Source organism: Schistocerca gregaria, chromosome 8 (assembly GCF_023897955.1).
Source record: "Schistocerca gregaria isolate iqSchGreg1 chromosome 8, iqSchGreg1.2, whole genome shotgun sequence".
Lineage (NCBI taxonomy): Eukaryota > Metazoa > Arthropoda > Insecta > Orthoptera > Acrididae > Schistocerca > Schistocerca gregaria.
Window position 1 is genome coordinate 232,322,724 of NC_064927.1, and position 72,089 is coordinate 232,394,812.

The 72,089-nt window shown below is 40.0% G+C and overlaps 2 protein-coding genes across 2 annotated transcripts; both read right to left on the reverse strand.

Annotated features, from left to right (window-relative positions):
• Positions 1 to 17,843: 17,843 nt before the first annotated feature.
• Positions 17,844 to 22,312, reverse strand: LOC126284884 (trypsin delta-like). Its single transcript, XM_049984137.1, has 2 exons — positions 21,947 to 22,312; positions 17,844 to 18,359 (listed from the first exon to the last, which is right to left on the reverse strand). The coding sequence occupies exons 1-2, from the start codon at positions 22,310 to 22,312 to the stop codon at positions 17,961 to 17,963; spliced, it is 765 nt and encodes a 254-aa protein (XP_049840094.1). The 3' UTR covers positions 17,844 to 17,960.
• A 39,159-nt stretch (positions 22,313 to 61,471) lies between these two features.
• Positions 61,472 to 65,075, reverse strand: LOC126284592 (trypsin delta-like). The gene is made up of 2 exons (XM_049983635.1): positions 64,645 to 65,075; positions 61,472 to 61,980 (listed from the first exon to the last, which is right to left on the reverse strand). The coding sequence occupies exons 1-2, from the start codon at positions 65,008 to 65,010 to the stop codon at positions 61,582 to 61,584; spliced, it is 765 nt and encodes a 254-aa protein (XP_049839592.1). The 5' UTR covers positions 65,011 to 65,075; the 3' UTR covers positions 61,472 to 61,581.
• Between the last annotated feature and the right edge of the window lie 7,014 nt (positions 65,076 to 72,089).

Sequence of the window (72,089 nt, forward strand, 5' to 3'; positions counted from 1 at the left end):
TATTCACTTTTTTATTATTTTTGAACAGGAATGGTTTATTAACAACAAATTTCATAAGTGAATATATGTACTGCAAAGGTACGTCAATATCCAAAGTTACTTAAATAACTGTCTTTAACGTGATGTTTGATGGGCTCCATTCTGATTATAAGCTCTTGTACAAGGAATACTTTTTCTGTTAGTATTGAATTACACAAAAATATAATGCCGTATGAAAGCAGTTAGTGAAAACAGGAAGAGTAGACTAATTCACTGACGTAGTTATCACCTAAATTAGGAAGAGCCCTAATAGCATGTGTAGATGAACCTAAATGTTTCAGCAGATAGTCAGTGAGTTTCTTCCTGCTCAATTTATCATCAATGCACACACCCTGATATTTTGAATATTGCATATTGAATGTTATACCATTTACTGTAGAGAATTCTGTATACTGTGTTTTCTCAAAGTTTGATGAGAATCCATTTGCAAGGAACCACTTAAGAATTTTCTGTATGATGTTACCTACAATATCCTCAGCTACCTCCTGTTTATTGGGTGTCATTACTACACTTATATCATTAGCCAAAAGAACTGGTTTTGCATCTCCTGAGTACAGAGTGATAAATTATAAATATATATTAAGAACAATAACAGACCACACACTGGACATAGTGGGATATCATTTGTTAGACGTCTTACTCATTTCTGCAGACTGTCTGCACAATTAATTTCTACCATGTGCACCATTCCAGTTAAATATGAATTAAACCATTTGTACATTGTCCCGCTCATACCACAGTACTTAAGCTTAAGAACAAGAATTTCGTGATTCACACAGTCAAAAGCCTTTGAGAGATCACAAAGAATCCCAAAGGGTGAGGGTCAGTTATTCAGAGCATTTAATATTTGATCAGTGAAAGCATGTTCTGTTGAAAAGCTTTTCTGAAAGCCAAATTGACACTTTGTTAGTACTTCATTTTTACAAATGTGTAAAGCTACTTTTGAGTACACTATTCAGCTTTTCTTCCTTACAAAGACTTTTCTACAATATAACAAATACGCAGAATTTTTATTTCAAGAATTTTGGATGAAGCTGTCAGAAGTGAGACTGCGTGGTAGTTGTTAACATCAAACCTATCTGCTTTTTTATGCAATGGTTTAACAATTATATATTTCAGTATGTCTGGAAAAATTTCCTGTTTCTGTGACCTACTCGTACTACATAAGTGGCTGAGAATCCTACTTATCTGTTAGGAATAACCTTTTAGTACTCTGCTAGAAATGCCATCATATCGACGTGAGCTTTTACTTTAGTGTGAATTTATCCTTTTCCTAATTTCGGCAGGAGAGGTGGGTTGAATTTCAGTTGTATCAAATTGCATAGGCATTGCATCTTCCATATACGGTCTTGCATTTTCTAATGAATATTGAATCCCATTATGTCTACAACACTTACAAATGGTTATTAAACATATATTCTATTTCTCACTTGCTGTTAACAAACATTTCATTGAGTTTAATAGGAATACACTCTTCCTGTGCTCTCGGTTGCCATGTTTCCATTTTAACAATATTTCTGATTGTTTTATTTTCATTACCAAAGATACTAATCTCTGGCATAATGTAAATGTTCCTGGACTTTTTATTGACTTTCCTTGATACAGCACAGTAGTTTTTTCTAACTATAAGATGCATTTCCCTTTTCTTTTACAAAAGACTTTTATTACTTTAGCAAGACATGGTATCTTTTTTCAGTTGTGTTTCACTGTTATCTTAGGGAAAGTGTTTTCAAATATACTTATAAAGGTATCATGAAACAGATTAAATTTTAAATTACCATCAGGATCCCTGTACACCTCATCCCACTCTAACTGTTGCAAGCTTCCCTGTACATTGAAATTGAATGCACTATTTTGGAGGACTCTTTTACATTACTGTATGAGCTACTTTATATACTGCCACTAAATATTTGATTAAATTTATCTTGGTCTAAAAGCATTAGCTATGAGTGTGCGGCTTTCCTGTACTACCCGAGCAGGAAAATCAATAACTGATGTCAAACTGAAAGAAACAAGTAATGCTTCAAGATCGCCCTTTCTATCGGACTCTTTCAAAAAATCTAATTTTAAATCTTTCTATCTGGTATACAGCATATCGAAGTATCCAAGATTTTCAGAAATAGCTGAAAATTTGCCAGTGGGGACCTATACAAAGCTACAATTATAAAAACATAATTTTTTGGTTTAAGCTCATAGACACATGCTTCTGTATGTTTCTGTACATAAAATTTTGTAGTTTCCAATATTTTGCACTTTGTATTGTAAGATAGTATGGAGCGCCAAAGAAACTGGAATAGGCAATGCGTATTCGAATACAGAGGTATGCAAACAGGCAGAATACGGTACTGCGGTCGGCAATATGTAGTTGTTAGATCCGTTACTGCTGCTACAATGGCAGGATATCCAGATTAAAGTGAGTTTGAACGTGGTCGTATAATAGCCGCACGAGGGATGGGACAGCATCTCCGAGCTATCGATGAGCTAGGGATTTTACTGTACGATAATTTCACGAGAATACCGTGAATATCAGGAGTCTAATAAAAAATCAAATATCCGAGGTCACTCTCTCCGCGGAAAGATCGTGCAAGAACCAACGACGACTGAAGGGAATCGTTCAGCGTGACAGAAGTGCAACCCTTCCGCAAAATGCTGCAGATTTCATGCTTGGCAATCAACAAGTGTCACCATTCAACGAAACTTCATCCATATTGGCTTTCGGTGCCCATGGCTCACTCATATAGGTTTGATGACTGCGCGACCCAAAGCTTTACGCCTCGCTTAGGCCCATCAACATTTCCATTGAGCTGTTGATGGTTGGAAACATGTTGCTTGTCCGAGCGAATCTCGTTTCAAATTATATAGAGCGGATGGATGTGTACGGGTATGGAAACAAACCCATGAGTTCATGGACCCTGCATGTCAGCAGGGACTGTTCAAGCCGGCGGGGGCTCTGTAATGGTGTGGGGCGTATGGAGTTAGTGATATGGGACCCCTGATACGTCTAGATAGTACTCTGACACATGAAACGTACGTAAGCGTCTTGTCTGATCGCGTGCATCCATTCATATCCATTGTGCATTTCGATGGACTGGGACAATTCCATCAGGAAAATGCGACACACCACACATCCAGAATCGCTACAGAGTGGCTCCAGGAACACTCTTCGGGGTTAAAACACTTCAGTTGGTGACAAGACTCCCCAGAAATGAACATTATTGAGCATATCTGAGACGCCTTGCAGCGTCCTGTTTAGAATATGTCTCCCACCCCCCTTCGCACTCTTACGGATTTATGGACAGCCCGGAAGGGTTCATGGCGTCAGTTCCCTCCAGGACTACTACAGACATTAGTCGAGTGCAATCCACGCCGTGTTGCGGGATTTCTGCGTGCTCCCGTGGGTCCTACGTGATATTAGACAGGTGTAATAGTTTCTTTTGCTCTTCAGTGTATACGGCAACTCCTCCTCTCTTCGTACTGTCTGTACTTACATCTGCTGAAAGCTTACACCTTCGTATATTTATCCCTCCTGTATCTGGAACTGTATGATATACGCATAAGCATACTACCAAACAAGAACCTCATCTACTTCTTTGTAACCCCCTAAGATCCTGATACAATTTATTTTTAGGAGGATCTTGGGAGATACTAACATTATTTTTCACTGTACTTAAGTTTGAACCTTGTGACATTGTAACATTTGTAGCAGTTGCCTGTCTGAGCTTCTTATTACGCTTAATTTCATTCAGTAACTAATCATTCGACACTGATCTTAGCCTGAAAAAGAGGTACTCTCAGTAGTTCTAGTGCTCACCCCCTCAAAGATTTTGCTACCATCTTAGTCACTTCACCCTTACCTTTCCTATTAAGATGCAGGTCATGCCTTGTGTGGAGTCCCACCTACCAATATCATCAATAGGAACCAAACCTATGCCTGACAAAGGAGGCCGCCTGAAGCAGCTGATATATCTCCACATCGACCCTACTGAGCTGCTCAATTGGGGTCGATCATAATACCTAAAAGCATGAACCGACCCAATAATTGCATGATTCGTTGGAGATGCTATATTAACTAGGTCACATTCAATATTGTAGCCCTACTCCCTGTAAAGACTGTTTCCTGCTCCTCCTGCTATCACAACATGCTTTGTAAAACCCTTTTTCTATGATTCTAGATCCTCTATCATTTGGGTAAGACATGCATTGCGCTTAAAAAAACTTGTCACCTGATTTTTCCTGCGAGATCTGCCAAACACCTCGTCCCTAGCTACTACTTTACAGCAGAATTTTTCATCGTAGTTGCAACTTTTTTTTGAAACAATTGGTTTCCTGGTGAAAGTCTGTTGAGTATTAATTACTCTACCATCTCTCTGATATGTTCCTCTTTTAACAGAGGTTGTTTTTGTTGTGGACATAAGTCCAGAGACTTTGTTGCAGCTCTCCATGCTACTCTATCCTGTGCAGTCCCTATTGCAATCTGCATCCTTCTGAATCTGTTTCGTGTATTCATCTCTTGGTCTCCCTCTACGATTTTTACCCACAACGCTGCCCTCCAATACCAAATTGGTGATCCCTTGATGCCTCAGAATATGCCCTACGAACCTATCCCTTCTTCTAGTCAAGTTGTGCACAAAATTCTCTTCTCTCCAATTTTATTGAATACCTCCTCATTAGTTATGTGATCTACCATCTAATCCTCATCTTTCTTCTGTAGCACCACATTTCGAAAGCTTCTATTCTCTTCTTGTCTAATCTATTTATCGTCCACGTTTCACTTCCATACATGGCTACACTCTATACAAATACTTTCAGAAACGACCTCCTGACACTTAAATCTATACACGATGTTAACAAATATCTCTTCTTCAGAAGCGCTTTCCTTACCATTGCCAGTCTACATTTTATATCCTTCTTACTTCGACCATCATCAGTTATTTTGCTCCCGAAATAGCAAAACTGACTTACTACTTTAAGCGTCATCTAATTCTCGTATCACCCGATTTAATTCGACTACATTCCATTATCCTCGTTTTGCTTTTGTTGATGTTCACCTTAAATCCTCCCTTCAAGACACTGTCCATTCCGTTCAAATGCTCTTCCAGGTCCATTGCTGTCTCTGACAGACAGACGAAGCAAGGCAAATCTATTGTTTGTGAAGGGACTGCCAAATACTGTTCTCTTTTGCGGCGCGTATGCTTTGCTACCATTTCCCACCTGTCATCACCCCCCCCCCCCACCCCCTCCTAAACCTCATCACTTCCTCCCTAGCACTATCCAGTTCTCCGTACTACGGAGCCTTCATCCTTCACGAGAACGAAATTTTTAAATGCATTGCAAGTGGGTGCCCCTGCTTCGTCCTCTGAAGTTCCTTTTGCTTAGCTTTTGGGTAATGAAGAGAGTAGTTTTCCTTTGTATCATGTCCATCGTATCACGTTTTGTGTAACCATGTAAGATATTATGACTTTGATTTTAAAATTTGTACTGCTTATACTTTGATTAGCTTTTCTGTAATCAGTATTACAACATACTCTGTAGTTTACTGGAGCATGTATTAGATTGTACTAAGAGGTTGAAAAGTATGAATTTGAATTGTTTTTTTTAATGAACTCGTATAGAATTAGGCGAAGTTTCGTTTTTCGGGTGCGTTGGTCGTCGTCGATTGTAACTACGTTTTCTTTCCACCACTTCGCTGACATCTTTGTTTCACATTATTTGAAGTATTTCCCTTCACCTCTTTGATAGTGGTGTCATTTTCAGTTATGTTTCGCTTCACACTTTTGACAGTGATGACCTGTTAGATGTCATCCAGGAAACTGTCGACGATAGCCAGTTACTAAGAAATGAACATGTGGGAAAATCTATAGATACAGCCGCGAAACACAGAATGTTTTTAAATAAGTGAGATATGTTTTTATTCATATGGTCTATTACAGAATTTCAGCATTTCGGAACGTTTGTTATCCAGCCCTCCCTATCGCTATGTTATTCCATTTGGGCATAGTGCGTTTTATCCCGACAATAATTTCCATTGCCCCTTGACGCTCCAGTAAAGAATTATCCGCCATATGTTACCATTCCACTCCTTTTCCTGAGGGGGGTAGGACCTCCAACGGGTCGACTTGGAGCAGGAGAGGCACCGTAGGGCATTTTAAATTCCACTGTCTACACTTTCACAAATAAATTCATTAAAGTTTGTCACCATGACCAGATTTCAGGATTCACTCTCATAGCAGCGGGAGTTCAAAAACATAACAATGTTCTTTCTTTGCGTGTGAGACTTCATCAGTTTTTCACTAGCTATTGGCTGCATTTGTTGCTATAGGTACACTTTTTTCATAAGACATATCCTTCGATGAATTTAGCACAGCATACAAACAATACTTATAGATGTATGAAACTGCAGAATTTTCCAAATTTATTAAAAACTGTGGTAAAAACTGAGATAATTAAATATAAATTTGAGTTTTTTCTAAACATGATGTTTAAAATTCAACAATTCATTCATTTTTTTCATAAACTGAATAAATTCTAGAGTTCCGTACACCTGCACGCATGGTCTGCATGCTGTGCAAAGGTCATCGAAAAATCTGCCTTACTTAGCAAAGTGTATAGCAACAAATGCAGCCAACAGTAAGTGAAAAAAATCATGAAATTTCACATGTAAAAACATTATTTTGTTATGTTTTTGAATTTCCACTGCTGTGAGTGTGAGTCCTGAATCCTTCCTGGTCATGCTGACAAAGTTTCATAAATTTATTTCTAAAAATATAGACAGTGGAAACTACAATGTCCTGTGGTGCCTCTCCTACCCCAAGCCGGCTCGTCTGACGTCCTACTGCCCATCAGTCGCGATACGATTCAGAAAATCAGCATCCATTATCGGAGAATGCTTAAGTATAACATATTTTAAAACAAAACGTCTTAATTCCACAGTCAGTAGATTTAGACTTATTTACAAAGGTCCTATAAAATACCATTAAAGGGTATGTAACATGTGTGTGTGTGCGCGTGTGTGTGTGTGTCTGTGTGTGTGGGAGAGAGGATGCCATATGATATGCCGCTTGCGTGAAAAAATGTTATCGAAACCGCCCTATCTGCCGTGACAAAGGAAAAACCAGTATTTAAAAAAAGTTCAGATGAACGTATAAAAAATTTCTTATGTGATCTTGCTCTCTATTTATTTGTCGTACTACACTAACCCTCCCCCTCCCCGCCACCCTGACTGCTGGTGACATAAATTTGTTAATGGATGGATACAGCAGCCATTAACTTAGTGTCATTTCACCTTCTATATTCTATGAAGCAAATATCTAGTTTGCAAATGATGACACGATTGGACGTTATTATCTACAATCCTTTCCTGTGTTGCATTTTGTTTGATATAACTAGTTCGAATTTTCTATTATTTATGGCGTACATTTACATCCCATGAGGATCGAGATAAACCCGTTAATTATCTTAATTCGTAAAAATTCCTATTCATTTCTTTGAGAATTAACCTTACAGGACATTAGTGAGGTAATAAATCACCATAAATACTTACTCTATTCCAAAATAGAATTGTTTTTATGTTTAATGCTTTGATTTAGAGTCAAGTAGAAGGTACAAACATAAACACAAGTTGACGCAAATCTCCTTTGACTAGGGAAAACTTAATTACATATATCAGTACTAATTGTACAGGTAGTTTCCTGTTAACAACATTGCTTTCGTTTATGCCTTTGCTTGTACAGGTGCTGTTCGGTGGCTGTCACTGTTTTATTTATTTGTCGCACAGAGCAACCCATTTGTGCTACAAGGTTGTTACATTCATAATATGCTTTTTTTCGTTTATGATGAGAAAACCTATAACTGACGATGCCTTAACAAACTTTTGTCAAGTAATACATATGAAAGTGAGTATCCCAGTATTTGTATCACTGGCATACGTAATGTTGCCTGGTGACTTACTTGATTAGTTTCTGACATCGCTTCTTGATTACCAGAACTGTAATCTGTTTCAATGGCGTCGTGTGTCGGAAAAGCGGAGTAGATACTTTCTCGATTCTGCGGAAAATCTGTGTATGAATCACCGAATTCGGGCAAACCGCCCCTTACGTGGCGCTAATTGAGATCGCATGTGCTGCACCACAGGCCTGACATGCATCTCCGCTTTCATTATGACTTCTGTTCCTTTGAAATATCATTCTTTCGGTTTCCTGTAGACAGGCTTGATGTTCGTGTACCATCTTTCGTGCGGGGGTAGAGTCGCTGTCAGATACACCTACCTCGGCACGATCATTTAGTTTTTTTCAGATAGACATTTACCCTGTTTGTCCCAGTTTAAGGAAACCAACTTTCTCTGGTAGTTTCTGCGCTCATTGTAAATCGACTGTAGTTCAGATACTTGTGGTTGAACAGTGGATACCTTTTTTCTAACTTGCGATGCGTTACTTGCCAGGAACCTTGTTTATCCTCAAGATCTTCTAATATTGTTGTTACTCAAGTGCCTGGGAAAATGAGCTATCCATCAAGCTATCCATTTGTGTAAACATTGATTGCACATATTGCATTATTAAATTCAAGCCACCTGCATCGTTTAAGGCCACATCGCCTGTGCTCGGTAATGTATGATTTCTGTTCCAGTTCACAAAGGCATTTGGCTCAGTGGAATATCCAAGTCTACTGCCATTTCATTCTCTAAATCAGTTTGAAAATATGGGATGCCATGATGTGGCTGTTGTGACAAGTCACAGTCAAGGGCGATAGGATTTTCCATCATTACACGCGTTTCCGTGGGCTCTTGTGCCAAATTTGTCTCTATACCTGCAAGTGAGATACTATCGCAATGATAGGCTACAGTTTATTTCCACGTTCAGTTAATAATTCGTTACTAATTTATTTTTGTCAGTTGCGGCATTGTCTACGTTCTCCTGAGCATTTGCGCTAAGAAACTACTCATTGTTCGATTTTCATCAGACAAATTGGTTGTATTCGTAACTGTATTTGACGCAGTAAATGATCTGCCTATCACAATGCCTAACAAGCAAGAAAACAGTGAACCATCTACTGTCGAACTTTCAAGCAAGCAAACCTACGGCAATTACCTAAACACTACTCATTTGTCAATTGTTTGACCTTATGTCTCGTTGACAGAGTAATACCTGTGTGAATTGCTGCCTTGCTCGATGTACTTTTGACTAATTTACTTGTCATTTTATTAGATTACAGAAACTGAATTTACAACTAATCGTTTTATATACGTGGATTTTTCGGTCGCCCGCCTAGTGCAATATTTAAACAGATATGGTATTTGTTATTGGAGAAAGTTGTTAACTGAACGAAATTTAACTCTTAGCGTGCGGCAACCGTAATGTTACGGCGCTTGCGGGATATGGGAATGTGAGGCGGACGTAATATTACATCTCCCCAATTATGATGATTTTCCGGTGTCAGACTATATTTACGACTCCTGCAAACGTCTGTCAGGTCTGGAGGCTTCGTAATTTTTGCTAGACGCTTGTAATAATGTCACAGGAGAAGTTCGCCGGTTTTGAAACCACTATTATCGTCACTTACTTCATAGGGCCCACGAATATGCATATTTGTTGGTGTACCCAAAATCAAAGAAGCAATTACACTACTGGGCATTAAAAGTGATACACCAAGAAGAAATGCAAATGATAAACGTTTATTCATTGCACAAATATATTATAGTAGTACTGACATGTGATTACATTTTCGCGCAAGTTGGATGCATACATCCTGAGACAAGTACCCAGAACAACCACCTCAGGCAATAATAATGGCCTTGATACGCCTGGGCATTGAGTCAAAAAGAGCTTGGATGGCGTGTACAGGTACAGCTGTCCTTCCAGCTTCAACACGATACCACAGTTCATCAAGAGTAGTGACTGGCGTATTGTGACGAGCAAGTGGCAACACAACCATTGACCAGACGTTTACAGTTGGTGACAGATCTGGAGCATGTGCTGGCCACGGCAGCAGTCGAACATTTTCTCTATCCAGAAAGACCCGTACAGGACCTGCAACATGCGGTCGTGCATTATCCTGCTGACATGTAGGGTTTCGCAGGGGATCTAATGAAGGGTAGAGCCACGGGTCGTAACACATCTGAAATGTAACGTCCACTGCTCAGCGTTCCGTCAGTGCGAGCAAGAGGTGACAAAGACGTGTAACCAATGGCAGCCAATACCATCACGCTGGGTGATACGCCAGTATGGCGATGGCGAATACACACTTCAAATGTGCGTTTACCGCGGTGTCGCCAAATACGTACACCATCGCAGGCGCTCCTGTCTGTGATGCAGCGTGAAGGGTAACCGCAGCCATGGTCTCCGAGCTGATAGTCCATGCTGCTGCAAACGTCGTCAAACTTTTCGTGCAGATGGCTGTTCTCTTGCAAACGTCCCCATCTGTTGACTCAGGGATCGAGACATCTGTTGTTAGCACTTTAAGCTGCGAGAGACAACAAATTGGCGCGCTTAAATCTGACGCTACACACGGCACGATCGATGATGTCGACAAATCCCAGCTTCTATTACGTTACCGTATTTTCGAAACAACGTTAATGCTACTATTTCTCCATACTTTTCAGCGTTTCAGTCCACTATAGTTCTTGTTCACTTTCAACTGGAGCAAAGTAATGGCGGCGGTTCTGTCCATTTCAGTATGATTACCTCCCACGTTTTTGACCAAAGACAGTGGCTGTAGATGTCTTAGCTATACAGGGTGTTCGGAAATAACCGACACAAATATCTAGAGTTCAGAGGGGTGAGTGAGTATATGATATTTTAAATAGTAACTACAGTTTCAATTCAGATGTGTAATGCGCCCACGTGTATGGCGAAGTCCGAAGTAAAGACAGAACTGTTAGTCGGCTGTTTCAAGAATGTTTTCGGCAACGTACCAGCCATCTCACAAAATTTTTGTCCAAGTTACGCAGCGGCTCTGGGAAACAGGTACCTTCACAGCGAGGAAGGAGGACTGTAGTGCTCCACGGCGACACCGCACGCCTGAATTTGAAGATGATGTACTGCATTGCGCTCAAGAGAACCCGTCAACTAGTACTACAGTGGGTGGTAGCCACAGTATCGTCAGGACTTTCTGTCTGAGCAACAATTATCATCGATACCACTCAACAAAGGGTACACTCTATGAGTCAGCCAATTTTCCACAACGTGTGGGCTGGCTTTCTAGAGGGTTATGTCGTTGGGTAATACCTCCTTCCACTCAAGATAACTGTCATGCACATGATCTTCCCAAAAAAGTGCGTTATACGTTCTTGGACGCTGCGCCACTGAGCGTCCGTCAGAAAACGTGGTTTCAGCATGACGGTGCACCACCACCTCACTGCTCACATCCCATTCGGAGACATCTCAACTGACAGTTGAGTGAAAGATGGACGGCCGAGGTAGTCCACGATCGCCGGACTGAACTCCTACCGACTTCTTGTCGGGTCGTAAGCAAACTTGAATTTTCGAGACTCCAGTATACACAGTGGAAGATAGGCTGGCACGACTATAGTCTGGAACCACGCGACCGCTACAGTCGCAGGTTTGAATCCTGCCTCGGGCAGTAGGTTACTTAAGTTTAAGTAGTTCTAAGTTCTAGGGGACTGATGACCTAAGAAGTCAAGTCCCATAGTGCTCAGAGCCATCTGAACCAATTGTGCTGGCACAACGTGTGGTCGCTGCACTAGAAACTACTCTAAGGAGACACCAGTAGTATTGGAGAGTGTCTACCAAAACACGTTTCGTAGTGCAACGCCTGTAACAGCGATGGTGGTCACCACATCAAGACGATATTGTAATACACTCCTGGAAATGGAAAAAAGAACACATTGACACCGGTGTGTCAGACCCACCATACTTGCTCCGGACACTGCGAGAGGGCTGTACAAGCAATGATCACACGCACGGCACAGCGGAAACACCAGGAGCCGCGGTGTTGGCCGTCGAATGGCGCTAGCTGCGCAGCATTTGTGCACCGCCGCCGTCAGTGTCAGCCAGTTTGCCGTGGCATACGGAGCTCCATCGCAGTCTTTAACACTGGTAGCATGCCGCCACAGCGTGGACATGAACCGTATGTGCATTTGACGGACTTTGAGCGAGGGCGTATAGTGGGCATGCGGGAGGCTGGGTGGACGTACCGCCTAATTGCTCAACAAGTGGGGCGTGAGGTCTCCACAGTACATCGATGTTGTCGCCAGTGGTCGGAGGAAGGTGCACGTGCCCGTCGACCTGGAACCGGACCGCAGCGACGCACGGATGCACGCCAAGACCGTAGGATCCTATGCAGTGCCGTAGGGGACCGCACCGCCACTTCCCAACAAATTAGGGACACTGTTGGTCCTGGGGTATCGGCGAGGGCCATTCGCAACCGTCTTCATGAAGCTGGGCTACGGTCCCGCACACCGTTAGGCCGTCTTCCGCTCACGCCCCAACATCGTGCAGCCCGCCTCCAGTGGTGTCGCGACAGGCGTGAATGGAGGGACGTATGGAGACGTGTCGTCTTCAGCGATGAGAGTCGCTTCTGCCTTGGTGCCAATGATGGTCGTATGCGTGTTTGGCGCCGTGCAGGTGAGCGTCACAATCAGGACTGCATACGACCGAGGCACACAGGGCCAACACCCGGCATCATGGTGTGGGGAGCGATCTCCTACACTGGCCGTACACATCTGGTGATCGTCGAGGGGACACTGAATAGTGCACGGTACATCCAAACCGTCATCGAACCCATCGTTCTACCATTCCTAGACCGGCAAGGGAACTTGCTGTTCCAACAGGACAATGCACGTCCGCATGTATCCCGTGCCACCCAACGTGCTCTAGAAGGTGTAAGTCAACTACCCTGGCCAGCAAGATCTCCGGATCTGTCCCCCATTGAGCATGTTTGGGACTGGATGAAGCGTCGTCTCACGCGGTCTGCACGTCCAGCACGAACGCTGGTCCAACTGAGGCGCCAGGTGGAAATGGCATGGCAAGCCGTTCCACAGGACTACATCCAGCATCTCTACGATCGTCTCCATGGGAGAATAGCAGCTTGCATTGCTGCGAAAGGTGGATATACACTGTACTAGTGCCGACATTGTGCATGCTCTGTTGCCTGTGTCTATGTGCCTGTGGTTCTGTCAGTGTGATCATGTGATATATCTGACTCCAGGAATGTGTCAATAAAGTTTCCCCTTCCTGGGACAATGAATTCACGGTGTTCTTATTTCAATTTCCAGGAGTGTATATCAGTACTGTTCTGTGCGTACAGTATGCTGCCCTTTTTTGTTCAGGAATAATTTAAACACTTAATGTTCAAATGTTAATACAAACAAATGCACTTAAGTGATAAATGGATGTTTCGTTATGTTTCCTTTCGCACGTTTACCTTTTAATTGTGTTGCCCCAGAAACGAACTAAACATCTGATCCTCAAACCGACCTACATTGGAAACGATATGTATCCGGACACGGGTTCCTATTTAAAATGTTATGTATTCACTCCCCTCTACATGTCCCAAATCTTCTAATCGGGAATTTCGGAACACCGTGAATACTGTAATCTGTTAGAAGAAAGCAGCATCCATCTCGATTTTCATAGTGAAACAGATACTATAATTTCAGCATTTTCTTTATGTTATAAATACTTTCAGAAAGATTACTGGCACTAACAGAATGAATACAGACTGATGAACAAATCACATAGGTTTTCAGTTTCATAATCTCTCTAGCACTGTTTCTTAAGTTTTGTGCAAAGTAACTTAACGAATTAGATAAAAAATCAACACCCAAGATGTAGCTTACTCTGACAAACAGGTCTGATTTTTAGAGATACTATTTCTTTTTCAGTATTACCACTGTTGGCGCTGTCACACTACAATATCTACAACGCGTAAGAATTTGTACCATTCTTCTTACTTAAATGCGACAGTTTCTGTTTTTCATTTCATAACTTTGGTTTTATTACAGGTAAAGGCAGTCTTTCTGCTTAGCCATGTTTCTAAATACTACTTCTCTATCGTCAACTGTGATACAAAAATGATCTTTGGTAACCTTGTTTCCTATAAGAATCTGTTTACTGGGCCGTTTTTATACGTCGATGAAGCACATGTTGCGATGGCAGGTATTTTTCTGACCATGTTATGTATGTTATCAGCTTTTACAAAGACTTGTTAGATGCAGCTTTCCATGGTCCTCTATCCCGTGCAAGCCTCTCCATCTCCGAGTAACTACTGCAAACTAAATCCCTATAAATCTGTATTCATCTCTTGGTCACCCTCTACCATTTTAACCCCACCCCCCCTCCCCCCCAAGCTTCCCTCAAGTACTAAATTGGTGATCCCTTGATGCCTCAGAATGTCTCCTACCAACAGATCACTTCTTCCAGCCATGTTATACCAAAATTTCTCTTCTCCCCAATTCTATTTGTTACCTCCTCATTGGTTATGTGAACTACCTATCTAATCTTCAGCATTCTTCTGTAGCACCACATCTCAAAAGCTTCTATTCTCTTCTTGCCTAAATTATTTATCGTCCATGTTTCCATACAAATACTTTCAGGAAGGACTTCCTGACACTTAAATCTATACTCGATGTTAACAAATTTCTCTTTTTCAGAACCGCTTTTCCAGCCGTTGCCAGTCTACATTTTATATCATTCTTACTTCGACCATCAATAGTTATTTTGCTTCCCAAACAGCAAACCTCATCGACTGTGTCTCACATCTCACATCTTGTCCTAATTCACTTATCAACACCTAATTTAATTCGACTACATTCCATTACCCTTGTTTTGCTTCTGTTGATGTTCATCTTATATCCTCCTTTCAAGATAATCTCCATTCCGTAAAACTGCTCTTCCAAGTCCTTTGCTGTTACTCACAAAATTAAAACGGTATCCGAAAGCCTCAAAGTTCTTATTTCTTTACGTCGAACTTTAATTCCTGCTCCTAAATTTTCTTTTGTTTCCTTTACTCTAGCTCAACATACCGATTAAACAACGTGGGGGATAGGCTACAGCCCTGGCTGATTCCCTTTCGTGCACCTCGAATCTTATAACTGCCATCGTGTTTCTCTACAGATTGTAAATAGCCCTTCTCTCCTGGTGTTTTACCCCCGCCATCTTTAGAATTTGAAAGAGAGTATTCCAGTCAACATTGTTAATAGCTTCCTTTAAGTCGACAAATGCTGTGTGAAGTCATAGGATCAGTCCTACATTTCTCCGGAATCCAAGCTGATCTTCCCGAGGTCGGCTTCTACGAGTTCGTCCATTCTTCTGTAAATGATTGGTGTTAATAATTTACAAATGTAATTTATTAAAAAATAGTTAGATAATTTTTCACATCTGTCAACACCTATTTTTTTTGAAATTGGAATTACTATATTCTTCTTGATTTTTGTGGGTATATCACTAGTCTCAAACATCTTACTCATCAGATGGAACGATTTTGTCGTGGCTGGCTCTCCTAGGGCTATCAGTATCTCCTACGGAATGTTGTCTACTCCAGCGACCTTGTTTCCGCTTAAATCTTCAGAGCTTTGTGAAATTCTTCACGCAATATCATATATCCCTTCTCATCTATATCTACGTCCTCTTCCATAATGTGGCCCTCAAATACATTTACCTTGTATAGACTCTATAAACTCCTTTCACCTTTCGGCTTTCCCTTCTTTGGTCAGGACTGGTTTTCCATCTGTGCTCTTGATATCCATACGGGTGATTCTCTTTCCACCAAATGTCTCTTCAGTTTTCCTGTATGCAACATCTACCTTACCACCTGTAATATATGCTTCTACATCCTTACGTTTCTCCTCTAGCATTCCTGCTTAGCCATTTGCACTTCCTGTCGATCTCATTTTTCTGTAGCTTGTGTTCCCTTTCATCTACCTGATATACTGCGTTTTTATATTTTCGCCTTTCATTGATTTAATTCAATATGTCAAGTGTTATCCAAGTATTCTTACTAGCCCTCATCTCTTTACCTACTTGGACCACTGATGCCTTCAGTATTTCATCTCTGAAAGTTACCCATTCTTCTTCTACTGTATTCCTCTCTCCTGTTCTTGTCAATCATTCCCTAATGCTCGATCTGCAACTCTCTACAGTCTTAGGTTCTTTTACTTTATCCAGGTCCCATATTCTTACATTACCACCTTTCTGCAATTTGCTTGGTTTTAATCTGCAGTTGTTAACCAATGACTATTATGAACTTCGTTCCGAAATCTGTATCTACCCATTATATAATCAATTTGAAGCCTCCAGTGTCTCCAGGTCTCTTCCACGTATACAAACTTTTTTCATGACTCTTAAACCCAATGTTCGCTATGATTAAATTATGCTGTGTCAAAAATCTACCAGGTGGCTTCCTCCTTCATTTATTTCCCCCTACCTACCTACTACATTTCTTTCTCTTCCTTTTCTTGCAATTGAATTCGAGTGCCCCATTATTATTAAATTATTTCTGTATCCAGAAAGGTCCGTACAGGACCTGCAACATGATGTCGTGCATTATCCTGCTGAAATATAGGGGTGCGCAGGGATCGAATGAAGGATAGAGCCACAGGTCGTAACACATCTGAAATGTAACGTTCACTGTTCAAATTGCCGTCAATGCGAACAAGAGGTGACCGAGATGTGTGACCAACACCATCACGCCGGGTGATACACCAGTATGGCCATGACGATACACGCTTCCAATGTGCGTTCACCGCGATGTCGTCAAACACAGATGCGACCATCATGATGCTGTAAACGGAACCTGGATTCATCCGAAAAAATGACGTTTTGCCATTCGTGCACCCAGTTTCGTCGTTGAGTACAGCATCGCAAGCGCTCCTGCCTGTGATGCAGCGTCAAGTGTAACCACAGCAATGGTCTCTGAGGTGATAGCCCATGCTGATACAGACGTCGTCGAACTGTTCGTGCAGATGGTTGTTGTCTTGCAAACGTCCCCATCTGTTGACTCAGGGATCGAGATGTGGCTGTACGATCCGTTACAGCCATGCGGATAAGATGCCTGTCATCTTGACTGCTAATTATACGAGGGCGCTGGGGTCCAGCAAGGCGTTCCGTATTACCTTCCTGAACCCACTGACTCCATTGGATCTCGACCAACGCAAGTAGCAGTGTCGCGATACGATAAACCGCAATCGCGATAGGCTACAATCCGACCTTTATCAAAGTCGGAAAGGTGATGGTACGCTTTTCTCCTCCTTACACGATGCATCACAACAACGTTTCACCAGGCAACGCTGGTCAACTGCTGTTTGTATATGAGAAATAGGTTGGAAACTTTCCTGATGTCAGCACGTTGTAGGAGTCGCCACCGGCGGCAACTTTGCGCGAATGTTCTGAAAAGCTGTCATTTGCATATCACAGCATCTTCTTCCTGTCGGTTAAATTTCGCGTCTGTAGCACGTCACCTTCGTGGCGCAGCAATTTTAATGGCCAGTAGTGTATGTTACACAGACATTTGTAATAATGGTATATCAAACTTTGTAAGAAAATATATTAATTTCGTTCTGACAGATTTTTAGGAAAAGGAGCATTTGGACTCACGTTGTTGAAAAAATTGAGTTGTTTATAATTAGAAACGTATAACTTCAGTGAGCATGACACACGTTTTTGTGTATCCATATAACATTCCTCATGAAATGTGCGAACTGTAGTTATATTTCCTTGAAAACTTTGGACTTCTTAAGATTTTTTTTTTCAAAGTATTACAACTTCGCATACGGTAAGTCCCTCCCTTAAGGAATATGTGTGGTATTCACTATCCTTGACAACGAGGTAAATAATGGAAGAAAATGCTACAAGTATGAATGCTGTAATTTCGGCACAATTCTTTATTATAAAAAATACAGTCTTTAGTACAAATGGAATGTTATTGTCGAAACGTTCACTGAGCCGAGAACAGCGGAGAGCCAGGAGAGTTTAGACACCAGCCGCAGATCGGATCCAGGAGCGCAGGTTTCCGACGTTGGCGTAGACCCCGGGGGCGGACTCGCACTGTGAATTTCCCCAGGAGACGATGCCCACCTGGGTGTTTCCGTTGACCAGGGGGCCGCCGGAGTCTCCGTTGCAGACGCTCAAGCCGGCCTGGCCGGCGCACACCATGCGGGCGGTCACAGTGTTGATGTTGGCGAAGATGCTCCTGCAGGTGCTGCGGTCCACGATGCCGATGTCGACCTTCTGCAGGGTGCTGGCTGCTGGCCCGTCCGTGTACGTCGTTCCCCAGCCGGTCACCGTCACCGCGAGACCACCTGGCGGGTCGTAGCCGTCAGAGGGCAGGCTGACGGCCTGAGCGTTCGTGCCCAGCAGGGATCCAGACACCTGCAAAATACGAAAGAAAATTTTGCTAACAGTTACTCCCAACTCATCTCTAATATATATTCTGCGGTGCAATTGTGTAGGCTTTGAAAGGAAGGGCGAACGTGCTATTATAGAGGAAACGTTTCCAACGTGTGAGACATAAAACAACTCTCGTCTGTCGCTTATTAACTGAGGAGAGCGGAGGAGTCGTTCTGTAACTCGCACCTCTAATTTTTCAGTGGATATAGTAATAGTACTGCAACAATTATTGGCTCGATTGGAAAGGTAGGTAGCCACTACAAAAAAAAATTAAAAAAATTGTAGCACTACGTCACTGAAGACGTTAAACTATCAATATGCATCTACTCCAGAAGTGATTCGGTGCTACAACACCATATTTATTTTGGCTGATTTAGTTGTTTTGCTGTATAAGTTGTAGTATGTCATTTCAAGGTAACGACGCACTGATGATTTATCACAGACATCTCACCCTGTCGTAAAATGTCAGTTAACAACGAATAAGCCATCAAGAGGTAGCCAAGACAAAAGACGGAAATCACGTGACTTTTACGTAGCGTAATGTTTAACATCGTAGATTACGATCCTGAAGGAAGTGGGTTCGACATTAGCACTCTGCTGTGAACTATTATGTCTTTTTTCTTCTCACCTTCTTTATGAACGTAATATAAGTATCTTGTGCAATATTCGATGCTGTTTATGGTGCCGTCTGATTACAAAACTGAGAATGGAATAAGTATTGTGCTGTCTATTTCCGAATGTGTGTCCATTTCTACAACTACATTGATACTCTGAAAATCACATTTAAGGGCCTGCCAGAGGGTAATGGTCATGTGTAGTACTTGGTCAGGCCAATCAGTGAAAGGGTTCCACATCATTTGTGGTTGGATTTCTTTGCGTGTGCCACTCAGCGGCGGAGTTTCCACCTAACAAGGCAACTGCTCACGTCGAAACTTGCTGTGAATTATTTTATACAGGAAGAATTCATCAAAGGAAACACAGTTTCAAAATTTTTAGCTGTTAAGACAAACCGGCAATACTTAAAAGAAAACTAAAAACTGCAAAATATTGTGGCTCTGCAGGTAGTTGGGGAAATGTGCGCCTCTAGCGAAAGTGCAGCAGACTATGCATGTGAAATACGGCTGGCATACGCCATTGGTTGATGTCAATTCAGTAATCAGATAACACGGTGTAACACCGTTGTAATTTGATAAGCGAATTGCAGTTTCCTTTGAGAGTTTCTCTGACACAATTGCTGCTGTTCGCTTTAATTTGCAACACATTTGATATCCATAATATTTGCAGTTGATTTTGTGTTATCATTGAGTATTAAAAAGGGAGATAAAACATCTGATTTCTACTGCGTTTTCTTTGTCTGCACCTGCTGACAGGTTTCAGGGTTTCATAGTTATGTGGACTCAAATTAATGTTTTGAACCTTAAAATGAGAAATAAGAACGTGGTATGCAGTCGAAGTCACCGTATTCTCCTGAAGACCCACATTTGTGTTATTTATCAGTTAATTTTTTGGACATTCATTGGAATGATGCCAAAATTTCTTTGAAAATTGTGGATACATTAGAAGAAATAGGAAATAACTCCGTCGATTCAAACCGTAACTTATTTTCGAAAACAAAGAATGGACAATATGCTTAAATTTAAACGGTGTGCAGAGTATGTTTTATTTCGTAGAATCTGAAAGTGAACTGTATGAACAGAAGAAAGGTTCACACGAAGTAGCAATAAGCGACGATGAAAATCGCAAAAGTGTGAAAGGTAAACTATTCGGAAGATTTAGAACAATCCGAAAGAGTCAGTACTCCGTTATTGAGGGAAATGTATCAGACTGAGCTCTCTGAACTGCAAGTGAGATGACAGTATTGATTTCCAGGCTATTTTGGTCTGATTAAACAATTTCAGGAAATTATACGGGAAAGGAAGTCAGAAAATTACGGAGTTTACTTCAAGTAAATGTGCAGAGGAGATGTGATTAGTAGATAATACTAAAGAGAAATTCGTAGCTAACGTGAAGACGAAGCTTCTTGTTACCCCTAAAAGGATGTGTATAAAGCTATTAAGATTTCGTGCAAGAATTGTGTGCGAACTGTGCTTAAACAATGCGAGTGAGAAAAAGACAAATTCGAATGTGCAATTCGTGAATGGGATATCAAATTCGCATACCACAATTTCAGTGGTAAGTGTCAGTGGTCAGTTGTCTTCAGGATCCTCAAGGCAAAATTAGGACCAGATATATTAGGTAGCACAATTTAACTGCCAAAATCTTGTAAATTGGGAGAGAATAATGTTCAATGTTACATCTGAAATGTCTCTTACCAGCTGCGGAAAGTTATTAATTGCTTTTCTTTTACTCTTGATCTCTTGATCTGAACTTTAACGACGCCTCTTTATTTTAGAGCATGAAGAAAAGTCTGTTAATGAGATGCGGATACCAACCAAACTAACGGTGCCACAGCCCTCTCGACAAAGAATCTCTTTTTAGGAAATCCTCGGCCTATATAACATTTCAGTTTTATCAGTGGAAAAGTATTATCAAACTGCAGTAATTACTAGATTGTTGTTTGCATTACACTGTTCTATGAATTAGTCTGACAAGCAGCTTAACGTGCGGAACAACGGCCACGGCAATTCCTTAATCCCTCGGAGTACTGACCAAATGAATCTAGTAATTACTGTGATGTGCCTGAATGCATTAGTATCACTTTTACCAGGTGTAGGAAAAATGGTTGTTTTCGTCATACCACGGATACCGCATTTTTGTGACGACTACAAGGAGCAAAACCGTACTGTTTCATTGTTACTAAAATGCAAATTATTCAAAAATTCAGTAAAAAATGTTGTACAGGAATTGTCATTTCTTCAAATTAAAGTCTCCATTGATTCGTGTTGTCTGTGAAGTAACATCGTCCACTGTCGCCAGGCATTGAACCAAAAGGTACATTAAAGTTCCCATGAGTAAAGCAAATAATTTCCTTTATCAGAGTAAAATAATCTATATGCCATTGTACAGTTGGAAAATTACTCCTATCACGACAGAATTTTTATTAAGTAACAAACAGGACCAAAAAGAGTAAAGTTATCTAGAATGACAATTTTATGACATTGCACTAAGGCTGAGTTGAATATATGTTTTATTATGGGCTAAACGGGAAGGAGTGCACGAGCTAAGTCCACAGACGCAGTCAGATGCAGGTTCGTGACTTTCATTTATTTTTACCACTGTACTTTCATGCAGTCAGATGTGTATTTTGAGTATTAATTTTCCAACAATATTTTCATGCAGTCAGATAAAGTTCAGTTCAGTTAAATACGCAGTCAGATGCAAGTTTTATTAAAGACTAAAGCAGTCACATGCAGTTCAGTCAAGTTTAAATAGAGAAGTTTTATTAACAACACTTTCAAGTTCATGTTGCTAGTTATCCAGTATTGCACGGCTATCAATTCAGCTTCAAGATATTGATAATTCATTAGTCCATTTTGGAGATACAACAATTACATCGAACTTATGTTAGAGAATACTCTAAAAACTGTAAACTAATTTGGTGACCCATACTTTGAGCCACTGGGACTCACCTGTATGACTGCAATATCGTAGTCTATAGTGCGGCTGTTGTACGACGCGTGCATGTAACCAGAGGAGGCCCTCAGCACGGTACCACCGCTCCCACGAATTGAAGACCCAGCTCGGAAAGTCATCAGAAGGAGGCTCATACCGTCAACGCAGTGAGAGGCCGTCAGCGCCCAGCTGGAGCTGATGATGGACGCTCCGCAAATGTGCGAACCGCCATACTGGAAGGACAGCTGCCACGGGTAGTCGGCAATGTTGGCGTTGGAGCCTCCAATGATGCGGCCGTTGCCCCGGCTCCACAGCCTGGCCGGCGAGGGCGCGGCGAGGGCGGAACCCAAGAGGCAGACCAAAAAGAGGGCGAGGCGCTGCATGGTGGAGGCGGTGGTGCAGCCGTCTCGGACCCCGGCCTATATATACTGTAAGAGACCCAAGGACGAGTGCCCTATCTCAGTCGGGGGGTAATCCCTGTACTTAATAAAACCTCTGCGTCGGATTCTTTATCTGCTGAGATAAGGCACTTAAAAGTTGATGTAGACCTTGATATGATCCTCTCAATGGCGACACATAGCTCATTGATATAAAACAGGCACTTCTTTTACTGTTCACCCATTTCGCGAACTGATATACACTCCTGGAAATTGAAATAAGAACACCGTGAATTCATTGTCCCAGGAAGGGGAAACTTTATTGACACATTCCTGGGGTCAGATACATCACATGATCACACTGCCAGAACCACAGGCACATAGACACAGGCAACAGAGTATGCACAGTGTCGGCACTAGTACAGTGTATAGCCACCTTTCGCAGCAATGCAGGCTGCTAATCTCCCATGGAGACGATCGTAGAAATGCTGGATGTAGTCCTGTGGAACGGCTTGCCATGCCATTTCCACCTGGCGCCTCAGTTGGACCAGCGTTCGTGCTGGACGTGCAGACCGCGTGAGACGACGCTTCATCCAGTCCCAAACATGCTCAATGGGGGACAGATCCGGAGATATTGCTGGCCAGGGTAGTTGACTTACACCTTCTAGAGCACGTTGGGTGGCACAGGATACATGCGGACGTGCATTGTCCTGTTGGAACAGCAAGTTCCCTTGCCGGTCTAGGAATGGTAGGATGATGGGTTCGATGACGGTTTGGATGTACCGTGCACTATTCAGTGTCCCCTCGACGATCACCAGAGGTGTACGGCCAGTGTAGGAGATCGGTCCCCACACCATGATGGAGGGTGTTGGCCCTGTGTGCCTCGGTCGTATGCAGTCCTGATTGTGGCGCTCACCTGCACGGCGCCAAACACGCATACGACCATCATTGGCACCAAGGCAGAAGCGACTCTCATCGCTGAAGACGACACGTCTCCATCCGTCCCTCCATTCACGCCTATCGCGACACCACTGGAGGCGGGCTGCACGATGTTGGGGCGTGAGCGGAAGAGGGCCTAACGGTGTGCGGGACCGTAGCCCAGCTTCATGGAGACGGTTGCGAATTGTCCTCGCCGATACCCCAGGAGCAACAGTGTCCCTAATTTGCTGGGAAGTGGCGGTGCGGTCCCCTACGGCACTGCGTAGGATCCTACGGTCTTGGCGTGCATCCGTGCGTCGCTGCGGTCCGGTCCCAGGTCGACGGGCACGTGCACCCTCCGCCGACCACTGGCGACAACATCGATGTACTGTGGAGACCTCACGCCACACGCGTTGAGCAATTCGGCGGTACGTCCACCCAGCTTCCCGCATGCCCACTATACGCCCTCGCTCAAAGTCCGTCAGATGCACATACGGTTCATGTCCACGCTGTCGCGGCATGCTACCAGTGTTAAAGACTGCGATGGGGCTCCGTATGCCACGGCAAACTGGCTGACACTGACGGCGGCGGTGCACAAATGCTGCGCAGCTAGCGCCATTCGACGGCCAACACCGCGGTTCCTGGTGTGTCCGCTGTGCCGTGCGTGTGATCATTGCTTGTACAGCCCTCTCGCAGTGTCCGGAGCAAGTATGGTGGGTCTGACACACCGGTGTCAATGTGTTCTTTTTTCCTTTTCCAGGAGTGTATATTATAGTGTAGACAATGGTTACGGTTTAAGACTTTCTGAGTACTGTAACCGCAGCGTGTTATGGGGTGGGCTGCTCAGCATTACTACGTAACAGTTACGAGTCATATTCCTGCTGAGATGTTCTTATAGGGCAATGTGAAAGATCGCTTCCCGCAAATTCTCTTGCTTTTTTTATTGTCTGTGCTATGTCATACGTAGTAAGTAGCGGTTAGTCTTCTGCACTTGAATACACTACTGGCCATTAAAATTGCTACACCAAGAAGAAGTGCAGATGATAAACGGGTATTTATTGGACAGATATATTATATTAGAACTGACACGTGATTACTTTTTCACGCAATTATGGTGCATAGATCAAAAGAATTCAGTACCCAGAACAACCACCTCTGGCCGTAATAACGGCCCAGATACGCATGGACATTGAGCCAAAAAGAGTTTGGATGGCGCGTACCTGTACAGTTATCCATGGAGCTTCAACACGATACCACAGTGCATCAAGTGTAGTGACTGGCGTATTGTGACGAGCCAGTTGCTCGGCCACCATTGACCAGACGTTTTCAGTTGGTGAGAGATCTGGAGATTGTGCTGGCCATGACAGCAGTCAAACATTTTCTGTATCCAGAAAGGCCCGTACAGGACCTATAACATGCGCTCGTGCATTATCCTGCTGAAATGTAGGGTTTCGCAGGGATCGAATGAGGGGTAGATCCACGGGTCGTAACACATCTGAAATGTAACGTCCATTGTTGAAAGTGCTGTCAATTCAAACAAGAGGTGACCGAGACGTATAACCAGTGGCACCCCATACCCTCACGCCAATACGCCAATATGGCGATGACGAAGACACGCTTCCAATGTGCGTTCGTCACGATGTCGCCAAACGCTGATGCGAACATCATGATGGTGTAAACAGAAGCTGGATTCATCCGATTGACGTTTTGCCATTCGTGCACCCAGGTTCGTTGTTGAGTACAGCATCGCAGGCGCTCCTGTCTGTGATGCAATGTCAAGAGTAATCGGGCTGATAGTTCATGCTGCTGCAAACGTCGTAGAACAATTCGTTCAGATGTTTGTTGTCTTGGAAACGTCCCCGTCTGTTGACTCAGGGATCGAGACGTGACTGCATAATCCGCTACAGCCATGCAGATAAGATGCCTGTCATCTCGACTACTAGTGATACGAGGCCGTTGGGTTGCAGCACGGCGTTCTGTATTACCCTCCTCAACCCACAGATTCCATATTCTGCTAACAGTCATTGGATCACTACCAAAGCTAACTGCAATGTCGCTATACGATAAACCGCAATCGCGATAGGCTACAATCCGACCTTTATCAAAGTCGGAAACGTGAAGGTACGCATTTCTCCTCCTTACACGAGGCCCCACAAGAACGTTTCAACAGGCAACGCCGGTCTACTGCTGTTTGTGTATGAGAAATCGGTTGGAAACTTTCCTCACATCAGCACGTTGTAGGTGTCGCCACCAACGCCATTCTTGTGTGAATGCTCTGAAAAGCCAATCATTTGCATATCACACCATCTTCTTCCTGTCGGTTAAATTTCGCGTCTGTGGCACGTCATCTCCATGGTGTCGCAATTGTGATGGCCAGTAGTGTATGTTGAAAATTAAGACTTGGCTAACCACAAAAACCGATCTCTAGCATGAGCAGAACAGGTCGTCTTTCGCAGATGCTGTCTTGGCTGAGATCATCATCTGACGCTTTGGCAACGGTCACGTCTGATGGGTATAGGTCTGGGTGTAGGTCGATGAATTTTCGTAATATTACAGGGGTGCAGGTGTAAGACCATTAATTTATTTGTTTTCAGCAGATATTTATTGTACGGTAAACGATGTTGAGATGTACCCCTCAGTTGCACGTTGGGTGATAATAAACCAGGGTACTGTAGAAGACTCTGGAATAGACCGTAGTCTTCTCATTTAATATTAACATTATAAATTAATTTCTTCACTTGCTAGAATCGAGAACAGAGAGAGGTGGCAATTCGTCTTGCAAAGCAGCGCTTCGCTTTTGAACACTGGAAAGTAATTGAATTGTTTCTCCCAGAATTTTCATGTGTATCAGTACTCCGTAAGCCACGACACTGTGTATGTTGGCTGGTACACAGACCGGTATAGTTTTTCCTTTATACTATTCCATACTTACATGGCGAGAACGAAGAATTTTGGAACTTTTTTCTGGACCGGTCTCGTGGAAGTTTTAAAGTAAAGTTTGGATGTTTGCCAACGTATTTATTATACTGTCTACCATTGCTGTTCACTGAGCATTTAAATGACGCTCTCCGTTTGTCTAAACAGATCCGTGAGACATCGTAGAGTTGTTCTTCGAATCTCTTCTATTTCTAACTGTTTTATTCAGCACGTGGGCACGGTATCATAAGGACTAACAACAGTCTATTATTGTTTTAATTTTTTACTTTTTTAAATTTAGTGAGTTGTACGTCGCTGAAATTCTCTAGCGAAATGTTTCATGCTTCCTTGAGCTTTCTCGATACGTCTAGAAAACTCCAACCAAATAAGCGTCCCAGGTAAAGGGGGAAACCTGGAGAATGTGCCTAGTGCGTGTTATGTAAACCGCTTCATCTGTAGATGAATCATATTTTGCGTATTCCGTGCACCTATTCAAGTTTGCTTCGGCCTGTTAATCGAAGGTATTATACGACTGTCAACGTCCCCCATGGGGCATCCACAATAGTGTAAGTAAACAGTAATGGATCTCAAAGGCACGTGTGTATGACAGATTGCACTCTGGCAGATGTTTAGGCGACATCAGTCCTCGCCAACGTGTCCACCCTGTGCAGGCATGACAAGTCGTACCATTTAGAAATTAGCAGCTCCGAAGAAAGCATTGATAAATTGGTAATGAACGTTTTCACTTACAAACGAAAAGACCTCTTCACAGACAAATACTTGAAAATATTGATACTACATGTTATATGTGGCACCACGCTCATTTACGCCACATTCATTTTCACCTTTTAATTCCCTTCGCGTACGCTGATAATAAAGTTTTATGACTATATGGTGTCAGAGAGCGGCAGCCGTTATTTGCTCCGTCTATGTCGTGGCGGATGAGGTCCTACATTTCTTCTAGTGTCTCCCCATTGCAAACAACGTACATGGTTCAAACACATCCACAACGTCGGCCGATGTGGCCGAGCGGTTCTACGCGCTTTAGTCTTCAACCACGCGACCGCTATGGTGGCAGGATCGAATCCTGCCTCGGGCATGGATGTGTGTGACGTCTTTAGGTTAGTTAGGTTTCAGTAGTTCTAAGTTCTAGGGGACTGATGACCTCAGATGTTAAGTCCCATAGTATTCAGAACCATTTTTTCTTTTAACATCCACAAATTTCCTCTGTAAGGGCGCAAAAGCGTGGCCCTTCACTCTCTGGCACGACGACGCTTCAGAAAGCGAGTTGTCGACACGTTCAAAAAATAGGCTGGAACTCAGAAGTTCATGTGAAGTAGAAAGTTTGTTACTGATATGGCACCAAGTTTCACCACAGTTCTTCGCCGTCGACGTGTAACGCAATGGGAAGGTCGCCAAACCTCGTCTTACCTACGTATCCTTCCTTCTTTTGACGCCTCTGCGATGGACGTCGGAACTGAGTTCACAGCGCTGAAATCACCTGGTTTCCAATGAGTGGCCCAGGGAAACACTTCGGACACATAGCTGCTCATAATCTACACGAAAAGGCCTCAGACAGTGTCATAAAGGGCGTCCATAAAACTTCCCTTGAGGTCTTGATTCCCACACACTTCGCAATATAAAACGACACTTTGTATCGCGATGACCAACATGAAGACGCACTTGACCCTCTTTGTTGCTGCTGACATCTCCATGTCACTTCAGTCCTTCTGTAACGAACGTGATCTCACCCCTTTGCAGTGCAGGGAAACCGTAATTTTTCCTTTGATGTACATCTTGGCACCACTATCGACCGTTCAAACCCATCTGACGAAATTTCTTCGTGATCTGAAACAATACAGCGTTCTTATGCTTCTTCAATATTCCTGTTTCACGTCTTTCTGTGATCATGTATTGGTGCGACATTGACATATGTGTGAATGAAACGGCAAAGGATCCTCTCTAACCCCACTCTCCCCGTGGCACTCTCTAGAATTACTGAGAATATTAATAATGTACCTTTACGCAGAAATTCTTCAAAGTAGTGCTACGCGCCTGCAGGCAGGCAACTCGCACTGGATGGGGTGTCAAATGGTTGCCTGCTTGTAGGCGCCTGGCAATACATTGAAGGTTTTCTCCATAATGACATATTCCTTAAAACCGCTTTACACGTGACAAGAACTTCTGACCTCTGGACTTTTCTTTGTGTGTGTCGACGAGCTGTCGAGCCAGAGGAAGACGTCACAGGGTGCCACGCTTTTGCACCATCACAGAGAAAGGTTGCATGGAGAAACATCAAATTTATGCATCGCTGTGGGGACAATTACGATGTTTCGAGAAAGTATCCTTTAATTCCAATAAGCAGTGCACATCGAAGACCTACTGGACATATTTTTGTTTTATGAAACCCAGTCAATACAGTTTAATAATGTCATTGGTTCAATCTCCAGAAAAGGGATTACTCGTCTCCCATGTATAATTCACTTATATCGTGTATCAGCCCCAATATTACATGTAAGTCATGACAGTTTTGTTAGTGCGTTACTCGTTTGGATGCATTACTGACAAACAGCGTTTCAGTCTATTTTTTCAAGAGAGAGCTGTAATGTAGTTACAGCACTACGGCAACGTCATACGTGGGTATAACTAACAGCAACTGCATCATCTACAGTTCTTCGTTCATAGAGATCATTTGATACCTTAAAAAGGGTAAAAGTCTTCTCAAGTCAACAATCTCTTTCAGGCTTCGTAATTTTGCTCATGGCAAATGGTAACTTTAGTGACAGTTTGTTGTAGCTATTTACAAAAACAACGTGAAAGTAACTGAATAAGTAAGAGGAAAATACTCTATATTCACACAGATAACTTCTGACTATTTGGACCGTTGTATGGTGAGAATAATTCAGTATATTGTTTATGCACTGCAATTTCGGAAACTACATACAGATAAAACTTTTCAATGTTTCATTTTTACCACAATGAACAATTTTTATCAAAATGAAGAGTGCTCTCTGTCTTGGCTGTACACCGTGTTCGCTCTTCGCAGAAAACCTAAACGTGTGCAACGCACGACGCTTTCATTGGAGAACTGTCCATTTTCGGTCCCTGTTGACTACCGGGCACCGCAGTGGGTAATAGCCCACTTCTGTCTGCGTAGGCGACCATGTCTCTGTAGCTGTCCTGTACTACAGTGTAATGCTAACCAAAACTTTCAGTACTTACGCTTGTAACACAAAAAAAGATACTGACACACATTCATTTCGTAGTGTAATGCTGAAATTTTATCAAGATAGTTTCTTTCGAGAATATAAAATCTCCAGAGCCAGTAATATTTGCATGTCTTCGCGAACATATGTGTACCGTGTAGTTCTGCCCACCATTCTCAGAGTCAAAATGATTTGCCGCATTTGTTTCACAAAATACTCCTACTGTGGAAGACTTTTCATAGATCTAGGCATTCTAGCTACTCTTCCTCGTTTTATTAGTCATTAATCGTATTTGTTGTAAATAAGTCTCTTATTCCATCTGGCAGCACACATCTCAACATTGGAATGTGAACAGTAAACATGACGACTAAATACCCCTTTTGTTGTGCAAAGCTTCCGCATTATACAGAAGCACATCGGTTTCAATACTTGGCAAGGAACCGTAATAGCAGGAGATAAAAATATTAAGGTTTAGAAGAAGCTGCAAGATTTACTTTTACTCAGGTATATGTGTTCTAGTGACGAATTTCTTAGCGTGATTAAGTAATGCGCATTACATTAATAATATCACAAGATACGAATACTGCAAGAATTAGATTTCCGTACGTCTTAAATGAAATAACGTCATCAGTAAATGATAATACTAAGTGCTCTATTGTTTAAAAAATACCCATTTACAATAGTCTCGAATTTTTTTCGCTTACATTCTTATTTACAAGCTAATTTGTTGCTATGGGTGTTTACGTTCTAAATGGAAATAAGAATTAAATGCAACCATGTTTGTCACAGTTGCTTTATTCGAACAGCTTACAGATAGGCTACGATTTGGAGAAAAAAATGTGACTACTCTAAAATGAATCTTTCAACCGACAGTGAACCGTTCGATGTTATTACACTTTCGAAGCAGTACATTAAATGAACGTAATCTTATCTATATGAGAGTTATCAAGCTGAAAGATGCTATCGTTTGACGCCAAGGTTCATTAATCAACAGTGTCACGTGTATTTTTACAATAATCACACAATGTCACAAGTAATAAATTTCCAAGATATCTCTGGGTAATATTACTTCAGTTTTAAATCTGTCTTGTCTGTAGAGATCACATCTCCGTCCAGGAACCTAGATTTAGGTCATCCATGCTTCGTCTGAAAAGAAACACAGCTTATTTTACTCCTCATGCTTGTATAATCCGATTTATGTTTCAATTTTGATATCCTTGTCGCCGGGATGTTATACTTAATCTCTTCTCATCTATCTTCAGTCGGAAGCTTTGTCATCATCAGTACCAGAAAACTGACGCAAAAGCAACGTCGCCAGTAATTGAGACAAAGGAAACAATTTACAAATCACTCACAATGATCGAAAACAGTTTTAAATTGCTGTTGTTACTGTGTACAAAACCTTATTAGATAGAACAATCGATGGCGTTGTAAACATTATCTTTAAATCTCTGTATTTTATTTGAAAGAAACTGGCACACCTACCTAATTACGTGTAGGGCTCCCACGACGCGCAGAAGTGCCGCAACACGACGTTGCATGGACTCGACTAATGTCTAAAGTAGTGATGGAGGGAACTGACACCTTCAATTCAGCAGGGCTGTCCATAAATTCGTGACAGTACGAGGGAGTGTAGACCAGCCCGTTGCAGGGCATCCCACATATGCTAAATAACGTTCTTGTCTGCTGGCCAGAGGAAGTGTTTAAACTCCGAAGAGTGATCCTGGGGCCACTCTGTACCAATTTTGGACTTGTGGGGTGTCGAATTGTCCTGCTGAAACTGTCCAAGTCTGTCGGAATTTAAAATGGATGTGAATGGATGCAGGTGATCAGATAGGATGCTTACGTAGGTTTCAACTGTCAAGAGACGTATCAGGGATCCCATGCACACCAGCTCCACAGGCCCCACACCATTACAGAGCCTCCACCAGCTATAACAGTCCCCTACTGACATACAGGGGCCATGGAACCTTGAGGTTGTCTCCATACCCGTATACGTCCGACCGCTCAATACAATTTTGAAAGAGACTAGTCCGTTCATGCAACGTGTTTCCCGTCACCAACAGTCAAATGTCTGTGTTGATGGGCCCAGGCGAGGAGCAGAGCTTTGTGTCATGAACAGGACAAGAGTGGGCCGTCGGCTCCGAAAGCTCATACCTACGAAGTATCGTTGAATGGTTCGCATGCTGATACTTGTTGATAGCAATGCAATCTGCAGCAAGTTGCGGAAGGGTTGCACTTCTGTCACTTTCAACGATTCTCTTCCTTCGTCGTTGGCCCCTTTCGTGCAGGGTCTTCTTCCGGCCATAGATATGTAGGAGATTAGATGTTTTACGGGACTCCTTATTTTGACGGTACAATCGTGAAACGGTCGTACTGGAAAATCTGTACTTCATCGCTACCTTGGAGATGCTGTGCGCCGTTGCTTGTGGGCCGACTATAACACCACGTTCAACTTACTTGAATCTTGATAACCTGTCACTGTAGGAGAAGTAACCGATCTAACGACTTCAACTGACGCTTGTTTTCTTATACAGACGTTGAGAACCGCAGTGCTATCTTCTGCTTATTACATTTCTCTGTATGTGAATGCCATGCCTAAATCAGTTTCTTTTGCGCCTCTGTACCTAATTATCCGTCAGTTTCACTGTATCGCACGCCAATTTAGTATTTAATAACTAGAGCAATTTCCGAGAACTTATGGACAAAGCAATCTTTTTTTTTTTTCATTTTAATGGCACTGACTGGGGCTAATTGATACCAACTCGATAATTTTTCTCTGTCCGTCAGTCACTGTCACAGTCCCATACCAAATTTGGAAAAATTTCCTATTACCTCTGTTTCCTATTAATGTTTGCTTCGGTTATCAAGTGCGTCCCGTGCGACAGGTACTTCCAGCATTTATTCGCCTGTTACGATATAGAAGTCGCAACAAGCGTCTCTGGCGGTGCAGTGACCGCTGGATGTCACGCCGATGGAGAGGAGAGAGGCTGGAGGACCTTGAGCGAGCAGCTTGGAGAGACATTGCTTATGGACCTGTTGGAGGAGTGAGCTGGGTGTGGGCCGAGCAGCTCTGTTGGGCTGCTCTAATGAACTTGGTTGATGAGCGCTGGCTGCGGCAACCGGTGTTTGCACGTCAAGGAGATGAGGCACGTGTAGTGCTGTTGGTATACGCAGAATGTGTGCTCGCCCCACCACCGCACTTGTGGAACAGCTGGGACTACCAGAAGGTCCGTTTTGGAGACACGTATTAATCGAGCCCTGTAGCGAAACAGGGCGGGTTGTAATGTATCAGTTGATAAATAAATTGGCACTCTGTGTACTAACTCAAAACTATTTTTCCCACTTAGGAAGTGGACTGTAAGAAGAAGAGACAAAGAGATACAAACGACTGTGACCTAAAAAAAACTGTACGTGCTTCTTCACATGGCTTTTTTTCCAGGGAGAGCCTCGTCAGCGTTTAGAGATGCGTCTTCATGTATACTGTTATCAATGCTACTGTATTTCCATTGAATCAATCTTGCTCTGACGAAGTACAAATAAACCAGAAAAAAGGTTAGGTGAACATAGTAAAAAATTCTTATCTTTCTGTGTTCCCTTTTCATCTGTTATACTACAGCCCGTGGGACGCACTGGCTTTCCTGTTCACTATCAGTGTCACAGTAGTGATAATTGTGTAGCGTAAGTTCTGTTGATAGTGTACCTTGTGATTCATATTGCTTGGATAATAGTATATATAAAAGCCGGTACCACCACAGACTATTAACACTGCTCGATATTACTCAAAAATAGCTCAAAGTCGGATCAAAATCTCAGAAAACACAAAAAAATTACAAAACATCAATTCTGCGCAAAAATACCTCGAAAATCGCCTAAAAATCGCTAAAAATATTGAAGTTACTAAAGAAACTCATTTTATGCAAAAACAATCCACACAATAGATACAAATCTGCAGATAATACCAAAGTGTTAAAAACTAGCATATTTTATGAGAAGAACTGTCGAACATAATGAATTTACGAAACTCGAAAAGAGATCTGTATAAAATATTACACTAGTATTAAAGTTTTAAAAGGTGCTAAGCTGGGTTCCTACCATATACCATCCGCTCATGACCGAGTTTCGGGCCTCCGATATTCTGTATGTAATGTCTGTCATGTTGACCTGCTTCTGAATTAACTGACTGCCCCGTTTATGCTGGCTGAAACACACCATCCCTACTAATCAGCCTCGCCACAGAGACCTCCCTCTGTATTACCAGAGTGCTCCATTTTCATTCAGGCTGTTTAGGACAGGTTTTAGACGCTCCCTTGGACGATTATGAACTGTACAGAAGCGAGGACACACAGTATTTTGCCAGATGGCTGGCTCTCTCTACACGTAACGCTTTAACGACCGCCAATGTGGCCAGTCCGTTTTGTCAAGGCACTATACAGAGTTTGGTTGAGACAAAGAAACTTCGACTTTGTTTATGTACTTGGTATTTGCTTCACAAAGTTGGTTTGAGAAATTTAGAAACATATAAAATAATGTCATAAATAACAAATGAAAATATATGACAACATCTTCTTTCTGTTCCTCCAGAAACAGAATTCATCTAAATGTTGAAAATTTTATCAATTTAGAGATAATTGAAATATAATATAATGTTTAATTGCAAATTAGCTACCAGATGGCACTATCACATGTTAATTAATAGCACCATTCATAGTGGCGCTACATTAGCTCAGTCCAAATCAGAAATCGTGGTATGGTTTGCCTATCCTACGGTGCACAAAATTTGTTATAACTTTTTAATTTTTATATTTAATTGGATTCTGGTTGCATTTTTCTATAGTGTCGGTGTCTCTAAGGAACCGCTACCCGCCATACATGGAAGTAAGTCGGATGCCTAACTCTCAGAGGAAAGGGATAAAATATTTTTTCATATATTCTCTGCAAAATATTACTGATTTTAAATATTCAAAATGCTGACATATCTACGTCAAGAAAGCTATCCATAGAAAGAGTAAAGAAAAAATAAGATATCATCTTCTGAAATATGTACTAAATATTTCTGTTTTTCTTGCTCTTATCTTTCTTAAAATACCTGAGATAGAAATATAACCATGCAGTTAACCCTTCTATAGCTTCTCCTAATTTCTATTCATTTATCCACCTACAGATTTTCAGTAAGTTTTCCGTGCTTTCAGTGGTATGTCAAGTTTTGCTTACCATACATAGTTACTCAAGCTAATGTCTTATCAGGTAAGTTATCATTAAAGATAGTACACGCTTTTCTTGTTGTTTTCTATGTAGCTAAAACATTTTTTCTATATGTCATGTTTATAACATAAATAGGATGGTTGGAAATAAAATTGTATAGATTAATGTTAGCAACTCCTTCCAGTTGTGTTACACACTGAAAATCACAAAAACACCATAACGTTTGTAACATTACAGGACATATTGGGACATATTGAAGTATTCGATACTGTAGACGTTTAGGGGATGTCGATACAGATATGCAAAATGTAAAGGGAAACTTTGGTGATGTTTAAATATTGTACTGTGTCAATATTAGGACATTTTCCACAGAAAGAACAAAAATAGAATTAATGTAAATATATATTAGTGTTAGTAACTTATTTTCATTCAATTTTGTAATTATATTTCATTTTGTAAAAGAAGGACTCACTGTTTGCTCTAACTCTGATTAATTGTATAAATTATCAGTTTTGAGCTAAATTATTTCGTATAATATGGACAAGATACTTTTAAAAACTCACCAGCTAAAGAGAAAGTCTGTAAATGAACGTTTAATGCACACTTCTGGAACTTTCTATGGAGAAATTCTATATTATGATCGCAAAAATACGAAAACTTGTGAAAACTGTTTCATAACCTAATTTCGAAAGACGATTTGTATCAAGAAATATTGCTAAAAAGATTTATTTACGTTTTGAAACACGATTTAAATCATTTTACGTATAAATAGTTGTTCTAAATCACTCAAGAAATATCCAGAATCAAATGTCAAGATATTTCTGGAAACATCGCTACAAATCTGGTGAAGGTTATCCAGAAGCTGGTAGAAAAATGTTATAAAATCTATTTGGAAATTATGCTTGTAAGAATTTATATGCACTGATCCTTTTACTTACTTTAATCTGTGATAAAGTTCTGTAATGTCTGATTTGGTTTTAAGTCGTGAATTGCTATCGTTTTGTGAACAAAGCATTGTCAAAGACTCATTGTTTGGAAGGATATTAGTACACATAGGAGTTGTCAGTTGCCAGTTCGGATGTGCAGTGCGGTTAGCTCGGAGAGTCGGTTGTTGAGTCTGTGAAGTCTGTCAGTTCTGTTTGTAAATAAACGTCTGTAATGAAGAATTATTTGTTGTCGTCAATATGAACTCAAGACCTTTTACACGAAGCAGACACCTCCTAATGCAACGTTTTAATTTGGTGTTGAGGAGCTGAAATGTTATACGTTTCATAAAGCGATTTGGTGCATCTAAATTACTTATTTCCTGAGGAAAGCCTCATTGTCACCATTTTTCAGATTGATATTCTGCAGTTAACATGGTCAAATAATGATGAGTCTTTAAGCTGATTAGTTTTTGTATCTCTCTGGAATACAATAAATATGAAGTATGGCGTATTAAAATCCATTGAGTTATAGTAATTTGCGATGTTTAATTCAAAGTTTCTATTGTCTCATTATCCAGCAGCTTCTGGAGTCATAGAATGGAATAGGTATTTTTGTGTTTTTAAGGGAGTCTTGTTCTATTGCAAGCCCATATTCTGGACCGTAATTTCCATACTATTTACAACTGTCTTACCTATTTAGGTAGTCTCCCAGCAACTTCGTTTCTGTCTGCATTTGTGGTAGCCCATCTTACAAGCTGAACTCTATGTAAATCATACAGTTAAATCTACTTCCTACAGCTTTTTCTGATATTCTTGAATTTATTGATTTATTCAAGAACAAAATTATCTCATCTGTAACTTTACTGTTACTTCAGCCCCATTAAAATCAATTAGCTCTTTATCCTCATCAGCTATAGTTATTACTAAATCTTGAACTTCATCACGTATCACAACAATTAGAGGATGACTTGGCTCATTTATAATATGAGCACCAGCTTCTATTTTTATTTTAAATGAAGCAATAAGTTTATTTGTGCAAATGATGACCATTTCTACCAAATATACCATCAGTTAAATTGAAATTTATATTAATTAATTCACAAGAAATTATCTTCAGAACATCGTTAGCAAGCGTGTTTTCATTTGGGTTAATAGGTTTCTTCCTGAAACCGAACATATTTTATATCCATAAACAACTTTACATCACTTTGATTAACAACTCTATTTGAAACATCATCTGGTTTGATGTTTATATTAGGTTTCTTTGTGTGAATAAATTTCTCTAAACTTTCCAGACTATACTGCCCTTTAGGAATATCAATAGTTTCTCCATCACAATACAGATTATTAACTATTGAGGTAACATTAGCTGTTAAAAATGTAGAATAAAAATCCAAGTAATGCAACATCTTTAAATTTATCTTTTAATGTAACTTTCAATCGTTTTTCTAGTGCTGCTTTCTTACTATTTCAAAGAAACGGTCTATTCATTTAAATATTAACATTTTCCCTAGTTAAATAAATTCTGAAGATATCACACTTTGGGAGATAAAGATAATAAAATAAAACATAAACGTCGTAATTCATTGCCCAGTTCATAAGATGTGCAATAATTGGCTCAAGTGAATGTGGAAAAAGTACTTTAGTGACTGATTACCGTATTTTATATCCAGGCTAGTAAAACTGGGATAAAATCAACCATTTATACCTTTGTTCTAAAAGCTTATATCAACCAAAATATCAGGAGTTTATAAACCAGTATGAAAAGGTTGAAAGAAAACTACAAAGAATATCACCGCCTTCTCTAATACTACTGATGAAATTACCCTGTTGTTGAATTTGAAGACCATTCAGTCTTTTTTATTGGACGATTTCACTTCTAAAAATCAAGATGTATTTAGAGAATACCTAATTAGAGGCACACATTAAGGATTAGATATTTTTCATTTAGCATAAATATGTTAGAAAGTTCCTAAACAAATAGTAGGTGCTGTCTTAATTTCGTGAGTATCTTTCGACGAGAGGATACAAATTAAACGACATTTCACTCGAATTTGTTGGAGGAGAATTAAAATTTAACGAATTTGAGGAAATGTGTAGTTCATTTTGGTGAAGCAACTAGTTTGAATAAAAAATATATAAGTAATGTATTGTTGTAACAGCCACGATATTGCCATTATGTCAACAAAATTCAAGAGACCAACACAGAAACATCCCACATGGAAATTCCCCAGTGGAAAACAAAAACTACAAATCGGCCATGTAATAGTAAAGAAAGACTCACAAAAAGAAATTTTGAACATAGACACACGTAAAGCATACTTCCACTGACACCCCCACCTACTACAGATCATGTGATTCGTCTCCTGCCCAAGAAAAAGCTCCAGAAAAACAATATTGTTAGACCAGACTGTACTTTAAGCCAGACAAAAAAATTAGGCAAAATTAAAATGGAGAAAACGACAGACTGGACACAACTTTCAGGAAGAATACGAGAGGCCATGAAATTAGCACAGGCACCATGCACAAGGAAACACCGTTTGTGGAACCACGCATGAGACCAAGCTATTGACCAACGAATCAGTGCATGGATAAAATTTAGTAGCCATAAATCTCCAAAGCATTGGATGAACTTCCTGAAAACACAGAAACAATCAGGCAAAAATCATTCACAGTGAAAAACGACAGTATGAGAGACGGCGACTGACGGAGATCGAATCGATTTCACAAAGAACAGTACAAGAATCTTCCGCAGAACGTCCAGAGAAAATATGACTGTATATCAATCACCCAACTTGTGCTTCAGAAGACCGGATGGAACCCTAGAAACCAATACCAAAAACAATTGTGACATTCAGGCAAAGTATTTTGAAAAAATCCTCAACAGAGACCCTCCTATGGAAGAACTGATGACAGAATTGTGCACATACAATCCAGACAGTGACCTCCCAACTCTAGTAGAAGTTAAAGAAATAATCAAGTTAATCAAGAATCGTAGACAACAAGGAGAAGACGACATCATAGCGGAGAGCTGGAAGTTACAATACCCAGAACTCATCCAAGGCATCCACTGGATCTTGAAGATATCTTGTCAACCATGAAAATTCCTGACGACTGGAAAACTGCCCTAATACACCTACTGCACAAAAAGGTGACAAGATTGACCATAACAATTACAGAGGGATATCCCTACTACAGGTCACATACAAGATCGTCTCTAAAGCTTTACTAAACAGACAAGAAGCCAGACGGACCACTTTATTGAGGAATACCAAGCAGGCTCCCATAAAGGGCGGTCTTGTGCGGAAAAAAATTGGGACCTGAAGATGGTTTTACAACACAAGCAGAACCTGATCATTACATTTGTCGACTTCGAGAAGACGTACGTCTCTATCGACCGCAAAACTGTCTTCAAAATTCTTGCTGAATACAAAGTAGACAACAAAACATGGACTATCATATAGCAAACCTAGACCAACACGACCTCCAAAGTAAAGTTCTATGGGGAACTATCAGAGCCCTTTGAAATACTCACAGGTGTATGACAAGGCGATGGCCTCTCACGTCTCCTTTTCAATCTAGTGTTATATAAGGTAATAAGAGAATGGTAAATGTGACAACAGAGGATAACCTTAGGACATTAAATGCCAGGCTGTTGCAGACGATTTGTCGAAACAGTACAATGGTCATTCCCAATGGTCCAAAATCTACGTATAAACGAAACAAAAGATTGTTACAGGTTTCGATTTGTTATGTGAGAAGAACAGTATCGTTGACTTCTCGAAACGTTAAGTGTTTCAATGGACATGGGGGCTGTGAAGTGACTATTGATATAGCTACTAGGACGCTAAAACACGACAAGTATTGTAACAGATGTAAAATCTAATTAATACAAGAATGTGACGAAACAAACACTCAGACATCAGACATTTGTATCAGATGAAGAGCGTAATCATTTAAGTACATTGACTAATCGTGAGACAGAAAAAACAACTGGTCTTTCTGATGAACATAATGAACTTTTTGAACTACTATCTAAGTATTTACAGACTTTTACAAAACGATCAGGTGTCATTAAGACATTCTTTCACAAAATTTAAGTCATGCTTCAACAAATTTTCCTTCATAAATATCACAATGTACCTTTATCACAGCGGCCTGTAGTGTGGCGTGAAATGAAACAGATGTTGCACTGGAAAATTATACAACTTTCTACATCTCCTTAAAGTAGTCCGTTACTTGTAACGAAACCTGACAGAAACATTAAACTGGCGTTAGATGCTCGAGCTATAAATGAAATTACATTACCAGTGCACACAAAGCCTGTTTACTGAGAAGGGCGATTTGCAAAACATTTTAAACTCTAAGTACTTTTCCATCATTGACATGACATATTCATTTGCCAATCGGAAATTACTCCTGATGCCAGGAAATATACTGCTTGCATATTCAGGAGCGAACATACCAATTCTGCTTCCAAACCTTCTGACTAAATGTCAGTCTTAGCATATTCATAATTGCTTTAGATAACGTATTTGGAAACGAATTAGTGGAAAGTGAGACACATTACATATATGACATTCTGGTCATCACAAAAGACATGGAAAAAACGTCACGAACTACATGAAAAAATAGTGTACGAATTTGCACAAGCTGGTGTAACAGCAAACATTAAGATATGTAAATTTATCTATATTGGGATAAGGTATCCTGGGCACATAATTAATCCACAAGGTATACTCCCCAGTGTGTGTAAGTTAGATGCTATTTAAATATTCCTAGTCCACATACTAAAAGACAACTGAAGTTTCTAGGGCTCTGTTCTTTCTTCCATTGTTTCCTGCCACAACAACCGTTAAGCAATAAATATTTTCTATGTACTTTTACTCAAGAAAAATAGTATATTGTCCTGGACAGTGTAGTACTAGCAGTATTTTGAAAACATTATCATGCATTAGTAAATTCAAACATTCTAAATCTTTCATATTTTAGTCTAGCTTTTTGTATGATACGTGCTGCTTCATGCAGTGGCTTACGGTCATGTCTAGTTCAGCTGATTACGGAAGGAGAGCAGGAAGAGGTAAGGATCACAGGATTTGCAAGCAAAGCCTTAAGAGAATATGAATGAACATATTCAACAGCAGAATTAGAAGCCCTTTCTATTATCCTGTTATATATACGTCAAAAATACGAAAATCTGTACTGATTATCAAGCCATGACTTTTTTTATTAACCTTTAAGTTAGTTCATGCCTGAGTATCAAGCTGGCCTTTGTCGCTGCAGAATTAGTATGAAATTGTGAGGGAAACAACAACATCATGGCTGTAGAAGCTTCGTCTTGACTGCCTTAAGATTTGAATGATATTAACACCTTGTACATCGTAGAAACTCTTTCCAGTGCCACATGTGATCCTCAAGGAGAGCACGGTGCACAGCAGTGCATGTTGTTGTTGTTGTTGTGGTCTTCAGTCCTGAGACTGGTTTGATGTAGCTCACCATGCTAATCTATCCTGTGCAAGCTTTTTCATCTCCCAGTACCTACTGCAACTTACATCCGTCTGAATCTGCTTAGTGTATTCATCTCTTGGTCTCCCTTTACCCTCCACGCTGCCCTCCAATGATAAATTTGTGATCCCTTGATGCCTCACGACATGTCCTACCAACCGATCCCTTCTTCTAGTCATGTTGTGCCACAAACGTCTCTTCTCCCAAATCCTATTCAATATCTCCTCATTAGTTACGTGATCTACCCACCTAATCTTCAACATTCTTCTGTAGCACCACATTTCGAAAGCTTCTATTCTCTTCTTGTCCAAACTATTTGTTGTCCATTTTTCACTTCCATACGGGGCTTCACTCCATACAAATACTTTCAGAAACAACTTCCTGACACTTAAATCTATACTCGATGTTAACAAATTTCTCTTCTTCAGAAACCCTTTCCTTGCCATTGCCAGTCTACATTTTATATCCTCTCTACCTCTACCACCATCAGTTATTTTGCTTCCCAAATAGAAAAACTCCTTTACTACCTTAAGTGCCTCATTTCCTAATCTAATTCCCTCAGCATCACCCGACTTAATTCGACTAATTCCATTATCCTCGTTTTGCTTTTGTCGATGTTCATCTTATATCCTCCTTTCAAGACACTGTCCATTCCATTCAACTGCTCTTCCAAGTTCTTTGCTGTGTCTGACAGAATTACAATGTCATCGGCGAACCTCAAAGTTTTTATTTCCTCTCCCTAGATTTTAATACCTACTCCAAATTTTACTTTTATTTTCTTTACTTCTTATATAGATTGAAAAACATCGGGGAGAGGCTACAACCCTGTCTCACTCCCATCCCAATACTGCTTCCCTTTCATGCCCCTCGACTCTTTGCTGACCACGACGAAATCAAAAGATAAGTACTTCTTTTTTTAACGGATGTAATCACTGAGGTTGAGTTGATGCTGTGTTTTTTATCTATTTTGAAATTAAAAGATTACATTCCTGGTTAATTATAACATCTGTGCTTAATTGTCGTAATACCTTGGGTGTAGTACGCATGAGACGTAGGGAGATTTATGGTGTAAAGTGTATAATTTTTTTGTGATACAGTGTGCATCCTAGAGGAGTAATCAGATTTTATTGCATGTAAGTTCTTCTAATTAAAACTTTTGTGATCAATATTTTATTGCCTTTACAGATCACAGGTGATATCTTCGAAAGGTTTGGTGTTGCCATGTAGTGTTAGAATCTTTTATTTAAACTTGCATCATGCTATTTGTATTTTTTTTCCTTTGCTTAAAATGTGCTTTTGAGTTTTAAGCGTTGTAAATTGATTCTAAGAGCTGTCCTTTGTTATATTAAATAATACTTCAGGAACTTTCATCAACGAATTATACTGAGGATCTTGTTGTTCATCATAACGAATGTTCACTTAATGTTTTAAAATAAAGTTAATTAAGTTGTAAAATTTTAAAGCTAAATAAACGCTTTTATTGGAGAAACGGTGCCAGCTCATACCCCCGAAACTTCCACGTATTCAAAACATTGGCCTTCGAGCGTTGTCTGATGTTTTCACCGGTATCTATCCCAGCAAACAGCCGTGGGGCCATGTCAACATACATACATGTATATGCACATCCATTTTTATAATACAGATGTAAATGATTATCTATCGGCGCATCAAACTTGGCTGCAAGCATTTGAGAAGAATTCTACAGAATACAGATAAAAAATGCCAATACATCTGAAGAAAACAGTATTTGATAAAAGCATACTTCCTGTGCTGACGTATGGTTGCGAGACATGGACAGTGAAAATGGCATCCGGTCTGTGACGAAGGTTAAGGACATCTTAGAGACAATAGGCTCCTTGAAATGGCAGTGTGCTGGCCACGTCGCGAGAAGAAAAGACAGCAGATGGACGATGCAGGTAGTGGATTGGCGTCCGAGAGAGCATCGGAGGCCTAAGGAAGACCACTGGAGAGATGGGACAAGAATATCAAAAAGATCGCTGGTAGGACCTCGCAGAGAACTGTCCAACACCGTTCTACACCGAGAGGACTGGTGAAAGCCTACCTGAATCCACGAGTCGTAGAGGCCACATCATTTAATGGTTGAATTGGCTGATGATGATGATGATGATGATGATGATGATGATGATGATGATTATACTCTCTGATCTGTGGCATCATTTTTGATTACAGAGTGCGATCGTTAGCATTCCTCTCTTTGTGTGAATTCGGTACTGCATGTTATTTTATTTAATTCCATCTTCCACCCTATTAAAAATGTATTGTGATGTATACACATTTCCTTTGCCTCGCTATACAGCTGCGTATAATAACGTGCTGTTTTGTCTGAAATGCTACTCATGTATGTAAGGTAACTTCAAAAAGTAAGTTAAATGTCAACATCGCTGCCCACGTACCTTTTATTGAATGCTGCACTACACTTCAAAGTGACACATACGTATGACGCAGTATTTGAACATAATCACTAAGTCTCTGTGAGCAAGGTCGGTGAGTTCTACGAATCGTTCAATTCCTAGACTATAGAGAAAGGAAGGAAGATCAGAATTTAATCTCTCGTCAACAGCGCGGTCTTTGTAGACGAGGAAAGCGATCGGCAGTGCCCTTTTCAAAGGAACCGTTCCCTCATTTGCATGAAGCGATTTAGGGAAATCGCAGAAAACTTAAATCATGATGTCCCGATGGGTACTTAAATTGAAGTCCCTCCGAACGAGACTCCAGGGTGCTAACCAGTTCTCCATCTCGCTCGATCAACGATAGAAATTCGTACACTAAGGCACTCGAGAATTGCTGTGTAAACCCCCTCATCGTTGGAAAATCTCTTTCTCTCCAGATGTTCCAGAAACCTGCACAGGTGGAAATCGCATGGTGCAAATTCCGGACTTCCCGATCACCATCATTATGTCTGTGTGGCCTCGGTCAAATTGTTGGCGACATATCACTAATTACCGTAATAAGGACAAGCGTTAGCATAATTATCATAATAATCCTAATAATCACAAACAGTGCTATAACTGGGATGGCAATCATGCAAATTCTAGTGGGCTCAGTTCAGGTAGATCAAACCCGCAAAACACATAGCACAACAACAATTGTGCAAATAGCAACCAACACAGTCACACTAATCACTATCACATTCCACAATGGGAAGATTCTGGAAGGGCAAGCGCAGCGCCCCAGATAGAAATAACTGAAGTTATATCACAAAGTTCAAGAGATAGTCAGTGACGAGGAAGCAGTATAAATAATGACTCGCGATTGCGACAGCAAACACTGTTGTGCATCACACAAAACACGCCGCTGGCGAAATTTTGAATGTCGTGCGTTTTGAAGACATTAGAGGCATTTTACTGGAAAAGACTGATGACAAACAAAGCTCTGTAGTACGTCCAATAACAAACATTTTAGTAAGCAACATTATTCTTTCCGCAGTCCATGTTTCTGATAGCCTTGTTTCTGTGGTCAGAGAGGTACATTCCAAAAATGTACTACAACAATAGATATCCCGACTTTACGTAAGATTAGACTACAAGCAACGATTTCTGGAAAAAGTGTTGATGTGAAACATCAATCCTGTTCAGACTTTTGCTTCAAGGCTATAAGTTTTCGATGAATTTCTTGATTGTTTCTCTCGTTTCCACTGAAATAACGTTAGTAGCAACTTTTCTAAACATACAAAAAGCTATTTTGAATATCAGTGACGTCGAAGTAGGAATGGACGGTAAATCAGTTTCATTAACATTTCAAGAGTGGATCTATAAACAAGAGAAAGAGCAAATTGTTTCTTTTCTTTGACAGATAACGCATCGCAATTTCCATCTGAATACATTCGTAATGACACAAGTTGTTCACATACTTTTTACTGTGGAAATGCATCAGAAAACCAATATATAGAGTCTCATTAGGAAAAAGTGGATAGAGTATAGGAATGTGCAGAAACTCGTAGAATGAATCTTCTTCACATTCTGCGCACACATTCCATTGTTTTATGTAGTGTGCAGGCACGTTTAATGGTTTTCGATATAAATTCCATGTCAAAGAGCACAATACGTTTTGCGTTAAACCAACTCGCTACAGTGATAAAGTGAAGGCAGAAATTCAGCCCACGCTTGAACAGGGATTCATAGCATCTGCAGGTGGTCCATATGACAGCTAATTACATATTGTGAAGAAGAGAGATGGCTCGATTAGATTTGTGCTGGATTCTAGACATGTTAACACTTATTTTAAAAGAAACAGATCTATCACAAACTTAGAAGAACTTTTGCAAAACCTCTGTGGTTTGCAAATTTCATCTTCTGTAGTCTTATGTATATACGTTTTTTGGAGTTACGCCAGATGGTAGAAAATATCCGGTTTTCTTATGTGTTGGTATGTGCTACCACTTTCCTAAGTTACCTGTGGGCTTCAACATCTCCTTAGCTGCCTTTATTCGAGGTTTCAACACTATTTCACCTGACTACTTGAAAAGACACATAAACATCTTATGTTGATGATATATTTTCAGCACAAGAATCCCTCCATAATTTGAGAAACTTATTGCACATTTATGGAAATCACTGGCAGCTCACAGTTGACATATTAAAACTTAATCAGAGTTCAGAAAATTTAGAGTAAAATATCTTGGTCTTATAATTTCATGAGGAGATATAGAACCAGACCCAGAGAAACTTCAAACAGCTAGGGCAATCCCCTCTTCCTTCCACAAGACGTGAAATTCGAAGTTGCATTGCTTCAACGAATATTTATTGGTGTTTCTTAAATACGAAAATTCTTGCCACTCCTACATTATGTTCACCTCCTGGAAAAAACACCTTATGGCGCTGGAATGAACAAGCACAGTTAGAGTTTCTAAAGTTTGAAAGAAGCGCTTCCTAATGCTCCAGTACTTGCTCACGGTATCTTTGCTTATCAACGAACTCGTTGAAAATTTGTCTTGGCCCTCATCTGCTGCAAGACGTCGGAGTATGGTATACTGTGCAGAGAAGTATAGCCTTTGCTATTCGTGTCTTTCTATATCTGAAGGAAATTATTTTGTAACAGAGTTGGAAGCACTGGAAATTATTTCGACACTTTTTGAATTTCCTTTCTTATTATGTGAAAGATACTAAGGTGCGCATAGATCACCGAGCACTTCAATATTTAATGTCATCTAAACTAAATCATTATCGTTTCAAACGATGAGCTTTGTATTTACAAGAGTTTAACTTCATTGTTGGTCAGATGACTGGTATTCGAAATGTTGTAGTGGACAATTTATCATGTGCTCTTACTGGTTTTATGAAGAACCCTTCTGAAAATGACTTGGACAAAAACTTCAGTTTGTTGTATATACGAAAGGTAGCTTTTGAAAAAGTTATCTCCTCTTCTTTACCAGATATAGTGCGTGAACTGCATAAGGATCCTGTCTGGAAAGCTGTGAAACGTAAATGGTATGACAAAATTAACATTGCGATTAGACAGTTGTATTTGATACGTAACAGCATTCTTTTCAAAATATGTACAGTCAGTGACTCTCTTTGGGTTGGGTACATTCCCGATGATTTTGCAAATTAGCTCATTTGGTATACACATCTTAGCTATGCTTATTTGGTCCGAAATGCTAACACGAACTTCACACTACCTGTTGCTTTAATATATGCAGAAAAGAATATTGAAGGTTTTAAAAAATGCAAATTGTGTCAGAAAGCCAAACACCATCCATTACACATAGAGCATCATTAATTCCTATCGTTCCTTCTAAACAAAAAGAGTTGGCTGCTGTAGGTCTGTTGGCACCTCTTGTCAGACCACTGAATGGATTCTCATACATTTCTACTGCTGTTGAATTGGCTTAAAAATTAGATCCATTCCAAAACAGTAGCCAACGACCTTGTCAGTAATTTTCTACGAGAAGTTGGTCACATTGATAACGTCATTTCCGAAACGGTCCCCAATTTCGCCCAAATATGCAGCTACGCAGGTTATGGCGTCACAAACTTAGACCTGTTTTTCATTTCACGCTATCGTCTTCAGTTCAATCCTTCAGAATGCATTATGCGGGAAGTGAACAAGCTGTGCAGAATATATTGCCATCCTCAATACCAGATTGGTGACAAACACATTCACACATTTGAAGATATTCTCAAAGAGTTACCACATGGTTCTACAACATTATCTCTGTTACTTGTGTTCAAAAATCAACAACCACCGGATCGTATCCAACTTCCATGAAATTACATAAGGAATTAGCAGATATAGCGCTAAACATCAAAAGGGCTACGGCAGGGACAAGTAAACATCAAAAATCAACAGGTTGGACTGAGAATTATGGTTAAATCTAATCCTTTATCTGGTAAAATCAATCATCTTATTCACAAATTCCTTCATGTACATTAGCGACCTTGTAGGATTCGTCGAACTATACACGACAATGTAGTGGAAACAAACTATTCGGACAAACAAGAGCAAGGCACTTCCATCATGTTTTACATATCAGACTATATACAGAAGACACCTATTTACCAAAGTTGAACCCAGATAACAGAACAACATATCACCTATTTTGACAATATTTCTGGACGGCTGGAAACTTATGACAAGAGTCGGGCGAGTATCGTCGAGAAACAAACTTCATTTCTGACGCAACAAATTGAACGATTTGCTGTTACGATGCGTATGCTAAACAAACTGCTACAAACTTTGAAATTTCACCTAGAATCCGAATAAGAACAAATAATTTCCATGTGTTGTTTACTTGATAAATATTTTTGGCTATATATAGTGATGAAAATACAGAGATATATAACATTTTCTATGGCTTTTGATAAGAAAAACAGGTTCTTAGGATGGTAATTGTCTGGAACGAAGAGTAATAGGTATTTTGATAAGAAGTTTTTTAGGATCTATTGTGAGGTAGTGAAGTTGAGTTTACTGCAGTGAAATATTTACAATTACACCCAAGAGGTCATGGTTATGTGGAAATGAGTGAAAGAAAACAGAGCAGGACATTGTTGTTTGAATTGTATATTCAGAGCACTGCCAGACCTGAGGCGAAACAAGGTCCCAGGAGTAGACAAAATTCCATTAGAACTACTGACGGCCTTGGGAGAGCCAGTCCTGACAAAACTCTACCACCCCGTCAGCAAGACGTATGAGACAGGCCAAATACCCTCAGACTTCAAGAAGAATATAATAATTCCAAAACCAAAGAAAGCAGGTGTTGACAGTTGTGAAACTCACCGAACCATCAGTCTAATAAGTCACGGCTGCAAAATACTAACGCGAATTCTTTACAGACGAATGGAAAAAGTAGTAGAAGCCGACCTAGGGGATGATCAGTTTGGATTCCGTAGAAATATTGGAACACGTGAGGCAATACTGACCCTACGACTTATCTTAGAAGTCTTATGCCATGTGGATGTATTTCATGTTTATAAGCATAAAGAGTAAGTTTTTTGAAAAGGTGTGGCTAGATGACAATAGGGAATGTAGGTAATATGACTTGAGACAACATTTATTTCGTTGACGTGGAGTTTAGGATTCCCTGATGCAAATTATTCTTCACTTTTTACATAACATACAGTATCTTTCTTAATAGGAAGAAAACAACACGTAACAATTATGCAGATTTTACAGTAATTCGAGAAGTGTGCGTTTTTGTTTCCATTGTGCAAGAAAAATGATTTCCAGAGATCTGTCTCACCATTGCTTGCTACTCTGTACTGTGACACACTTTTCTAGCATTTGGTATTTCATTGAACATTTTGGGACTTTGGCATTAAACGATGTCATAGCAATACTGCCCATCAGTCTAGCTATCTGGGGAATTTTCGAAATGAAGGTGAAACTCATGACTCGCGACGTGTGAAGTGGATAAACAATATACCTACAGTAAAAAAGGAAAAAAAAATAAGAGGAATACTGGGATACCAATAATGATTTTTTTTACTTTTCATATTCATTGTTTTTGCCATGGCACAGGATGAAATTCTTTTTTATGTCTTTTAGTATTAACTTGTGTGACATTGCAGATTAGCTGTTTTCTTGTGTTTACATATTATGTAACATAATAACGTGCATTGTCTTAACTTAAGGAATTTTCAAGCTGTATTTGCCTTTTACACTTATGTCATTTATTGTGTTTCTTCATACTGCATATTCTCTATATAAAATATCACCATAGGATGTGGCGTCGGTAATATAATAGTTACATTAAGTATAGTTCTATAGGGAGCTCTTGTAAGACTTTTAAGATGTGTTAGAAACATGAAAGATTTGTAAGAAGGAAACAAAAAGAAAAGGGTAAGAAAGAGCAAGAAAATGGTTACAAAGATAAATGTGAGACAAAATTATCAGGTAGGCCAAATATGAGAAATGATTAGGTAGAGCAAAGATGAGAAATGGCTAGATGGTGCAAAAATGATAAATGGTGATGTAGAGCAATGGAGCTAAATTATATGAACTTATGAAAATGTGTGAAACAAACGAAAGGAAGAAGCAAAAAGTACAGTAAACAGTGATAATTGATGAAATTATAGGCAAAAGGATTAAAAGGTGCCTGAACTAAACGATGAAGATAACTAATAGCATGCTAACTACTGGCGGTATTATTTTTAATCACAAACTGAAGTGTGAATGATTACATGAAGTACTCTTTGGTGTGAACATTGTCCTTTCTTAATGATGTATTTTTGTTCTCCTTATCTGTGTGTTACCACTATTTTTAAATGTCTACTTATTTTGTGTAATCATTAACCTCATGTATGTCTTTCTACCTTACTTTCTATACTTTTGTGAATTTCACTGGTGTCCACATATACATATTTATGTGAACAGATTTAGAATCTTCTGTGACATCATTCAGTACAAATATAATTGTTTATTATCATGCCTATTACTGTACAGTGTTTCACATGATTTACTTGTCTGATGTTTATGTAATCCATTGTTATAAAACCTATGATCATAATTTTTTCCTTAGTTTTTTACAGCCAAATAAATCTGTTGCTATCATTACACTACATGTGCATTCCATATATACAACAATGTAAGATCTTGTTACTCCTGTCTTAATATAGATGATCGTATACTAAATTTGACATATTGTGACTGATTGATCATTCACTGCAATTGACTTGACAGTACCAGAGCAGAAGAAATATGTCTACTGATTATTTAATGAATGTTCTCTGTCACATCCTGGCATACATCATTGACACAAGCTGCAACCCACTTTCATAAGGTCGTCTTCGATACTACAAGATGGTTTAGGAGTTATCAGTGGATCTACAGTCTGCTTTGGGCAGATATTAAGACATTTTACTGTTTGTACATGTGCAGGGTTGTCAGCTAAGAATTGTGCATAGTCTCATTGAGTCTCCTTCCACATAACTTCCAACAACAGACCCATAATTCCAATGAGCTAAAGTAAGTTTCATCGTTTGGGACAAGTACTCTCTTCTACCTACTTTCATCATGCAAATTACTACTGCAATATGTGGTTGTGCTTCAGATATGTAGGTCTTGTGGGATGTAGAACTCTAATCTACTGTCTATATACAACAAAAACAGTGTAGATCACCAATACTTCGTACTATGATACAAAATGTGAATTATAAACTTTTAATTCTGTTGATTACTTCACTCAGACGTTTTTGAATTTTGTAATTTTTTTATTATACTTCTTTTACTCATATTCTTGCAAAGGTATTTTCCTCATTTTATTTGCAAAATGTTTTGCATATACATATCCATAATGTTTTAAGTAATGTCCTCGTCTCATTGCTATCAGAAATGACCCTTGTAGGAAGTTCTACTCATGGATGGAGGAGGATATGTAAGGTGGGCATATCATTTTGAAATATGTAAGTTAGAAAGAGAGAGCAGGTTATGTTACTGTTAAACAATTTTTGGTCTTGTTGTGGCACAGTTTTTACCTCTGCACAGTCTGATATATTCTAGGCTGAAGTATGGTTGGTGATGAACATATTCAGTACTCGAAAATGCCTATTCTGCCTGTTGTGGCACAGTTTTTGCCTCTGCACAGTCTGATATATTCTAGGTTGAAGTATGGTTGTGATGAACATATTCAGTACTCGAAAATACCTATTCTGCCTAGTAAGCAAGGTGACCTAGGTTCGAGTCCTGGCCGAGGTACCAATTTTAATTCGTTTCCCCAGTTTTCATCCTTATCGTATATTCAGTAGTGCTGTATTGACTTGTGATTGTATCTATCAGATGAAAGAGTTATTGTGAAGTACAAAGATGAATATGATGTATAAACTGGAATTAGAAACGAACCAAAATTCTGAATAACATTATTTTTGAAGTGAAGACGTTTGAGGAAAGACTGCAGCACTGAGCAGCTAGTTTCATGGAATGATTTTTGTCATGTGGTTAACAAGCTCAGAGTTGAGAGAAAGACCATCCCACTTCCCTGAATCACGCATTAAGATATCAAATGATTAAGCTGTTTGGTTTTTACAGAAATTCTCTGTTACCATTCTAACCTTTCCAAACCATTCTTCACTTTATTAATCACCGTATTGTTCAGACCAATGCTATGTCCGAAGATCACGTGTAATTTTACTCTCTCTGTACTTCATTCTTAGATCGTTGCCTTGCAATATCAATTCATTGTAACATTTATTCTCCCCATCCCTCTGTTTAAAGAAGGTTTATCATCGTGAATTACCAAATTACAGTATGTGGTATGCAACAGTTTCAGTGTTGTTTGGTTATTTTATTTAAGAATAGTAAGTTAGCTTAGTCACTGCCTGTTTTTGTCAAAATCCGAGTTAAATGGACATTTTGATTTGTTTTACTTCATTTGGGCATTTAATACAAAGACAAGCTGTATTCATACCATAGCTAGTTTAATTCAAATTAATTACTGGTTAGTCAAAGGTTGTCAGAAGGGTTTATGTTGGATAGCAGTTTGTGGCTTCATGGCTTTGCCAATACATAATTTTTTTATAGAGTGGGAGTTAATTTGGACGAATTTTCATGTACGAACATACAGTGGGGAGCTTAAACAGTCATTTACTCATAGTGTTCCACATATTAGGAAGCATATTACACGTTTATGTCTGTATAAAACTGCAGAAAGCAGCTACTTTGAATAATAAAAAAACAAGGAGAGAGTGTTGTACCAAGACAACAGCGTACCCAGTGACTGCCTATAGTGTCATATGAAGGCATGCATGCCAGATACAGTCATAGGGTGTTACTGCCATTTTTCACAGTTTTCGTTTTTGGCAGACATAACATGGTGTTCGTTCTGCACATTTAGGCATTGTGTAGTACAACTACTTGTAATTTTCGATGAGGATAGAAACTGAAGCAATGAATTAAAATTTGTGCCACAGCCACGATTTAAACACGGGTCTTCTGCCTACAGGGCAGATGTACTAACCATTGCATCACCATATCAATGCTGCTCGGACTATGCTATTCCATTGCTCTACCTAACACAAACTTCAGTTCACACCTGAGCCTTCATTTAGCATTTGAGCCCTTTTCACATTCCTATATCGTCAGTATTCCCGAGGCCCTCCGACATTGGAATAGCACCTCAGGTTTGTACGTAATGGGGAAATCCTGCCTGTCTATTTTCAGATCTGCGAAATTTATATAACATGAAAATAGTCAATACATACTACGCACGTCGTTCGCGCACCAACGTGTACCCTGGGTGCAAATTGTAGGCACATTCAGGTTGTGATAAGGATCGATCGGCGCCACTTAATGCCGTTCCTGAGACGGTGTCGGAAGGGTGAAGTTTTGACAATAGTGTTTATTCAAGTATGCAGTTAGACATTGGGTCTAGTATTTATCAACATTTTGCCACGATGTGTAGTTGGTTTTAAGTTACAAGTTGTCAATTCTAATAAGTAAATACCCTATACAAGTTTAGTTTATTTACTGAGGGCCGTCTTCGAATGGTGTTTCGGTGTTGTTACTGCTTGAATATTGTGATTTCACTTTATCTGCTACTGAGATCTGTTAGAAGATAAATGCAATTACGTTCGCAAGTAACTTCATGAGATAAATCTTAAATCGCTTTGTTATCCAGTTTCATCTGCCTAGTGTGGTTTGGAGTACAGAACTAATCGTACAAAATAATAACAATAACATGGAAAAGCTCATTGAAAATTTCTTGTTGACATTTGGAAAGCAGTTTTGAGTGCCACCTGTTCATTTTAACTAGTGATGTGACGCAGTTTGATGAAATAAAAGGCACAGTACACAGATTGGTACGATAATGAATGTTGTATGAACGCTAAAATTTGTCATTTTCGGATGCTCAAAAGTATGGTGTTATGTAGCCTGTTTTGATGGGTATGCGGAAATTACACATGGGATATGGTGTCCTCTGGATGCTTTCCATTTTGTTGCTAGTGACGACACTTAATACCACCAGAGCGAACATAAAATATAGCATTATTCCTATCTCACAAACACCCTAGTAGAACAAATATAAGGCTAACTGATGCAGCACAATCTCCATTACATGGTAAAAACAAATGCCAATATTTGCCAGTCTCCCATTTCTTGGTACTATGTAATACAAGTTTCCAGCGTACATAATAGGAAAATAAATCAAATATCATTCATATGGTAATATGGAGCAAAATGCTCTGCTTCTTTCTTCTTTACAGACAAAAAAGCTGAAACTTGGCAGCCCAGTACGAAGTTCATGTGGATGCCCAAATATTGAAATAAGCCCAGTCTTGCGGCAAATGTTGTCCATCATTAACACACAGCTGGTTAGGTCAGTGACAAACTTTCTGTGTTACACATGAGTGACAGGTTTACGCACGATTCTCTTTCAACTGTCACAGGTTTATATTCACAGCCTAACATCATCTCATAAAATCCTGAACGAATAAACTCTGTCAAAACAGATTTTCTCTTCCAAAATTGTTAACGGAGCCTAGCAACAAAAGACCTACAAAAATACAATAATCTGAGATATTTATCTGGCTCCATGATTTATTATTCTACCATACACGCACAGTAAATCAACTCATATACACACCTAAAGCTTTTGATGTTCATTTCTGTGAGATGTGTATGCGTGCAACTCTTTCACTTTTTTTTCATATAACAAGTACTTAACTGTGCTGCGTACCCAATAACTGGGTTTTCTTTAATATTTTGTATTTCCATGCTTCTACAAACTAACTGTTTATCTATAACTTGGTCCGTATTACATGTTCAGTCTCACCATATGTACACATTGGCATTCTGTAAAGTACACTTGCGTATATTGTCCATGCTTGTAACTATTTTATTCTGTAATTCGATGCATCTCTTGTCAAAGATCATGATATGCCAAAGTGAAATGTATAACATTCTCATACTCTTTCTGTTTACTCTGAGTTTTTGTTTACTGCCAAAGGAAGGGAAAAAATACTATACGGTAAAATGAGGTGAATAGAGACAGTTTCCAACTTTAAAAGAACAGACTGGCAATTTAAAAATGAATCTCGACATCAAAATCATATGACATCATAGGTTATGTGCTTAACGTTAAACTTATAATTAGATTAGTGATTTATCAAACGCTTTTATAACATAAAAAGTAACGTTGGTGTTTCCATTCATACCACGTAGAGGCATGAGTAGAAACTACGGTGTTAATCTTATTATTTTTCGATTTATTTGTCTTTGAGGTAAACAGGAACATTTCAAAATCTGTGTTGGATCTAGGTAAATAAGAAACAAAACTTCTCTGGTTCCAAGAATTTTTATTCAATTCCAAAATTAAAAATGTTATAGGAACAGTTGTATTTTATTGTTTCCCAAAGAAATTTATATCCCTCATTACTTTTATGGTAATATTAAACTGATGGACCTAGTTCATTTGTTAAAATGATGTTTGGATCTACTACTGATACACCTGCAGGTAACAAGAACGTTTTGAACCACATCTCCATGCCTAACAGCTGACTCCTTATCCTCTCAAATTAAGTTGTTTTCAAAAATGTCAAATTAACATTTTCCTAATATATTTTACCAGCATGCAATCTAAATGACTGCTTACTTTTTCCATATATGTTAATCACAGCATAATCTCCTGGGATGAGAAAAGTGCTGGTGATTCTTTATTTCCGTCATATTCTTGGTCTTTTTCTGGAGAAACACTCATGTTTACTATTTCTAAACCACCCACAGATTCCAAAAATACAGCTCTACTTATTAAGCTTATCTATTACGGTTATTTTAGAACCCATGAATGTTTATACAATGTAAATACATTAAACTGCTACTAGTCACTTTTGTGAAGTAGTTACTTATTGTTCCATGAACTGTATTTCGAACCTTTTCAAACTCGTCTTCAAATGGTTTTCCGGCAGTTGCATACCTATTTCATTGTAACGCTGGGTGCTGGCTCGGTGACAAGAAGCTGTAACATGTTTTAATGCATCGCTATGACTATTGCTTGTCTGTCTGTCTGGATTCAAAATTCTATTTTGCACTTACTGAAACAGTACAGGCGATTTTTTTGTTAGTATTTCGTTAGTATCCTTCTGTCTGCTTTCATTCTGATAGCCAGTCGGTACCATGTCACTCACTATAACACGATGCATATGCATATACACTGTGTTAATGAAACTTAGCCAGTATCTACCATGTGCTATAGAAGTGTTAGTTGTTACAAAGATCTTGACACAAAAATATGACATAGGCCTACTTCCATTAGAGATATTGTTTGTATTAAAGTGAGCAAATCTTTAATGAAGATTGGAATTAACGTGAATGTCTAGAATTTAAATAATACAGAGTTATAGTATTTACAATGAACTGCAGCAGTTTGTATGATAATCAACATTATATTTAAAACATGAATTAAACTTCAACTAAATTATTGCCTTATTTCTGTTCTTAGATCACCATGATCTGGAACATTTATAAACCTAGATTCTTTTCGTTTCACCTAGAGGTAATATGTATAAAAGTTATAGTATTTTTAATGAACTAAAGCTCTTTGTATGAAACAGATAAACTCTGCCATAGTGACCTAAACAAATCTACCTTTGCCTTACATCTTACCCATCACAATCATTCTGCAAACAACACTGAATGAAACCTCCAAGTGCTCCATTTTGGCTCGAAAGGCATCCTACTTAACCTTCGTGAAGAAACTGAAAATACAGCATCTGACTACTTAGTTAATTATCAAACTGAACTGAAAAATAATTTTTTTAAAAGAGTTTCGAAGACTTCATAGTTATAAAACAGGTAATCAGTCAACCAACACTAGCCTCCTCCGAATCCTCCCCCTCCCCTAACCCTTCCTCTATCCTCCTCTTTACATCCTACATCCTACTGTACTGGTGTCAACAGAAATATCCTGTAACAGAATAAATCCTGTACTGTATTTCTAAGTGTTGAAGTCCTCTGCATAAATCAGTAATTTTATACACATTACCTTTAGCTGAAATAAACAGGATCTAGGTCTACTAATATTCCAGAACATGTTGATTTAGGTACAGAAATAAGTCAGCATTCATTTGAAATTTTGTTCTTGGTTTAAATATACAGTTCATGATAATATAAACAGCCGCAGTTCATTGCAACTACTAAAACTTTTATACATATTTCCTCTAGCTGAAATAAACAGAAGTTGCCTTTACTACAGTTCCAGATCACGTTAATGTAAGAACTCTAAATGACTCAACAGTTCATTTGAAGTGTGACAATTATGTTTGAATATACAACTGACTACTTAGTCAATGACCAAAACTGAACTGAGAAACAAAATTATTCCTTGATAATTTCGAAGACTAACTAGTTAAAAACAGGTAATCAATTAATTATAAAGTTCATGGTCATAGAAACAACTTTAACTTATTGCAAATACTGTGAGTTTTATAAATTCTACCTCTGTCTGTAATAAACAGAATCATCCTTTCATAATACTCCATATCATGTTTATGCAAGAACAGAAATAAGTCACATGTTGTTTAAATTTGAAGTTCGTGTTCATACAAATTTTCGCAATTCATTGCAGAAACTATAATTCTGTGTTTTTTATTGCTTGACGTTCATTTCAATTCTCGATTTAAGTATTTGCTCACAAATTGACTGTATTATAGGTCAATATACAAATATAAATAAGTCATCAGATCACTTCACATTTATTGTCATAGTAATTTATTTATTTTATTTTGAGATCTCATGTTAACACCTGTTTTGACTGAAAACTTTGCCCATATACCGACCTTAGTACATGAAAGGAAAAACAAATAACATTTCTAGTCAAAGTATGCCTATGTCATTTCTTTGTGTCAAGATCTTCCTGACAAGTGACAGTTGCATAGCACATGCTGGATGTGGACAAAGTTTTGCTGCCATATATATTGTGTATAAGCGCGAGAAGTGATACCAGCTAGACATCGCAATGGAAGCAGACACAAGGATACCAACAAAAGAGCCACCCACAGTATTTCTGTAAGTGCTAAACTAAATTTTGAATCCAAATGCATAGATAAAAATACTCAGGGCGACGCATTGGAGCATGTTCTGTCTTCTTGTCACAGAGCCAGCACCCAGCACTATACTTGAAATAGACATGTAACTTCCGGAAAACCATCTGAAGATAAGCCTAAAAAGGTTTGAAAACCGGTTCACAGAATAATAAATAACTCTTTCAAAAAAGGAGGGGTTGCGGTTTTATGCATTTACAACTATACTTTTTCAGTTAGAGAAAACACAAGGCAAATTGAAGTATTCATTAAAAGTAAACATTTCACATACCAAACGAGTTTGCAAATTTGCTTACCATCTACTTAAATTAAAACAGAACATTTTAGATTGGTACTTCTTAATAAATTTAGAAATAAGCAAACTGTGTACATCGTCCTCGGTGTGCCATCAAATGAACCAATTAGCAACTGACAGTGTTGTCAATTACGAAATGCATAATTTTTCTATTAGATTGATACACTACCAAGCTAGGCAAACAGATATTCGAATAATGTTCCCATTTATCCTCTGGCACGATAGCAAAGAACTATCTCTATTCATGTCAGTGACCTTTGCTTCTATTACCTGAGTTTCACAGTGTCACGATATACAACCGCTGACTGCTAGTGTGCAACTGGTATCTACAGCATAAACGTTGACATAAAGTGATTTGCTACTTTAAAATTAAAATCTCCCCTCCAGTAATATAATTAGAATCTTACTGATTTCCATTGGGCAAATATATTGCACTATTATTGGGTGGTACCATCCTGCATTTCATATGGGGTAACTTCAAATCACTGAGAAACTAAATTCCTATCTAAACTGTGATGTGCTAGTTTTTATTATGTTCATTATGCCACAGAGCTTTCAAATGTACCAAAAGCATTTTATACCACCTTCTGCCTCAGCTGTTAAACGTATTCCGGTTTGTCAGTCCATCACATCGTCGTCAGTTTATCTCTGTTTATTACTTTGTTTTGGTAATCATTAATTAACTATTAAGACAAAATAGATTATTGATTTTATCTGTGTTTTATATTTATCTAGTATTGACAACATTTTCAGTGTCCTTCTTATGCCGCTGAAGGCGTAACCCAGTCTAACACGACCTTTGTTTCATCTTAGAAACATATCTGTGACATGAAATAACCTCTTGTAGTTTGCCTCTGGAATGCATGCGTATTTAGCCTCTACGCACAAGGGTTCAGACGAACATCATGTTGCGAAGCTCCATATGGGTCTGTGTAAGCAGGTGTTTGACAGCGCTCGTCTGGTTTTATTGCATATCCGCAGGAACTTTCTCACTATGTATCGGTGATACTCATACGTGATAACTCAGCCATAGTATTTAAAGTTTGACATTTGTTCACTATAGTTGCCTCCTGTGTATTTTTTATTTCTTATAATTGATTTTTCCTTCATTGGTCACAAACCTGGTTTTAGCTTTTAAGGTTTCATAGTTCAGAACTCTTTTGCAGTTATCCGACAGTTGCTTCAATCCCACTGAAGGCAGCCTTCAAAAAACTGTCCACTTGCTTCGTAACACAACCAAGTTCTATAACTTGGCTATGTTATGAAGCACATGGACAGCTTTCTGTAAGTTATCTTCAGTGGGACTGTGGTAACTGTCGAATAATTGACATGTTATTAATACCTTTATTTTTTGGATCTGAATAGTTGCAGGACATATTGAGCTTTAGCTTCTATATTACTAACCGACTAAGGCATTTCATTTTCCATGGACCACGATCCAAGTTGTAGGTTCTCCATCTAACAGTTTCCAGGGGCAACAAAATTTGGTTTTAAATATTTCACACAATTATTGACAGAATTCAAAAAATTTGAAATGTTAATATAATCGACTCATAAAGAAATATAATCTTATGTTAAAGCGTCAACATAGTAAGACATGTAATGCAGTTAGAAACTGTGTAGCTCACAACGTGCCAACTACCCAGACTGTATTCCTCCAGTATTTGAGAATGACAGCACTTGGCGACTTCCACATAAAATTTAAACGTAATTTCAAACTTTTATGAATGTTTCCTTCGATAATGCCCCCACAAAACGATGAAAGGAAGGAAAAGTTATCGCTTACTACTTTTTCGCTGTCCTTGGATTTAAATTTCAGCATCAGGCGTGACTTTTGAATGTATTACTTCTTTGGTTCACATTTTGCAGGCGGTATCCAAATACACCACTATATGCATGTGCAAAAATATATAAGTGTACGAAATATAGTTCATTAAATATGACTTCATAAACACTGAGATGCGTAAAAAACTAGCTTCTTCTTAATGGAGCGTAAATTATCCAGTTTATATTCGTGCAAGCTGTCATACTGAGAGCTGTGGGCGACTTCCAAAGAACGTAAGACGTAATTTCAAAGATTTTCTAAAATTTTGTCTCTCTTAGATGTTTAACAATAAAATATTCAACGCAGATTTTAGAAGCAGTTTCATAAGTGTAAGTTGGATTCATTAAAGAAATAGGTAATTCCTGGTACCTCTGCGTACGGTATTAATAACCCTGTTGACTGGCTGGAAAGTCCCCAGGGAAATGAACCCAGATTTTCTCATCACTAGTAATGGTATCAGAAAAAAACTGGCCAGGTACGACTTGGACTCACTCAGTAGTAAGGGTACGTTATAAACTTAATAATGTATGTAGACAGTTAATTCATTCCGGGAATAGAGAATATCGGCCATTTTCCCTGTCTTCGACATTGATACTCGCTGGATATCGGTTCCAGGGGTCCGAGATTTTAGAGAACGTTTCAATTTCAGTAATATAATTTTGACATGATGGCATGCAGGAGGCAGGCAACCATTATTACAAAAATCAGTAGTACTCCATTCAGGATGACTGGGTGGCAAGGATAAAAGTTAAATACGAGGCAAGGAACGACTTTATTGCTGTCTGATACGTTTCGGAATTAATCCACCATCAGATAACCACGAGTGATTTTTCCTCGTAATAGCGCATTTCAAATTGTTTGTGAAACAAACATTCGCAGACTAGGTGTTTCACATACGCCAGGAGCTATTACTACATATAGATACGGCGTTTCAAATGGCTCCAGCTTATCTTATGCTGGATAAATTCGGAAATGCGCACATATAAGCATGCCTGATACTCAACTTTTAGTACTGCGATCCAGTCTGCCTCGATGCAGAATGACTACTGCCTGTTTTTATTTCAAGTAAGATGTCGGATAAAAAGTGACAAAGGAATTATTTCTGTGTGATGTAACTACAAATTAACGATTTTAAGATTCTTGCCTTTACTGTGATATGGCGCTTGTTGCCACATTTATGATTATAGGTCAATGGTTAAATACGCTATAGATTTTGGTGCGTGAGTCTGTGAGTATCTAAAAAGGAGACATAAACAACCATACCTTTTGAATGATTTGACTTAGAAGCTTACGTTTATCGTGCCGCCAAGAGACCGTAGCTCTTGGTATGTAACGTAAATTTCAAGTTAGTACGTGTACCCGTTCCTGAAGAAAAAGAGTCTTAAAATACAGAGTTAAGAGGCAGACTGTTTTGGTGTGATGTAATTACAAATTTATCGTTCTCGGATTCTTTCCTTTGCTCTTACTGTGAAACCTTCCTTTTTGCTAAATTTCTCGATTATAGTCAAGTGTGAAGTGTCATACACATTTTGTTGAGTGCGTTTAGCAGCATTAAAATATGTGATATTGATGGTATCTTTCGATGACATTCACTTAGCAGCTTTAATGCTTTACACTGCCAAGGTACCATACACCTCAATATATGACATAAATTTCAACTTCATACGTTTACCCATTCCTGAGAAAAGGAAGTTTCAACAGCGGGACAGACAGACAGACAGAAAGACGAACAACAAAGTGATTCCGTAAGCTGTAAGAGTTCTGTTTTTATCGACGGAAGCACGGAATCATGAAAGCTGTCGTGTCCTCAGTATGCTGTACGAAAATCATAGTACTCTCTTACATAGCTTCAATGCTGATAATGTACAGTAAAAAGTCATTCATTTTCATAGTTATTTATTTGGGAAAGTTCATCTTGTATGCAACGGGAACATTCTTGTCAAAACGTGAAAATATACATTGCAGAGAGCAGCTGTGATCCAGAAGGCCTTAGACACCTGCTGCAGAGCGGATCCAGGAGCGCAGGTTTCCGACGTTGGCGTAGACGCCGGGGCTGGCCTCGCAGGGGCTGACCCCCCAGGAGACGATGCCCACCTGCGTGCTGCCGCTGACCAGGGGGCCGCCGGAGTCTCCGCTGCAGACGCTCTGGCCCGCACTGCCGGCGCACACCATTCGGGCCGTCACGGTGTTCACGTTGGCGAAGATGCTCTGGCAGGTGGAGCGCGCCACGATGCTGATGTCCAGCTTCTGCAGGTTGCTCGGGGCCGGGCCGTTTGTGTACGTGGATCCCCAGCCAGTGACGGTCACGGCCAGGCCTCCGGCGGGGTCGTAGCCGTCGGATGGGAGGTTGACGGCCTGGGCGTTCGTACCGAGCAGCGAGCCAGACACCTGGCACAGGAGAGGAAGCAATTCTTATTTGTGTCTGAATGACTGTTATAGACACTTATCAAATGTCATGATATGGTGCGGAACGGGGACAGGGGCAAGTACTGATGGCGCAGATGTGCTGCATGGGCATCACACATCTCCTGCGCCAGCTGCAGTTGTATAGCTGATCTTCTGAGAAGTGGTTGTGAAAATGATTTGTGTAATATGCAACGACATCGAGAACTGACGTAGTTCGAATGGGGTATGATGTTTGGTGCCCGACGGATGGGAATTTCGATTTCGACAGCGATGCCGTAATTTGTCTTCACACATTTAACCGTCTTGAAGGTGTATCGTGAACGGCTAAATGAGGGTGTCACAGAACACAACAGACGAACTACCGGCCATCCAGCCACCCTCATTGACCGCGAACGACGACGTCTGAGACGGATCGTCAATACAGCCACAAGGGCTACAGTGCAACATCTCATGCCTGAGTTCAACATAGGACGTGTTACACATGTGCCTCTGTGGATAACCAATGGGAAATGGGTTCCATGGTGTAAAGGAGCCGGCGCTGCACAAGGGTGCTGCTGTTAGTGGGACGTATCACGATTTCGATTGCACTATCCTAACGGGAGGCACAGTGTGTGGACTGACCACATGAATCGACAGATAATACTTGCCAAGAAGATTCGGTCCAAGGCGGTGGTGTATCTGTTATAGTCTTCAGGTGCATTTTCCTGTTATGTAATTGGTCCCCTAGTTGTTCTGCAATGGACTTGGAATGGTCCACAGTATGTTGAGCTATTTGGGGAGTATTTCCACCCATTTGTGGCCCTCCAACACCCTGATAGTTCACCGGTGTTTCAGTGTGATAAAGAGCAACTACATCGTTCCTGTGACGCCTGGGAATGGTTCCAGGAACAAGGAGGAGACTTGGATGGTCACCACAAAGCCCGGATTTCAGCCCCACTGAGGACATATGGGGTGTCATGGAAAGCAGGCTCCATTTCATCGATCCTCTGATTCTGCATTCACGAAGAGCCCACAGTTAGCTGCCGCTCTGCAAATTATTTGGTGTTACATGCTTCCAGAGGAGTACCGGGTATTTGTAGATTAACTTCGACAGCGTCTCATTGCAGTCCACAGGGCCAGATGAGGCCCAGCGCGAGATTAGGTGCCAGTCCCATGACATCTGCAAACTCATTGTAACTTAACGCCTGATAAATTGTCTTATTGCACAGTTAGCCCCTGCGTGTTTTATTTATTTCAGAAATGTACTCAGAAAGCAGATACTGTCTACTAACCACTGATAATGAAAGGTGGCTCGTTGTTACTCCTATCTGTGAATAATGACGCAGGCAGCTCGATTGGTGTGTTGTCTCTAAAACCTAAACAATTAATTCATATAGTAGGCCTTTAATTTTTCTTCTTCATTTACATAATCTAAATGACTCTGTTACATTTCACAGATATGCTAAGCTCTACGACCCCAGCAGTGTCGCTCCCAGTTCTTCCATTTATTTGGTACGCTATAAGTAATACCAAATACTGGAGCAGAGGTACCAAAAAGGTCATAACAACAAACTCTTCGCAATTTATACGAAAGATACGTTGTCACGACATTCAATGTCGAAATGGAAATCTGTTATCCCCCTCTATTGCTTCTAATGGCATGTGTTATATAAATTTAGTATTATATAGTAGTATTTACCATTAGAATGGAACGACGTTACTGTCTTCACAGGGTTACCTCCTTTCATCCGATATAGCTGAACTTGCATTCTGTTCTTCGTTATGAGTGAAATTTCTGTCTATGGTACCTAAGACTTCCCTCGAACAATCCAAAGATATTGGTTTCCTGTAAGCAACACAGTAGCCACAGAGGAGTCTTGAAACTCCTAGCCACGTTATCCGACAAACTGCTTATGCCCATTCAGGAAAGAAGCTGTTCTGTTATAAATTCTTCGTGCTATCGGAATTTGGTTGAGTGTATGTAAAACTATGCGCTTCTAAGGCTGCAAAGTTAGTGCCACATAAGATCCTGCACTCTTTTGGGAATCCAAAAGCATACATTGGTATCCTGGTTGTATTTTTTTGGTCTAAACAGTCCCAAAAACTTTACGGTCTCGTTATTTCTATATTCTCTTTTCAGCTGAATTACATAAGTCACCTTATCATATACGAACACAAAACTATTCATCCCCACGTGTGTTACAAACAATACAACCACTTACCGAGTGTAAGACATAGAGTCACATAAAAGAATTATGTATTATAAGAGTTTATTCATATTTCCTGGTCATGCAGGTACGTTACAAACACAAAGGAATTGTGTTCTATTTCTATTTTGTAGCTTATTGTTTACTGTATCATAACATAAGTATCTGAATTGTTGCACATGTAAGAACATTAACTGCCCATTGATATCTAATCCGCAGCAGAATCGCACGTCTTGTGTTAACTGACTTAGATTTTCTGAAGTCAGAAGAATGGAGAAGTGTATTGCCGCAAAACCAGTTACTGATATTATTACAACATGGTATATTCATTAATGTCTGCTTGAAGGCGGTTCTACGTTACACACATCGTATGTTTCTTTAGTTTCGACAACATAACGCAAATGATATAGGAGATGACGTAAAATAGGCCTTACGTGAAAGGCCTGAGCGAGTCACTCACCTGAACGACGGCGACGTCGTAGTCGACCGTATCGCTGTCGTACGATGCGTGCATGTAACCAGAGGAGGCCCTCAAGACGGTACCACCGCTTCCCCTAATCGACGATCCGGCTCTGAAAGTCATCAGCAGGAGGCTCATACCGTCCACACAGTGAGCGGCCGTCAGCGCCCACGTGGAGCTGATGATGGAGGCTCCGCAGATGTGCGAACCGCCATACTGGAAGGACAGCTGCCACGGGTAGTTGGCGATGTTGGCGTTGCTTCCTCCGATGATGCGGCTGTTGCCCCTGCTCCAGAGCCTGGTGCGGGCTGGCAAGGCTACGGCAGAGCCGAGCAGACACACGAACAAGAGGGCGAGGCGCTGCATCCTGAAGGCGGTGGCTGCAGGCTGCTGGGGTCGCACCCTATTTATACTGTTGAGACGTGCACAGTCACAAATAATGGGCAATGTCTTATCAGTGTTCCAGAGTTCTCGCTCATTGAGAAAGAGTTAATGGCGCTGTTTTATCGAGCGTGATAAGTTGCCACATAGGTTTTTCCTCAGGTGTTGCCACAGTCACTTACAAGTGGTTGAGATAATTAGTTCTAGTGATTCAAAGGTCTCCTTCAATTGCCTGTAATGAATGGAAAATAACTGGTGCTATATTTCCACGACGCATGATTTGAGGATGGAAAGTTTATTCAAAGAAGACTGCGCAACAAAAAGTGAACAGTTCTAAAAATTTGAGACATTGCCAAATGGAAGTATGTGACCTTCAATAAGTGTTTGAATAATAATTTATTTACCGCTCAAAAGTTTGTAATTTGGATATTAACAGTCTCAGCACCAAACCACAGTCTTCAGGTATGATTAATCCTCCAAAATGGATCGACTAGAAGTACATCAGTTGTAGTCATACTCTTTGATCATTACTAAACCCTTATTTTCAACACGTGAGGAAGTCATGTAGATTTTAGACTTCATGAAGGTCAGTGTGCTTAACTGTGGTTGTTATACGGGGTGCGTCAAAGGGCTCATCCTATTTTTAAAAAAACCATAACTATTATGGTATTTGGGATATGTGCGGGAACACCGTACTGTTAGAAAGAGTAAACCCTAGAGATTAGCGCGGGCCCCGTGAGGTAGCATCAGTGTGCGCCCACTTCAGTTCTACTAAAAATAGTGTCGGGACAACAAAAAGCGTTATGTGTTCCACCTTTTGCGCACTGCGGGTCAGTAATAATCGCTCAGCGTGGCTTTCATACCAGGCATGGTGTGGATCCTCCAACAGCGCAGAGCATTAGACGATGGCATGAACAATTCCGAGAAACAGGTTGTTTGTGTAAAGGCAAATCGCGGTGCCGTCCCCGAGTGTCTGACACAGACGTCGAACGCATGCGCCACAGTTTCACAAGGAATCCACAGAAATCCGTTCGACGTGCAGCTCAACATACTCCTGATGTCCGTCTGGCGTGTATTGCGTCGACGTTTAGCCACGAGACCATACAAAATTTAGTTACTGCAAACTCTCTATGTAGGTGAAAAACAACAAAATTTGGAGTTTTGTAATTTTGTTCTTGGTGAGATGGAGAACGACAGTTTTCTTCCATTCTTAGTGTTTCCATGGACATCACACACTTCTATGTCCGAGGCAGGTATCGAACATGCGGTCGCGCGGTTCCAGACCGAAACGCCTAGAACCGCTCGACCACTGCGGCCGGCTTGGGGTGAAGAGCTGCAGCAGACGAGAATTCTGACTGATATTCGCAACGAGAGGTGACTACTACATGATGCAGGTAATTTACCGCCTTCTTAATTTCATGTGTTACATCTAGAGAAGTAATTATGCTACATTACTTCCTAACGTTAGTTAAACAGTACATCATGCTCAAATCATCCGAACGATTTGAATTGAGCTTCGCCTGATTTACATGCAGCCTATATGATGTAAGTGTTTTGCAGGTCTTCTAATTTTGTTTCGGAACAAAGGCTCGGCTTTACAAAATGGTTTGTGTGGCAATTAACTCCAGGTGTAAATTAATACCCCGATGCTACAAATACCAGGAAACACTTGAGACAGTCATTAACGCTTTTTAGCTCAAATTTAATAATATAATTGACATTGTAAACTATTAACAGTTTCATTAGTATTTGACACAAATAGTGCAAGCAATTCTTAACACGTAAAATATTCCGTAATCCCTACTCAAAACTACATCTCTTGCGAATAAGAGATTCTCAATAATATCTCGGCTCCCGAAAACACGAAGTATTCTTTCTCTCTAAAAGGTTTTTTAACCATCTATTAATTGTCGTTGACTTTTGGGTAAAATGAGTACTGAACTAAGTAGCCACAAGAACAAGGAGCTCTATCGAAACAAAAGCATCAACAATCCATCACTAGTGATTTCACAATTTTCGTGATGGCACGTTGCTCTATGTGCTGTTCGAAAACCACTTATCGCACTTATTTAACACAAAGTGACATTGAAATGGAAGTTATTAATGAGCTGATAGCTGTACATGCGTCTGCACTTTAAATGACATGAACAACTGTTTCGTTGTGGTAATGGATAGAGACCCAATGCTAACTACGCAATACATTCGTTTTTGATCGATATTCGTCCACAGCACTGATCATCATTGCTGGCTAGATTTCAAGGGATGTAATATAACAGTATCAGTATCAGTTAGCAATTCTGAACTTTAAATTACATGACAAAAGTTTTTGTAGTGTATCGGGACAGTTGTCCGGAAACTGTTGTTCCTGGTTACTAACCACAAAAGATGTCAAATATGGTTTGATTCCCACGTAACTGACTTGAAACGATGTATTACATGTGCTGGATGGCGATTCGAACCCAGCACCTAAATCGACTGTTACGTAAGCAAAGTCAAATTCCAGATATGAATTTTCTCAGCAGTAGCGAGATGTTTGGAACTACAGTTGAAAATGGTTCAAATGGCTCTAAGCACTGTGGGACTTATGATCTGAGGTTATCAGTCCCCTAGACATAGAACTACTAAAACCTAACTAACCTAAGGACATCACACAGATCCATGCCCGAGGCAGGATTCGAGCCTGTGACCGTAGCAGCCGCGTGGATCCAGACTGAAGCGCCTAGAATCGCTCGGTCGAAGCGGGCGGCTTTGAACTGCAGTGAAGAGGCAATTAATAACTTCTGCATTTCCAGAATTCGAACTACTCACCTACCGTAGTCGTTTTCTAGACAAGAGTGGACATTAAGTATCGGTTTCTTTGCGGAGAAGCAAGAAGTGCACATGTTTAAATTATAAGTGACACAACGAAAAGTATGGTGACGGCTGGGAATTGAGCCCCGCTCGTATCTTCGTTGACTACACATGAAGACACATTAAGTGTCGAATTATTTTTCACCAGTAGCTATGAGTGTCATGTGTGAACTTATAACGATGTGACGGAAAGATCTACGACTGTGTCGAAACCGCCACATATTGTTATTGATAATGAATTAAGAGATGTAAAAAGGCTAAATAAATATCTATCAACAGTTAGAAGTGCTCATTCTAAAGCCTGAAAGGAATTCAGACCTTGACATGTGGAGAAGTTGGAACCTAGAACAAATAACAAGTTGATGCCGCTACGTCATCACGAACAAATCAACTTCCTTGAAACCAGAACCAATATATTCAACATCTAAAACGGAAATAAAAGAAGAAAGGCTTTATGAGCTTATATGGCGTTTGATCCCTTAACTAAAATAAAGATGCTAGTGTAAGAAAGGTTAGTAATGACAGATGTTCTACATGCTGCCCTTACTCCTCTGGCGTTGCCCAACGTAACTTGTAATCGGTAGCGAAGGGACATCACGTTTACCGCGCATTTGAAACTACGTTGGGATAATTTGTTCTTCATTTGGAATAACGAGAAGTAAATACAATCTACCAGGGCCTATTAAAAACTTTCTCCTGTAGAGGGAATTGAACTCTGACCCTAAGGTATTAATATAGTATCAAGCCCCACCTTTCTTTTCTGGGAGACGCTGATACGTCATCCAGAAGAGGATCTTTCTGAGGTGAGCGACGGATTCGAAGTTCATCTTCACTGTAGTTTGTGTTCCAATTTATTTCGCAGTATGTAACAAGGTACCCGATGCATCATTTTCACGAGGTGTGTTTGCCAAGTTGATCTTCTCTAAATTCCGATCGCTCCACTCTCCAGAAGCTCCGTACTGCCATTTTCGATGCTTCGGGTAGTGATGAGTCTATCGCACAACAGAAGAGACTGGGTCAGTCACTTCTCCTGGTTACAAGAAGTTCTGACATACGGAATGGAATAAAATTAGATATAATAAAGAGTACGACGTCTTCTTTCTTTAGGATAAAGTTTTCTCCCGAGATTGCTTCAATACAAAATATTGTGCTTGCGAGCTAGGTATGTACCTCAGAGTAGATTTCTGTTTCCTTAAATAAAATACAGAATAAAACAAAATCAATAGGTAAAAAATAGCGAATGAGAAAAAACGAGTTCAACGAGTTTTAGTTATTTTGTTTTGGAGTTTAGGTGCTTTTCTATTCACTTTGAACACTGTCTTTCACATAATTATATTCAATAAGAAATTTTCGAAAGTTTTCTTATACTATTTCGTCTTCATTAGGCTATGATGGTGAAGGAAAAGATACCTGCCGAAATCATCTCTCGTTTTATTTTTTTCAGTCAACAGATAAGGCACTGTTTGGCCTATTGACTAGTATATCGCATTTCCTTTTGTAAGTCGATATGGCAGATAAGTAGGATTAAAAAATCGGGAGGCAAGATATCGGGGTACTCCTCATATTATTGTGTCTGACATTTGTGTGATAACTCGACAGGTGTCCTTGGCACTCAAACCTACGTTCTACAGCGTCTTTTCGGTCACAATTCTCACTCAGATGGAGTGCATGAAGCTTCGTTTTGGTTGATTCTTTTCTTTTTACTGACCTTTTTCAGATTTGTCGGTAGTTGAGTGATGCTGAAATTTTTCCAAATGACCTCACAGTTGTAGCGATGGGAATTTTGTTTAGTCACATTTCTGCTTTTGTTTTCTATTAACTTTATGCACATGTTCTGAATTCCTACCATATTCGATGGGCGGACTCTGTTTGAATACAACTGAGTTCGAATAAAAATTGTTGAAAATGGTAAGCAGCAATGCAGGTGTGCCGTACACCCTTGGGTGGAGTCGACACTTTGGGAGTAATTTCGTCTAATAAGTGGGACGTGAGACTAGTGGGAGTCTTCTTCCACAGCTTGTATGTGGGAGTCACGAATAAAGCTTGTGACTTTCTCCCAACGTCGTTCAAATTTAATCTCCCGGTTTCCTGCTGAGAGGGTCAAAGCGTCAAATTAGACTTTGACAATGTTACCACGAGTTACAAAATGACCCAAAGCTGAGAGAATTCCGTGATTGTTCTTTCAGGTGGTATGGGTAAAACCTGTGCCTCATAATTGAATTTAGAGGCCATTTACAGAATTGCAAACACTGCCGTTTGGATGTCGTCACGTCTTCTCATGCTATATTCTTCGTCGCAGGCTCTCTCGCTGGCAAGGGTTTTCCTGCATTATACGTATAGTCGATATCTAGAATTTTCAAATGGATGACCACATTGAGTTCTCCGGTATTTTGTAAAGATATTCCATGCTCTACATACATAATGCGTGATTTAGTTTTGCTTAGCTTCGTACCTGATGTAAGTTCGTATTTGTTGAAGAACTGCAATGCTTTCTCCATGTCAATGTAACCAGTGATCACAAGACCCACATCATCTCTGTATGTGTTACATATGATATTTTGGCCTGGTATGTGCAGCCGTCGCAGTTGGTTCTGGAGACTGGCTAGTAGGGAATCAATGGCAAGGGCAAATAATACCACCGATATAGGACAACCTTGTCGCACCGACCTCGTGAATGCAAGTTGCCAGGTTATCTGACCATAAACCATGATTTTAGATGTGGTGTTCTTCATAATTCTACGAATGATATTGACCAAATACTGAATAAAATCCAGTGTGGTCCTTCTTTTGATAAGGTACTGGTGGCTGACCCTATCGACATCCTTCAGGCTTTGTTTTTGAGACTGAAGACTTCGAGATGCCGCTGTGCTAAGCCTGCCTTCAAGATTTTATGATAGCCCTTCATGTGCTTTGTAATTAAAAGCGCTGCCCGACACTAGGTAAGCAAGATGGCCATTGATTTCCTTTACAGTTTCGTTCTACGTTGTGAGAACAGTCAGTTCTTTTAAGTTCTGTGTTTAGTGAAAAGTCCGTTACTCCTTTACGTAGAATAATATCAATATCTACCGCATACAGAGAGTCTTTCAAGCTAATTAACTTCAGGGAACTATGTATGCTGTTGGTGTTCAAAGCTGAAATCCTGTAGCCTTGAGGTTGGTTCATAATCTACTACGTTTTTAAAACTTCAAATCTCCTCGCACGCCGTCAGTATGGAAGCTGTCAACAAGTGTCAGATATATCTTCGCCTACTGTTACTTAACCTGCATGACTTAATCGTTCATGAGGGGAGACTGACAGAGCTTCTCTGAAAGTTAGGGGAGTATCTCTGATTTCCTTATCTTCCGCTGTCTCCTCCGCCCAGTTCTTCTCAAGCGGATATATGAACAAGTCGTTCGCGGTTGTACTGCGGATTCCTGCTGCATGTTTTTGAGGGTCCACAGTTTTGTTTTGTTTTGCTTCCTCGAAACTCGGTGCACTACTGGTGGCTGGTGTGTAAAGAGATTCAGGCTGAGTACGATTACAGCATTCTTCGGAACTATCATTTAACTCCTGCACCACTTGCAGGACCTTTTCGCTCATCAGTGGAACAATTTTCTCAGCAGCGTGATGTGCATTCCTTCGTTTCTTATTTTTTGTGGGGGAGCATCTTTTCGGTGAGCTTGCTGAGGTTTCTGCTACAGTATCTTGTTTAGATTCAGTGACGTACCCGTCAGTACACGGTGTACCAGATTTCGGAATACTACTCGAAAGTGACTTGTTCAGGGCTTCCTTGGAACGTTGAGTCGGTTGCGGTGCAGCCGGAATGACCTCCGATACTTCAGTGACTTTCTTTGGAATACCGTTATCAGTAGCATTATCAATATGAGGAGTGACCAGAACGGGTCTAAAGGGCGGAAGTCCAGTGACAGGCGCCGCTTTCGCAAGACTGACAGCTCCTGCGGCCGACTCCTGTTTCGCGCACCGTTCTATACATTGGGCTCGGACGTGACTCTTCGAGCCTCACCCCGCGCACAATCTAGGCTGTTCCTCATACATGACGGCATCTCGGTGCCACAAACGCTAATATACCGTAAGACGGGATGTGTTTCTGTAGTTCCGTTTTAAGTTGTCCAATACCGTTCAACATTGGAAACTGATGTGAGTTCAAACGTTTTTCTGGAACATGACTCAGCACTTTCCCTTAAGACGACACTACTACATTTATTTGCTTACCC

Coding starts and splice junctions, on each gene's coding strand:
- LOC126284884 (XM_049984137.1), bottom strand. CDS start 22,312: ATGCAGCGCCTCGCCCTCTTTTTGGTCTGCCTCTTGGGTTCCGCCCTC. Junction 18,360..21,946: donor ACGATATTGCAGTCATACAG/GTGAGTCCCAGT, acceptor CGTATTTTGCAG/GTGTCTGGATCCCTGCTGGG.
- LOC126284592 (XM_049983635.1), bottom strand. CDS start 65,010: ATGCAGCGCCTCGCCCTCTTGTTCGTGTGTCTGCTCGGCTCTGCCGTA. Junction 61,981..64,644: donor ACGACGTCGCCGTCGTTCAG/GTGAGTGACTCG, acceptor CTCCTGTGCCAG/GTGTCTGGCTCGCTGCTCGG.